A 72,089-nucleotide genomic window follows, 5' to 3' on the forward strand; every position below is an offset into this window, starting at 1 on the left:
TCCTATTAAGACTGATATATATCTCAATATGGTAGAGTCTATCACCTGCATATGAAACATCCGTCAATTCCTTGTGAAAGTAGTGTGAAGTGTTATGACCGTCAATTCCTTTCCACTTTCAGGTTTCTTCTCCTTGCTCAGAATATTTCGATACATAGTCCTTGAGTCTCATCTTCTCTTGAATTCACTTTTCAAGACAAATGAAATTTTTTTGAGGTAATCATAAAAAATAAAAGTAAACTTAGAACACTAAGAAATCAAAATAAAAGTAAAATACGCTCAAAAACACTATTTTTTGGATTTTTGATTTTTCTGAAAAAGAAATGAAAACATAAATGAAAATATTTTTGTATTTTTGAAATTTTTTATATATATATTTTTAATTCTCGCCCTAAATTTGTGCATATAAGAAAATATGAACAAATTTAACCAAAAACAAAAGTAAAATACAAAATGTAATTTTTTTTTTAATTTTTTGATTTTTCTAATTTTTTTTTTTTTGTATTTTGATTTCTTCCCCCTAAATTGAGCACAAGGAAGAAATAAAATAGATGCGCAAAATTAAAGGAAAATTGTCTTTGAAACGAATTATTTTAAGAAAAACTCAGGAGTATCGAGAAGAATTCAAACCGAAAGTCAGCAATTGAAGACGCAAGTAGCAAAAAAAAGGAGCAATAGCTTCCCTCTTGTTGTGTTTCAATCTCGGAACAGATCCAAAAATTCTTCACATCATTAAGCACAAACCCCATTTGTGATCCTCTCCTTTTCTTCCTTTCCCACAAAAGACACATACTCTCAAACAAAGTTCTGAATATTGTACAGTTGAGAGATGTCCACTACCATGTGCTTGGAACAACCACTATCAACAAACCGAAGTCTGATGATATTCCTCCATAGTTGCTCCAGCACAGAGTGCGAGATCAGTTCATCTTTGGAACCTAGTCCATTTTGAAACTGACCTTTGTCATCAACGTATGATACTCTCTCCCATGACATATCCTGTTTATTACAAACATAAGATGAAGAAATATTAGAGTCATTAGAAGATTTGGGAGAGTGAACCTTCAGAACCCATCTGTAGTTGGGTTTAACCCATTTCTTGTTCGATCAGTTGGGTGGCTCAACACTTGATTTTGAACTTGAAGTCGATCTTCGAGATGACTTTGATCTAACTGATTTTGGTTTCATTAGAGCATCTCTTGGATTGGACTTCTTGGCCGACATTCCAATCTTGTTCTTGGGAGTTGGATTCTTGGTCTTGTGAGTTGGAATCTTGCCCTTCTGCTCGTTCCAATCACCATTGCGTGAATGTGACTTCGAATGATTTCCTTTGGAGAATCTCCCTCTTGGCGCATTTTTCCATCCTTGTGCATAGTAGGGAACACATGCGCGATTTGGACAATTTCTGGCAATGTGTCCAGGTGTTCCACAGTGAAAACATGTCTGTTTCTTCACGTAGGAGTTGTTTCTTCCTACCCCTGGTGGCGTGCCCTTGCCTTTTCTCTGATTATTCCCATAAGCACACTTGCAACAGGCACTCTGTTTAGCTTGAATTGGTGGCTTGTATTTTTCAACAACAGGTTTGTTAGAAGAAACTATGTTAGAAGCAACAAATTCATAGTTCAAGGAGTCATTGGTTTGTTCAATAGTGCTTTCCTTGTTCTCATCTTCCACTACTTTACCTGCACAAGAAGAAGAATCATTAGAGTCTTTCATCTCAACACCCTCAGTTGGCCCGGATTGTTCAGTCTTAACTGAAGCTGACACATGGGTTTGGCCATATTGAGCATGAATTTCTTCCTCATTGGTCTCAAGGGGTGGGTTATAGTTGTCATTAAAGGGAGGTGGAACACTATTATACACTAGACCCTTATTTTGATTGTCTTTAAATTTTAGTTGTTTTTCGATCATAGATGCAACTACCTCACTTGACACATCAAATTTCTTAAAGTTAAATCCAACATCATTATATTTAGCTTTCAATGCATCAAGTTCGACAGTTAATTTGGCCATTTCCCTTTTAACATAGTTGTAATTTTCACATTTATTACTATATTCTTCTTGAAGTTTTCAGAAGTCCTTGGTTTTGGCCTCTAGTTGTTCTTTTAAGAGTTTTTGACCTTCCCTAAGTGTATAGCCTTCGTATTTAAGGTCCTCATTTTCTCTTTTTAATAAATCAATTTGATCTCGGAAAAATTTAATAGTAGCTTCACAAGATTGAGTACATGAAACTTCATTGAGTGGGATGTTTGACGAACTCATTGTTTTTTTTTTAAATTGCCCTTTGACTTAAAAATCGAGAAACTCAACCTTAAAAGTCAAGTTCAAAAAGTCAAACTTAGAAATCAAACCGAAAAGCTAAAAATAAAAATTTGAAGGTTAAACGAGAAAATCAAAGTTTAAAGTCAAAGGTCAAACATGAAAGTCAAAGTCAAAATTTTAAGGTCAAAAGTCAAAAATTAAAAACCAAAGTTTTTGGTTGAAAATGAAACTTTAAAATTTGGAAAATTTAATTTTGGGCAAAATTTGTCAAATTTGCGAAATTAAGGTCAAAGCAGCGAGGCTTTATGAATTAAAACTGGAAGAAATATAACATCAGCCTTCCTAGATGGACTGGTAAGCACGTTGGTTGTGTTCCCAACTGACCTCGGTTCGATCCTTGCACCACGCAAGAATTGTTATATGCTCGCTGCTGGCCGAGATCGGACCGAGAACCTCTGCTGCTGTCCGAAAACGCGAGCCGTAAACTGAAGCCGCGTCCGAGAACGTGCGAGGCTTACCGAGAACATCCGAAATACGCTGCTGGCCGCCTAGTGTTTGACCGAGACCGAGGGTTTTGCTTATATTTCGCAAATTTTGACCAAAAATCATCTAAAACTTGCCAAAAACACGAAAAATTTTATTTTTTAAAATCAAAATCGATCAAAACTTCAAAAATATGAAGAACACGAAGAACAATGGTCAAAAATTCATAAAAATATAAATAAAAAAACACCAAGAAACTCCAAGAAAAACCGTTTGCAATAACCCGATTAATACCGATCTAAGCTCTGATACCACTTGTAAGTCCCCAAATTGCTATGATGTATCAATCGGATTCACTTTATGGTGCGAGATCCCAATTAAGTGAATGAAGCAAGATGTAAGATGAAATAAGAACAAAAGATTAATCTTCAATGCACACTATTATCATTCAATAGTCGGGTACATAAGATGTTGATTACACACTGTTCTCTCTTAGTTCTCTCCAAAACGTGTTCTACGCAATATGGTAGCCCCTTAGAACGACCCACCACTCTTTTCTTACTCATTTTCAAGCCTAAATAACCATATATATATCTAGGCCTAATAACCAAGCCCAAGCCCAAAACCTAAACAAAACAATACAAAGCCTAACCAAAATCACACACGATTTCGGTCCAATTACAAGGAACTCAAGGGGATTTCGGCTCTAGACTAAAAACTCTAAAGGCTTATGAAAAGCAAAGTATAAACCACAGTTTATGACCTAACATAACTAGAGCTCTGCTATGTTATCTGGTATTGGTGCAACTTATTGGAGTGAATGTGTCAAAACATCTGTTCGTCTCATCTATAGTATGTCTACCACAATTTTACATCAATGTTTTCCTTGTGATGTTCTTTATCATGAAAAACAACCATTACACCAGTTGAGAGCATTTGATTTCTTATGTTATGTATCTTCAACAATCACCAAGCGAAACAAATTCATGCCTTGAGCTCATCCGTGCATTTTTATTGGATATCCATTCGGGAAAAAGGATTACAAGCTCTTGAATTTGGTGACCAAGGACATATTTATCTCTCGAGATGTTAATTTTTTTTTTGAAAAACTCTTCCTTTTGCCTTCACTTAAGATGCAAACAGTCTTCATCCATGCCTTCTTTTATTCCAAATGTGTCCATTGAGTTTTATGATCAAGTACATGTTTCATCCTCTATTCCATCTTATACTTGTATCTTCCACACATTCTACATTACCTTCAACTCCATCAAATAACATTCCCTTACGACAAACTTCTTGTGTTCGTCAACCTCCTTCTCAATTACATGATTATGAATGTAATTTTAGAAGAAGAACCTTTTACATGTCATCATACCGTTACAAACCTTTATATCACTGATTCTTTATCTCATTATCCCATTCCTATCACTGAATTCATTTTTCATACTCAAAACTATACAACAAGAACCCACATTTTATAATGAGGCCAAAGGCATTCCGGCTTGGGAAGATGCTATGCAAAAACAGTTTACTACTTTGACTAATGCCAACACCTAGGATGTTATCCCACTTACAAAAGGAAAAAGACCAATCACTTTTCGATGGGTATACAAAATTAAATACTATGTTGATGGTACAATAGAAAGCCAAAAAGCACGTCTAGTGGAAAAAGGCTTTACACAGAAGGAGGGAATAGATTATCATGAAAAGTTTTCTCCCGTGATCAAATTCAATACAGTTTGTTTCATGGTTTCGCTTGCTGTCAAGCGTGGGATATTCATCAATTTGATGTGAACAACACATTTTTACATGGCAATTTACATGAAGAGGTTGCTTCATTCAAAATGCCACTTCCATACAAGTTAAAACTTACTTCTATTATGGAAAACTCGTTATCTGATCCCATTTTATATCATTAGTTGATTGATAAACTCAACTTTCTTCTACATACACAACTTGATATTACTTTATGCAATATCTTAGTTAATTCAATCAAACTCCATGCCAACCTCATTATAATGTTGCTTTACATATTTTGAAGTATCTTAAAGGCATAATTTATCAAGCCATTTTCTTCAACAATAAACCAGAGTACAACATTGAGGCTTATTGTGATTCAAATTGGGATGCATGCCCTTTGACACGTCAATGTGTTAATAGCTTCTTTGTTATCTTTGGTGGTAGCCCTATCTCATGGAAGTCTATGAAATAAGTGATTGTTTCCCTTTCTTTCATAGAGGCAAAATATTGATTTATGAGGTGTGTATATGTTGAACTTGCATGGAGTAATGATTAATCAATTGTTTATGGAGTTACAAAGTTATTGATCTTACTTCCATTTCACTAAAGTGTGACAATTTAGCAACCATATATAAAGCCACTAATATCGTGTTTCACGAACGCACAAAGCACATTAAATTAGATTGTCATTATGTTCGAGAGAAACTTCAAGCATGCCTCATTTCTTTGTCTCATGTGAACACTCAACAAAAACTAGCACGTACGTACAAATCACATTGAATTAGATTGTCATTATGTTCGAGAGAAACTTCAAGCATGCCTAATTTCTTTGTCTCATGTGAACACTCAACAACAACTAGCTGATGTGCTTACCAAGTTTCTAACCTATCCTCATCACCATCAAACTACTTCCAAAATTGGTATACTTCCATATTCTCCGACTTAGAGAGGGGGGGGGGGGGAGGTGTTAGCTTGAATGAATCAAAAGGTCATTGTTGTCTCTTCTATTAAAAAGGCTTTTATGTAACTTAACTTACCAATAAGTTAGAGTTAGTTACAATTTTGTTCATTTAGCTTTCTTGTTAAGAAGTTTATATTCAGATGGTTTGTATTTGTTGAGTTAATCAATAAGTAAGAATGAAAAGTTTGAATATCTTTTTCTTTCTCTTTCTAAATTCTTTGAAGATCAACATAAACCCACCTTGATGGTTAATATTTTAAAATTCTTTTAAAAAGTTAACAATACATCTTTATCTTTCACATATGTTATATAATTACTCTCATATGATTTTCAATTTTAAGTCTACATCATTATATAAAAAAATAACGTAAGTTGGTATTAATATTTTAATAAGAAAATGATTAACTAATAGGTTATGATAATGTTTTTTTTATCTTTGATATTTATATCATTTTGAAAATTTAGACATTTATTTCTTTATGATATATATTTTTTAAAATACATTCAAATCTTTTTGTATATTTGGTCAAATAGGATAAGTAATAGAAAATATAAACATATAAAATATTAAATATAAGGAGGATTGTGAGATGTATTTGCCTTGAATATGATTTGTATTATGATTGAGTATATATAAAATGCATACAACAGAATAGCAACACGACATCCGAAGACCCAAAAAACATCATAGTTAGGCATTGTGTGAAAGAGCATTTCAAATGGAAGTTTATGGGTAAGAACCTTTGTAGGTAGCCGATTGGTGATGTGGATAGCAGAACTGAACGAGTGTACCTAAAGAGATGCTAGTGCATGAGAATTAAATAACATAGCTAGACCGGTTTTTGTGATGTGTCTATGTTTGCGTTCAACACTTGCGTTTTGATGAGGTGTATATGGACAAGAGACCCAATGATGAGTGTTATTTGTATTGAATAGTTGACTAACACGGTGATTGAGAAACTCAATGCCCCCATCACTTTGAAATTCTTTAATTTTGAAATTAAACTAAGTTTGAGAAAAAGTCATGAAAGTTTATAAAGTTGTTGCAAAATCTGACTTTTTCTTAAGTGGATAAAACCAAGTAAACCGTGTGTAGTCATCTACAAAACTAGCATAGTAGAGAAATCCTTCTGTGGATTCTACAGGTGATGGACCCCATGAGTCATAATGTATGAGGTCTAGAACATGTTTAGCATGTTTCAAGTTGTCACTAAAAGGTAAACATGAGCTTTTGGAGAGTTGGCACAAAGTGCATAAGCCAAGCTTGGGTAAAATAGATGTAATTGACAAAGAACCAACTTTATGTAATAAATAAATAGTGTCAAAAGCTATATGTCCTAATCTATTATGCCAAATTTCAAAAGATGCAATATTTTGGTTATTTTTTAAAGCTGCAACAAAAGCCTTGGTTCCTTGCTCAAGCACATAAAGATAATCCTCACATTTGCCTTTTGTTATTGTTTCCTTGGTGCTGCGATTCTGAATGACAAAACATTTGTTAGAAAACAAGATGTCAACATGTGAGTCATTTGTCAATTTGATAATAGAGAGGAGGTTCTTAGTAATGTGGGGAACCACAAGAACATCGAAGAGGTTAAGATTTTCGGATATAGTAGAGTTACCAATGCAAGAGATGTTTAGAACATTACGATTCTCAAACATGACTTGTTCTTTTCCAGAATAAGGAGTAGAGTGATCAAGGTGACTTGATGGGTTTGTCATGTGAGCCGATGTACCAAAGTCGACATACCAATCCGATCGAGAGTGGGTTAATTTGCATTGGTTTTGGAAAGCTTGAGATAGATTTGCATCGATAGAAGTGTCACCTTTGGAAAACTTGGATAAGTCAGGGCAAGAAGAGGCATAATGCCTATTCGTGCGACACAATTGACAGTGAGGAGGACGTCTGCCCTGTCCCCATCCTACAATGAAATTTCCCCTCCTACGACTAGCAGACTAAGTACCAGGGATGGAGTTACCTACACGAGAAGTACATTGATTGGAACGTTAGTGATGAGATTGAAAAGTGATTGGAGGTTGGGTTGAGTTGTGATGTATGAAGTTGAAGAACAACTCATGACTCTCAGCTTGTGATAATAGGTTACGAAAGGGAGGAGACGACTTGATAGAATGATGGGTGGTGGAGAAGGATTCATAACCAGAACCAAGTCAACATAGAAACCAATGAGCTTTGTCAAGTTCATCAACGGGTTGTCCAGTGCCAGCCAATTGATCACATATTGCTTTAAATTTGCGATCATATTCGGAGACAGTAGAAGTACCTTTTTTGTAGTTGGTGTAAGGAGTCATGCTTTTTTGTATGCGTTCTATGTAATCATGGCTATGTTGGATTAGTGTCTAAGTCCATAACTATTTTGGTATGTACTTGACCTGATGGTGCATGGTCCTTTTGGGTTGCCTTCATCAAAGCAACTTGATAGGATGAATTATGGAGAGAAAGGATTAATTATGATTTATTAGTATATTATGAGAATAATATATTAAAGGAGAAATCATATTGTTTAATTAATATTAGTCAAAAATTAATAAGAATTAAGTTTGTGGCTAAAAGACATTAATTAAACTTAAGGGACTAGAACTGTCAATTGTGTGATAGTTGAATATTGGGCTAATAGACTCCATATTAGAGGGGTGGACGAATTCTATGGGGAAACCCATTAGAAATCGTCCAAGGCCTCTATGAAGGGAGTCCATGGGTTGCTTAGGGTCTAAGCATCCAAATTAGGGTTTCCTTGTTAGATAACCCTAATAGCCTCACTATTTAAAGGACCCTTAAGCCCCAAAAACGTGGTGAACTTATTCCTTAGGGTTTCCACACATTTTGGGCAGCCTCCTCTCTCCTTATTTTTCATCCTCTTGCTCTTGGTGTTTGTGAACCATTAGAAGAGTGACATTTGTGACTCTAAGCTTTCTAAAGTCATTACAAGGAGGATTTGAGATTGTTATTGCTACATAACAATCAAGGTAAGATCTAAAAACCCGTTCACATGTTAATATGATTAATTGTATGCTAGATCTAGGGTTTAGAGTCTTGGATGAATTGCATGTACAATAGAGAAACCTAGATCCAAGCATTAGGGTTTGCATAAGCACATAGGATGTTCTTTTGGCTAAAACCCATCAGTGGTATCAGAGCCTTGATTGGTTTCTATTGTATTGATGCGTTGGTTATTTGTTCAAGCTTCAAAAATCGATTTTTGCCCCCCTGTCTGATGAACTCGACGAGTTCCAATGTGGATTCGGCGAGTAGCTCCAACTCGGCGAGTCCATAGAGGAACTCGGCGAGTTCAAGCGTTAGAAGGAGGCAGTTTCAGGATTTCTTGCTGTTTTTCTCATGGATACTTGCCTTATCTGTTTTAGGTTATCAAAATCCGATTTTAAACATATTTTTGAGTATATCCTTGATTAAACAAAATATAATTACCAATTGATTAGATAATAACTTCCTTATATGATTAAAGTTTGATTATTTGTATTAATTGGGTAACTTATCTTGCAAGAAATTGATTTAGGTCAAATTTAGATAATCATTAAATTAATTGTTTAATTTAAGTTATTTGCTATTTGATCCTTTGTGTTTTGAAAAATTTCAAACTTGCCCTCAAGTTTTGGAATTTAAAAGTTGATTAAAAGTTTAATTTAGAAATGTTAAATTCTAAAACCCTAGTATTGTTTTGAAAAGTTCAATTCTCACCCTTATGGTTTTATTAATTAATTAGAGTGTATAATTAAAAGAGATTTAATAAATCCATAAAGTTTTGGTTTACAATTTAATTAAATTAAAAGTATAATTATTAAATTTGACCATATAGTATTTTAAAAGTGTAAAATACACCCTATACTATATATAACATTAAAAGTCTAACATTATATATATGTATGAGTAAAAATTCAGTCTTACCGTTAGTAGGCCTCATTCACGAAGCTGGTCTATAAGGGGTGTTTAAGGAATTTGCCTATAAAATGGCGATCGAATGGGTATCCACTCTTCCCCACCGCACTCTTGACTAGTGGAGGGTCGTTAGCCGAATGGGTAGGATAGGACATAAACTTTCCATTATAAGTATAATGAAGTACAAAAGTAACTAAATGCTTTTACAAATTCCCAATCTTAGTTACTTTAGGCAAAAGTGAATTGATGCAATTCCATGAAATTACACTTTGTGCCCTTGCGAAGATGTTAGTGGAGCGTGTGTGGCTAACCGGCACACTAAATGGTTCTTAGCAAAGGTAGCGAAGGGTGACTCAATGTTTGTCATAGTTCGGTGGAGCGTGTGTGGTTAACTGTCACACCCCAAAACCAAGAACGGCGGAAACGTTCTGGGGCGGAGGACGTCATGTAAAGTATCACAACACAGTAAATGTAAATAAGCAAACAACATCATCCATTGCATTAAATATATAATTTTAATACAAGCGTGTTCTGTACAGTTTTAGACACCAAAAATATAAGGTAAATCAAAATAATAATATGATGAGTCTTGAATGCGCTCCATCTTCTCAAAAGCTGGCATCGGTACCTATCTACTGATGACCTGAGAATACAAGTTATTTTGAAAGAGTTTATCAGCATTAAGCTGGTGAGTTCATAAGTATTTTAGTGCCGGTGTTTGTTATCAAAAATGTTTGAACGTGTCTCAAGTATAAGTTTGTAAAATATATGTAAGTGTTTGTAAAAGTTTGAATCTCTCAGAAAAACCTATATTTTCTATTAAAGTAGCCTTCTACCAAGGCTTAACTGTTTTGTATGTTCGTTTGTTGTAAAAGTGTGTAATTTCCCAAGTGCAACTATCTTTTAACAAAATATAGTTTGTACATTAAAGTTCAAGTGAGGTTATCACTAAAAATATGTAATGGGTAAATCATTGTAGTACTGTAGCTTAGTTTAATAGTAACTACTGTTGTACTAACTACCTTAAACCGGATTTATATTAAGGTAAAATGTGATAATTGCACCATGCTATCGACTGGTAACAACGACATACGAATGGTCGTAATAACGGAATGACGTTTGGCACCCGCAGACCTGCAGGTCCGGCTGTAGCTAGCAGCAAGGTGTAGGATAGTCAATCCAGTATAGATCTATACGCAAACTCACGCTCTCCCTCCAAGAGAATTCTGGCTACAACTCGGGCCATGACATTTAAGGCATGCTCCGATACAGTGGATCACAATTGTTAACGTATTAATGTAAGGGTAATGTTTCTCGTTCTAGTATAGTTGTATATGTTCTCTTCCTAGTATAGTTGTATATGTTCTCATAGTATAGTTGTATATGTTCTCTTCCCAGTATAGTTGTATATGGACTCATGAATGAACTGACTCATTGATCTAGCAGTTGTAATAGTATGATCCTGTGTTACCCCGATGGTAACTTACTAATGGTGTGTCTAGCACGTATGAATATGGAAGTACTTTTATGTCTATATATGTATATTTGATATATAATTAATATTGAAACGACCTTCGGATGGTCACCCGAAATCCCACCAGACCACATCCAAATCGAGAAAAAGGAAATAGGGCGGATGGCCTTCCTAAGCCCTTTAAACATTATTTATACATCTATACATATATGGGCATGCAATTTATAATATAAAAGCATAAATAAGTTTTTATAAGACATTTGAAACATAAGTATTATTTTAAGAAAAGATCGACTTGATGTCAATCTATAAAACAATTTGAAGGCATAGGTTTGATAAAACAGTTTAAGTATAAGGAAAATTTGTTTGAATCACAGTTGTAAATAAGTTTGAAAAGTAAAAGGGTTTGTAAAACATTTTGAGGTAAAACAGTTTGATAGACAGTTTGAACAGTGATAAAATCACTAGTTTCCCTAGTTATTAATCACATGTGATTAATGCAATCACATGTGATTGAAGCAATAACTATAAGTATTTAACTTGTATTCCCCCCATAAGTATTTAAAACATTTAAAATCATTTCAAAGGTTGATTAAAGGGGTATGAACTCACTTGAAAGTTTGAAGATAGCGAGATGGAAAACCGGGCAGAGTTTCGTCTTGGGAAACGGATTTTTCTCGGGATTCTCGGGAATCTCAAGAGTAAAATCGACCCTCAGGACTTGAGCAAAAAGAACAGAGCTTCGGGTTTGAACGGGCATGGAAATCGAGGCAAGATCGTGAGAGAAAGGAGAGAAATGAGCAATTTTTCCGGAAACCCTCGCATTCTATTTATAGGGGGTCTGAGAAGCCTCGGTACGCGGGGCGTACGCTCGTACGCAGCGCGTATGCGTACGTGATGCATGAGCGAGTCCTCGACTGCCTCGGCTTCGGATGGGACGGATCGGATGGGACGGGTCGGATGGGGCGGGTCGGATGGGGCGGGTCGGTAGCTTCGCATAGGGGTGACGTGGACGGATCGAGGCAAAGGCCCTCGGGTACGTGGGGCGTACGGGGTTACGCAGCGCGTAACTTGGATGAGGATGCTGACTCCTTCTTCGGATATTACCGGATTTTTGATATAAATATATATATATAAATTATTTAATAAACTTCAAAAAATCATATATCCTTCATACGAACTCCGTTTTCGATGGTCTTTATATCCACGCGTAGGTGAGACTACGCTTTACAACTTTCGTTTAGACTCCGTTGGCAAATTCCAAAATTATTTTTATTATTTAATTATAAAATGACGTGATTAAGGAATTTCTTTAAAAATTCATAACTTCTTTATCTGACGTCGGTTTTTGCCAGACTTTTCACCGCTGAAATACCATTGTCGAGACCTTCGATTCTCATTTAGGTCATTCCGGCCAAAAGTCGCTCGATCTTCGATTCGAGTTTTTTTAGTTGTCTGTTGCTAAGCCGAACTTAGAAAAATCTTAACTTCAATATACGAAGTCGGATTTGGGCGCTCTTTTTACGTACGATCATGGTTTAATGACATTTAAACATAGAAGGAATTTAAATAGAACTTTTTGGACATTTTATTATCAAAGTTAATTTTATTAACTCAGAAGTGGTTACGACGTGACCCTTATAGATCTCACCTACATGCTTATTGCTGCTAAATCAGCAATGATTTGGCACACTGGAAAAGCAAAGTTGATTGGTGAATCTGCCTTCCAGACCTCTATGGATATAGGTAATGGCAACGAAAGACATGCCATGATCGAAAAGTTTGATCATAAGAGAAAGGCAAAGTCTGAAGTAGTTCTATGTGCTGTTCCAAAAGAGTCAATTTGCTTTTATTGCCAAGAGAAGGGGCATTGGAGACGAAGCTGCCCTATTTACCTAAGAGATCTAAGAGAGGGGAGAGTTAAAAGGTATGGATCTACTTTAGGTAAAATCCATTAACTAACTCTTTTAAGTTCCTATTCTAGATTCTTAATACATGATGTGATAAGATTACATTTGATGTTTTGTAGGATCGGAGAAAGGAAAGGAAGCTTAAAGGAAGAAGTGAGCAGAATCTAATCGTGAAGAAATGGATTTCGATCGCATTGCTTGAAGATTGGATTCTTGAGCTACTACTTAGAGTTAGAATAGATTGCTAAGAAATATGTATTAACATAGTTTTTCAATGAATTGCATTGTAAGGACAAATTTTTCCGCAATAAAATAAAATTTGATTTTATTTATTTATTTATCCTTGCAATGGCGTGTTTGAAGAATTGATGTTTGAATGTTTCTATTATTAGCAATAATGGATTTGATTCTTAATTATGTTATTTGTGAAAAATTTCGAGAATTTACCAAATAGGGAGAGTTTCTCATCGCCCAAGTTTCAAGTGGATAGAAACTTGGAATCATGCGACTTGGTTGCACGATGAATGAGAAAGTTCATATTTGGAAATTAGAGTAATTCATTGACAAAGTGTCAAGTGAAGGACTAAGAGATCTAGTACACAAATTTGTGTGTTGATCAAGTCCGCCACAAGAGTGACAAAGATATTCGTCATGATTGACTAAAGGTTTAGTAAATATGATTATACTTATAAGATTAAGTGTAATTCTGAATTGATTGAAAGAGTTTAAATCAATAGCAGAACGAATAAGAAGAATCAAGTAGGCAGAAAGATAAAAGTTTCTCTATTCTAAGAAGAAGGGAGAGTACGTTTTATTATGTTTTATGATAGGTCTTAATGATTAAGAGCCATATCTCAATTGATCCTCTAAGTGAGTCTTAGTACAATTGTATGTCTGAGAAGAGGAATCGAGAATTGAAGAAATGGTTAAATCAAGAAGTCAATCATACTTCGTTCCAAAACAAGTCTTAGTTAAGATTGTGACATTGAGTGACAAGTCTTAAGAAGGTTTATAACAATCATCAAATGTGGAAAGTTGTGATGTCTTGGATAAGAAAAAGACCAACTAGGACCAATTTTATGAAGTGTTTTGTCTTGATAAAAGCTACACTAACTCTTGAATATTTGTTTGTCAAGAAATGTTTATTGACAAGAGAATCTTATATGTCAAGGAGTCAGTGGGAGTCTTAATGGTCTTGAAAGGTTTCAAGAACAAATCAAGAATAAACCTTATCGAACATCACTAGCACACGACTGAAGGTTTACAACCTATCGTGTTGACACTATCTTGTTTCTGTGCCGTTCCAATTGAGTTAATTATGCATGTGAGTTCTATGAGTTCTCATTTGAATGCATAAAAGGCAAGGACCTTGATCAATGAAAAGTACATTGATAAGAAAGGGTGAGCTGCTTAACTACTTGGAAGACATGGTGGGTACTCGTGTTACCATAAGGCAAGAAATCAAGATTGAGAAAGTTCGGTCCATATGAGTTTGGATTTGTCACAAACTTTGGTTTTGAAAAATTCACATGGATAGGAACACATACATCATTAAAATCTAAGTGTCATAAGATTCCCTCCTTCATGAAAATGACTGTGAGGAAATGCTTTCACTAAGAGAGATTTTAAGAAGATAGTGATTGTGAAAATTGTATTCTCAAATTTGATTATGGTTACGGTATCCCTTTCCATAATTCGAATTGTGAGATTTGGCAATTAGTCTGAATTGTTTAGACACACATATGAGCTATCTAAGGCGAAGGTGTATAAGTTTAAGGAGCTTAGATAAAGGATTATCATGTCAAAGCTAGTGGGAGCATAAGTGTTATGCTTATATGATAATAATCATCATGATAGTGGGAGCATAAATGTTGTGCTTGTATAATTATTATGGCAAGTATTGCAAGTTAGAAATATTAATTATAGAAAACAAGAGTTATACCTTGCAAAGTCGTAAGGATTGAAAAAGTTGTTTTGCTATAATTAAGGGAGAGAACATTATGCTTCATTTCAAATCTAAAGGCTTAGGTTGTGGAATGTTAATAAATTTAGTCAAGGATACATAGTGCGTTCTCAAATTTCGATTATGATTATGGCATCCCTCTTCATAAATTGAATTGTGAGAATGTGACACATAAAATATTATGTCAGAAGATTGATAAAGTATCAGATCTTTATGTAAGACATTATGGATCGTGTCCCATACGTTTCGGGTATAGAATCGATTGCAAATGCTATAATATTTGACCATTCTAAAATTTTCCAAATGTCTAGCGCATTTTGAGGGAAAAAGGACAAGAATCGGTTTTGACTAAGACAATTAAACAACTATCAAAGGACGATCGAAAGTTCGCTGAGGATTGGTCGCTTGTGAGTAGTTGGAAGTATAGTATTGGATGGACCATATCGACATTATTATGAATAGATAAGATTCTATTAAGAATGAGTTGTCATATGGAAAATATGGAAATGGTTTCATATTGGGAGTTGGATATTGAGAGTCTATGTCTAGATTAGAAATTTTATGCAAGAGGATGTTCAAAGGAATGTTCTTTGAGTGAGAGACATCATGTCTATGGAATTGTATTGTAACAATCTCAGATAGAGGACTTTGTAATTTCATTGGCAATAGTCATTGTGACTTTTGTACTATGACATTATGAAAGGATCATTGCATAAAATGTTAGAATCTAGCATATTCTATAAGTGGTAAGAATTTGATATTCTTTCACTTATGAAAAGGATTAGGAGTTATGAAATGAGTATGATTGGAAATGTGATCTATTTCACAAAATAAGGACCGCAGGTAAACATTGTGTGCATGCTAAGAGCATGGGACAAGTGTAGTAATAATTCAAGTAAGAAGTTGATTACCCGAAACAACAAATAATGAGTAATCAATATGGTGATAGATAAAAGGTGTTTTATTGATACTCAAAAGTTTGGGGCCATATGGGATTAGTATTATTCTTGTGTTTCACTTTGCATGTTTTGACTTCCTGAATAATTTAATTGGTTCAGAACAGTCAAATTATTCGCACGGACCACAACCATTCATATGTTGGAAGTAGGTGTGAATGAAGACTGTCGTGAATTGGTGTGTGGATTGTCTAAACTGTATTAGACATAAGCAATTGATTGCTGCAACGTTCATGAGTGCTTATGAATATGATTTGAGCATTGGATTAAACCCACGCTCACTTGGATCACTTCATGAATTATATCACGAATGATCAGTGAGACGATAACATCTTATATTCTTGAAACCAAGATGTGTGAGTTGTATCTTGCGAGTCGGTTCCACATTGATAATATGTAAACACACCAGTAACTTGGTGTTATAAAACATATTGTTGTGTGTAATTCGGTAAGTGAGTGCAAGCGAGCATTGAGTCAAAGTTTTTCCGTTCCTTTTATCCAAAGTAGGATAAAAGCGATATCTTTGGGCCCCTCGATGATTTAGTGATAGCACTAAGCGCTTGGCCAAGCCGGGACTAATTTGATGTGTTCAACTGTAGTCTGTTGTCAGTCGTCATAAATCAGAATTCGGGAAATAGTATAGAGAGAATGATTAGAATTCATGTCTTATATCTGTACGATATCTAGAATGGAGGAATATATAATCCCTTATCCAAAGGACACGCGTATCTGATAAGATCAGAGTTGACAACGGCTTTGGAAAGCTACAATTGCAGATCAGGATCTGAAGTCATACGCAGAATAGTTATTAGACTTATCCAAGTGGGAGACTGTTGGATTAGTGTCTAAGTCCATAACTATTTTGGTATGTACTTGACCCGATGGTGCATGGTCGTTTTGGGTTGCCTTCACCAAAGCAACTTGATAGGATGAATTATGGAGAGAAAGGATTAATTATGATTTATTAATATATTATGAGAATAATATATTAAAGGAGAAATCATATTGTTTAATTAATATTAGTCAAAAATTAATAAGAATTAAGTTTGTGGCTAAAAGACATTAATTAAACTTAAGGGACTAGAACTGTCAATTGTATGATAGTTGAATATTGGGCTAATAGACTCCATATTAGAGGGGTGGACGAATTCTATGGGGAAACCCATTAGAAATCGTCCAAGGCCTCTATGAAGGGAGTCCATGGGTTGCTTAGGGCCTAAGCATCCAAATTAGGGTTTCCTTGTTAGATAACCCTAATAGCCTCACTATTTAAAGGACCCTTAAGCCCCAAAAACGTGGTGAACTTATTGCTTAGGGTTTCCACACATTTTGGGCAGCCTCCTCTCTCCTTATTCTTCATCGTCTTGCTCTTGGTGTTTGTGAACCATTAGAGGAGTGACATTTGTGACTTTAAGCTTTCTAAAGTCATTACAAGGAGTATTTGAGATTGTTATTGCTACATAACAATCAAGGTAAGATCTAAAAACCCTTTCACATGTTAATATGCTTAATTGTATGCTAGATCTAGGGTTTAGAGTCTTGGATGAATTGCATGTACAATAGAGAAACCTATATCCAAGCATTAGGGTTTGCATGAGCACATAGGATGTTCTTTTGGCTAAAACCCATCAGGCTATATGCGTCTTCAAGAGCTTGCCAGATTGTGTGGGCAGTGTTGAGTCCAAGAGTTTCCGTCATAGCTTCTTTCTAGAGAGATGATTGGATGATGAGCAAGGCTTGTTGATCGGCTTTGAGCCATGATGCATACATAGGGTTGGCAACAGGTTTTCCTTCAACATCTATGGTAGGAGAAGGCAAAGGAAAGGACCCATCAATATGTCCCAAAAGATCCTGATATGATAACAGTGGATTATTTTTATTTTTCCACATTAAATAATTTGTGGAAGAGAGCTTGATAATGAGAAGATTTAGTTTGGTATTGAGAGAGATGGGAGTTTCGAATGTAGACATCTGTATGAAGAACATCTGAAGAACAATCAAGAAACGAGAAAAGATAAAGAGACGAAAATGGGTCGGCTAGGGTTAATGTTGTGCCCTGGCTGATTCCATATGAGATGTATTTGCCTTGAATATGATTTGTATTATGATTGAGTATATATAAATTACATACAACATAATAGCCTAATAAAAAAGAATTTAAAAGCTATACATATCATCATCTATCATTATCTTATTGATCGCCAATAAGGATGATCTATTAAAAAAACTCATATCTTCAATAGTAAAATGCTTTCTAAAAGATTTTTCAAATATTTTTTTTAAACTACGAATTGAAATGTTTTTACAACTTTATTATGATTAATTAATTTTATAAATGGTTTTTTTTTGACAAACTTTCAATTACCATCATGCCACTTTTAAATTTAAGGAAGCTTTAATTTTTGTTATTGCAAATTAATTTTAAAAATGCTTATTATTATTCAAAAGTTATAAATACTATAATATATGTATAAAATTTTACTTTTATGCAATTATATTACATTAATTAATGAATGAATTTAGAATTACTAATAAAAAATATTTTTAAAAGTTATAGAAACGTCAAACGAATTGTGATGTATGTAATATAATAGATTAATATAAATTTATTTGAAATCATATATGACAATCTCTAAATATTATTAAAAGAGAAACCTTATGACATCATCTAAAACAATCTGGACCGTTGATTGTGTTTTTTTTTATAGGTTTTACACCCTTAGATCAATTTGCTTACATCACCTCTATCAAACAAGAAGTCAACCCGTTATATTAGGAAATTAAATGTAGGAATTGAATGAAAATGATACTTGAATTCTTTCCAAAATTACAACTACAAAATTGGTTCCTTATTAATGTAAACCTTAAATTTAGGCTCTATTTCCATTCAAAATTGCTTTCCAAATTATATTATATGTTGAAATCTCGGAAACTATTAATTTCAAATTTCAAAAGTTTCAGATATTTTTATGAACCAATACACTTTCAAACATGATATCTTCTATTTTAAGTTTAAATGAGATTTCAATTGATTACCTGCTAATTTTCATCATATTGACTTGTATATATATTTCAAACCTTTTTAATAATCGATTTACACAAACATTATGTCATAATTCCCACGTAGAAAACAAATCTCTAAATATTTAAAAAGAGAAACCTTATGACATCATCTAAAACAATCTGGATTGTTGATTGTGTTTTCTTTATAGGTTTTACACCCTTAGATCAATTTGCTTACGTCACCTTGATCAAACAAGAACTCAATCTGTTATATTAGGAAATTAAATGTAGGAATTGAATGAAAATGATACTTGAATTCTTTCCAAACTTACAACTACAAAATTGGTTCCTTGTTAATGTAAACCTTAAATTTAGGCTCTATTTCCATTCAAAATTGCTTTCCAAATACATTATATGTTGAAATCTTGGAAACTATTAATTTCAAATTTCAAAAGTTTCGGATATTTTTATGAACCAATACACTTTCAAGCATGATATCTTCTATTTTAAGTTTAAATGAGATTTCAATTGATTGCCTGCTAATTTTCATCATATTGACTTGTATATATATTTCAAACCTTTTTAATAATCGATTTACACAAACATTATGTCATAATTCCCACGTAGAAAACAAATGCAAAAAAACTTCAACCTTCCCATCAGTATGATTAGTCGAATAAATGTATGTATTTCTTCCTTAAATCATTTTAATATGTAAGTTTGATATTGTTATCGAAATTATATGTTTTTACGCATTCGTATGGTTCTTTGTTGAATACTTATAATTTGGATGTATAATGTTGTTTTTGAAAAAAAAAGTTGATGTTGTGTTCGGTTCTTGGTTCCATCTTTTTAATCGGTAACTATGATCCTATTTTCGAAAACTGTAAACTCAATGTTAAAATTGGATGTTATATATAATGAAATTATGATGTTACATGTGTGTATACCTTTGTAAAAAATCAATAGACAAGACAAGAGATGACATGACATAATATAACAGACAGGTTGTACAAAAGAAATGAACGCCCTCATTAGAAAGTTTTTTTATGTCTCCGGTAGTAACAAAATAGGAATAAGAAATATACCTTCTCAACAATTGATGTGCGCTTTAAAGTTAAATATAAGCATGTTGTGAAAGATGAAAATAGGCTCCCGTATTCTTTTTTCAAAAAGAATTGGTACCATACATGGGCATGTAAGAATGCACGGTATAATAGAAGTGTGCACTCAACTAGAGTCAGCATTTGACCCTGAAATACTGTCACACCCCAAAACCAAGAACGGCGGAAACGTTCTGGGGCGGAGGACGTCATGTAAGGTAATCACAACACAGTAAATGTAAATAGGCAAACAACATCATCCATTGCATTAAATATATAAATTTAATACATGTGTGTTCTGTAAAATTTTAGACACCAAAAATATAACGTAAATCAAAATAACAAAATGATGAGTCTTGAGTACGCTCCATCATCTCAAAAGCTGGCATCGGTACCTGTCTACTGATGACCTGGGAATACAAGTTATTTTGAAAGAGTTTATCAGCATTAAGCTGGTGAGTTCATAAGTATTTTAGTGTCAATGTTCATTGTCAAAAACGTTTGAACTTGTCCCAATGTATAAGTTGTAAAAATGTAAATAAATGTTTAAAAGTATTTGCAAAAGTTTGAATCTCTCAGAAAATCCTATATTTTCTATAATAGTAACCTTCTACCAAGGCTTAACTGTTTTGTAAACTCGTCTGTTGTAAAAGTGTGTGATTACCCAAGTATAACTATCATTTGATAAAATATAGTTTGTACATTAATGCTTAAGTGAGATTATCACCAAAATATGTAATGGGTAAATCATTGTAGTACTGTAGTTTTGTATAATAAGAACTACTGTTGTACTAATTACTACTACCTTAAACCGGATTTATATTAAGGTATAATGTGATAATTGCACCATACTATCGACTGATAACAACGACATAAAGAACGGTCGTAATAACGGAATGACGTTTGGCACCCGCAGACCTGCAGGTCCGGCTGTAGCTAGCAGCAAGGTGTAGGATAGTCAATCCAGTATAGATCTATACGCAAACTCAACGCTCTCCCTCCAAGAGAATTCTGGCTACAACTCGGGCCATGACATTTAAGGCATGCTCCGATACAGTGGATCACATTTGTTATCGTATTCTTGCATGTGTGATGAAATGTTTCTTGTTCTAGTATTGTTGTATATGTTCTCGTAGTATAGTTGTATATATTCTCTTCCTAGTATAGACTCATGAATGAACTGACTCATTGATCTAGCAGTTGTAATAGTTTGATTCTGTGTTACCCCGATGGTAACTTGTTAACAGTGCGTTTAGTACATATGATTATGGAAGTACTTTCATGTCTATATATGTATATTTGATATATAATTAATATGGAAACGACCTTCGGATGGTCACCCAAAATCCTATCAGACCACATCCAAATCGAGGAAAAGGAAACAAGGTGGATAGCCTTCCTAAGTCCTTTAAACATTATTTATACGTCTATACATATATGGGCATGCAATTTGTAATATAAAAGCATAAATAAGTATTTATAAGGCATTTGAAACATAAGTATTATTTTTAAAGAAAGATTGACTTGATGTCAATCTATAAAACAATTTGAAGGCGTAGATTTGATTAAAACAGTTTAAGTATAAGGAACATTTGCTTAAATCACAGTTGCAGTGTAAATTCGAAAAGTAAATGGGTTTGGAAAACATTTAGAAGTAAAACAGTTTGATTGATAGTTTGAATAGTGATAAAACCACTGATTTCCCTAGTTATTAATCACATGTGATTTGTACAATCACAGGTGATTGAAACAATAACTATAAGTATTTAACTTGCATTCCCCCCCTTTTGAAAGCATATAAAAGCATTTAGAATATTTAACAGGTTGATTAAGGGGTATGAAACTCACTTGATTGATTGAGGAAAGCGAGATGGAAAACCGGGCAGAGTTTCGTCTCGGAAAACGGATTTTTCTCGGGATTCTCGGGAATCTCGGGAGTAAAATCGACCCTCGGGACTTGAGCAAAAAGACCAGAGCTTCGGGTTATAACGGGCACGGAAAACGAGACAAAGTTGTGAGAGAGAGGAGAGAAATGAGCAACATTTTCGGAAAGCCTCGCATCCTATTTATAGGAAGGCTGAACCGCCTCCGAACGCGGGGCGTACGCTCGTACGCAGCGCGTACGCGTACGTCATGCATGACCGAAGCCTCGACTGCCTCGGTTCGGATGGGACGGGTTGTTGGGTACGCGGGTCGGATGGGACAGCGGGTCGGACGGGACAACGGGTCGGACGGGTTAGAACTCTTCGGATAGTGCGACGTGGACGATCCGAGACCCTCGATCTCAGTACGCGGGGCGTACGAAGGTACGCAGGGCGTACTTCGGTCCAATCCGATGACTCCCCTTCGGATATTACCGGGAATTTATAATTAAATTTATATTTATTATAAATAAACTTCAAAAATTCATATCTCCCTCATACGAACTCCGTTTTTGACGTTCTTTATATCCTCGCGAAGGTGAGACCATGATCTACGACTTTCGTTTAGATTCCGTTGGCTAATTCCGAAATTATTTTTATTATTTATTTATTAAAATGACGTGATTAAGGAATTTCTTCAAAATTTCATAACTTCCTCATCCGGAGTCAGATTTGGACGTTCTTTTTATGTACGCAAACCTTGATATGATTCCTATTACTTTATTTAATCCGAATAAGATTTTAGGAAGGTTACATTTTGACCTAAATTTGATCGGTTTTACATTACATTGACTCGAAATATCGGGTTGTCACATCATCCCCCCGTTAGAAGGAATTTCGTCCCGAAATTAGACTTTTAAGCAAGCTAGAATTTACAAATAACTAAGCAAAAAGGTGAGGGTATTTCAGTTTCATCTGATCCTCACGTTCCCAAGTGAATTCCGGTCCTCGCTTGGCATTCCAGCGAACCTTCACGATAGGGATACGGCTTTGTTTTGTCTGCTTGACCTCACGGTCCATGATCTCTACAGGTTCTTCCACGAAGTTGAGGCTCTCGTTGATTTCAATCTCGTCGAGTGGGATTACAAGAGTCTCGTCGGATAGACACTTTTTCAAGTTAGATACGTGGAATGTAGAATGTACGTTACGAAGTGCGTCTGGTAGTTCGAGTTTGTAAGCTACGGGGCCGACTCTTGCAAGAATCTCGAAAGGCCCTATGTACCTCGGATTAAGCTTCCCACGCTTGCCGAAGCGTATCAAGCCCTTCCAGGGTGAGACTTTGAGGAGGACTCGGTCTCCCACCTGAAATTCCAAAGGTTTCCTTCGCTTATCAGCGTAGCTCTTCTGTCGGTCTCTAGAGGCTTTCAATCGTTCACGGATCTGAACGATTTTCTCTGTTGTTTCCCGAATGATCTCCGGACCGGTGAGAGTAGTGCCAGAAGTTTGCCCCCTGGCTAATTGGGTATCACCCACCTCAGCCCAGCACAGAGGGGATCTGCACTTACGGCCGTAGAGAGCTTCAAATGGAGCAGCCTTGATGCTCGTGTGATAACTGTTATTATAGGAAAACTCGACAAGGGGTAAATGAGTATCCCATGCCTTCCCAAAGTCAATCACGCAGGCTCGCAACATATCTTCTAGAGTTTGGATGGTCCTCTCACTCTGTCCGTCGGTCTGAGGATGGTAGGCTGTGCTCATGTCCAACCTTGTTCCTAGGGAATGTTGTAGTGATTGCCAAAATCTTGAGGTGAACCTACTATCTCTATCGGAGATAATGGACATAGGTACACCATGTAGCCGTACGATTTCCCTAATGTATGTTCTCGTAAGCTTCTCCATCTTGTCGGTTTCTTTGATAGGCAGGAAGTGTGCAGACTTGGTCAATCTATCAACGATGACCCATATGGTGTCAAGTCCACCCGTTGTCTTGGGCAACTTGGTTATGAAATCCATAGTGATCCGCTCCCACTTCCATTCCGGGATCTCTGGTTGCTGCAATAAACCAGAGGGCTTCTGGTACTCGACCTTAACCTTTGCGCAAGTAAGGCATTTACTTACGAAGGTAGCAATCTCTGCTTTCATATTAGGCCACCAGTATAGCTTCTTAAGATCCAGATACATCTTATCTGAACCTGGGTGGACGGAATACCGAGTGTTGTGCGCCTCGGTCATGACCAAGTCTCGGAAGCCACCATGTTTCGGTGTCCAGATCCGGTTCATGAAATATAAAGCTCCGTCACCCTTGGCTTCTAAATTCTTGTCCATTCCTCTAAGGGATTCACTTGACACATTTTCAGATTTCATGGCCTCAAGTTGAGCCGCCTGAATTTGCTTAGTCAGGTGTGAATGGATGGTTATTGATAATGACTTGACTTTGCGACCAGAATATTCCTTCCGACTTAGGGCGTCCGCTACTACGTTGGCTTTACCCGGATGATAACGAATATCGCATTCGTAATCACTGAGTAGCTCGACCCACCGTCGTTGTCTCATGTTGAGCTCCTTCTGATCGAAAATGTGTTGTAAACTCTTGTGGTCGGTAAAGATAGTGCTCTTCGTTCCATACAAGTAATGTCTCCAGATCTTCAGAGCAAACACTACTGCTCCTAGTTCAAGATCGTGGGTCGTGTAGTTAACCTCGTGTGTCTTCAATTGTCTTGAGGCGTAGGCGATGACCTTACCTCGCTGCATCAGAACACATCCGAGTCCTTGGTTTGATGCATCGCAATAAACTACGAAGTCTTCTATTCCTTCGGGAAGGGATAGTATTGGTACGGTGCACAAGGCTCGTTTGAGCGTTTGGAACGCTCTTTCTTGTTTCTCTTCCCAGTCAAAGGCCACACCTTTCTGGGTTAGGGTTGTAAGAGGCTTCGCTATTCGTGAGAAGTTCTGAATGAACCTGCGGTAGTAGCCAGCGAGACCTAGAAATTGACGAATTTCTGTAGGAGTCTTCGGTGCTGACCAGTTCTCAATGGCCTTAATTTTGGATGGGTCCACGTGGATTCCCTCTTCGCTTACCACGTGTCCTAAGAATTCGACTCTTCGGATCCAAAATTCACATTTCGAGAACTTCGCATAAAGTTTCTCTTTTCGTAATGTCCCTAGAACTTGTCGCAGGTGATCTCCATGTTCTTTCTTACTTCGGGAGTAGATTAGGATGTCGTCAATGAAAACGATGACGAACTGATCCAAGTAGGGTCGGCATACTCTATTCATCAGATCCATGAAGACTGCGGGCGCATTGGTCAATCCGAATGGCATCACCACGAACTCGTAATGTCCGTAACGAGTTCGGAAGGCGGTCTTCGGCACATCCTCCTCTAGCACTCGTAACTGGTGATATCCGGATCTCAGATCAATCTTAGAAAAATAGTTCGCCCCTTGCAGTTGGTCGAATAGATCATCTATGCGCGGTAGAGGATAACGATTGTTGACCGTCAGTTTGTTGAGTTCTCTGTAGTCAATACACATACGGAAGGATCCGTCCTTCTTCTTAACAAACAAGACCGGTGCTCCCCAAGGTGAGAAACTTGGCCTTATAAAGCCCTTGCTGAGCAGTTCGTTAAGTTGACCAGAGAGTTCTTGCATCTCGGCTGGTGCTAAACGGTAGGACGACTTGGCTACTGGGGTAGCTCCTGGGACTAAGTCGATTCTGAACTCGACTTGTCGTTGCGGAGGTAATCCGGGTAGTTCTTCTGGGAAAACGTCGGGGAAGTCGCTCACTACTGGGAGGTTCTTTAGTTCTTTCGTTTCTAGGTTCGTGTCGACGACGTGAGCAAGGAATGCGTGGTATTCCTTACGCAGGTATTTCTGTGCTTGAATACTTGATATGATGCGAAGACTTGCACCGGGTTTGTCGCCATAGACTATAAGAGTTTCGTTAGACGGGAGGTTTAGACGGACTGCTTTCTCGAAGCACATGATGTCGGCACGATGGAGGCTTAACCAGTCCATGCCAATGATGACGTCGAAACTTTTTATTGAGACTGGCATGAGGTCGATTGGAAATGAATGGTTGTCTAGGGTTAGGGTACAACCTAAGTATATGCTACTTGTGTTTTCAGTTTTTCCATTAGCCATTTCTACTGTAAATAGTTCTTTGAGTGCGTGCGGTGGTTGATTAAGCATGCGAGCGAATTTATGGTTTACGAAGCTTCGCTCCGCTCCACTATCGAATAGAATGCATGCATAGGAGTTATCGAGGAGGAACGTACCGGTTACTACTGTCGGGTCAGCAACTGCTTCCCCGTGGCCAATAGCTAGTACCCTCCCTGCTCCTCCAGCATTCCTCGCTTTGGGGCAGTCCCTCTTAAAGTGGCCTGCTTCGCCACATCCATAGCAGGTTGGGCTCGCGCCAGAGCCAGGGACTTGGTTGATAGGTTGTGCCGGGAACTTACAGAATCGGACGGTGTGTCCTTTCTTGTTGCAGTTAGAGCACTGCAATTCACGGCAGGGGCCGTTGTGGTGGTAGCTGCATTTGTTGCACTTGGGCGAACTTCCAGCATACCGACTCACCGGAGCAGTAGTAGTAGCAGTAGGGGTTACTGCGGCATGAATTGCCACCAATTGCTGCTTTTTGGCAGCCTGATGCTTCTTCCTTTCATCTCAGAATTTCCGCTTAGTATCGGCGGGTTTGGAGGGTTCCGGGATGGCTAGGGTGGTTGTGGTTGCAGGGGTTTTGACTCCATGGTCAATGAGTCGTTGTGCCAATCATTTGGCACTGTCGAAGGTAGCGGGGTTTGACGCTAACACATTCCCCTGATACGGAGGCACTAGTCCCCATATGTACCTCTCGATCTTCTTCCCCTCGGTGGGAACCATATTGGGGTAGAGGGCCACCAGCTCGCTGAAGCGGGCAGTATAAGCGACCACATTGGTGCCCTTCATTGACAGGTTCCAGAGTTCCTGCTCCAGTTTCTGGATCTCGCCCCTCGGGCAGTATTCCTCAGTCATGAGGTCTTTCATTGTTTCCCAGCCCATGTCGTTGGCTACGACGAGAGTTAGGGCTTTGACGTGGCCGTTCCACCACGTTAGGGCTTTACCCTCAAAGGTGCAGGAGGCATATTTCACTTTGCACGCAACAGGGCATGAACAGATTTCGAAGACTGATTCAGTCTTCTCGAACCATTGCGAGAGAGCAATGACTCCGCCGGTGCCATAGAAAGGCTTCGGCTTGCAGTTTGTAAAATCCTTGTAAGAGCACTCCCTTGAGCGCACAGGGATTTCGATCGGAATAGATTCCACAGGGGTTCCACCTCTGCTGGCATCAGAAGAGTGATACTGAGCCATGGCAGTTGCCACTGCTGCAGCTACGACAGCATTCAGGGCTACAGTATCGATGACCGGGGGCGGAGGAGGTGGTGGAGGTGCAGGATTATTCCTATTCCTGGGAGATTTGCGAGGAGGCATCCTTCAGCTAAAAGTTTATAAAGATAAGAAAGATGGTAAGAATCAATTTGTAAGTAGCGTGAGAGTGACACACGGACTAACTAAACATAGTCCAACAGTTGAAAGAGTGCTTGAAACCACAATAAGGAATATTAGAAGGAAAGCATAAGTGTATAGATTTTTCCCAGATAGATAGATCTCAAAAATACTGGTATTACTGATGTAATAAGTTCAGGGAAAAATCGACCTAACAGTAGGTCATACATCATACCATATAGAAAAGTTTGATAGTTCTTAGATTTCAAATTTTGAGTAAGGAAAGTTAGAAACATTTTACACACGAGTGCTACTTGGAGCACAGATGTTAAAGGCTATCCTTTAATTAAAAGACGGAGATGTACTAGACATCAACCAACGGCGATGGGAAAGTCCCGGGCGAGTACTGCGGTCGGACACTTGACGAAACACCTCTTGAATGGGTCGATCCTGAGTCCTCTAACGAGCTCGAAGTTCCAATATTTCAGCTCGTGAGGCAGCCAACTGCTACTGCAGGGTTTTATTTGTCCTCCGGGTCCGTTCCATGTCTTCTTCAAGACGGCGGATGCTGACTGTGTTGACACCTGAGTCGGCATCAATCTCTATGACCCGGTCGACGGCTGCTCTACCTTGCTCGACAATACGAGCTATTCTGCGGATAAAGACAGGCAGAGCTCGGTCAGTAGAGCCACCATCGCTGACGTTGTAAAAGGTTCGGTCCCCAAAGTATGGTAAGGGTTGACCCTGATCATCACTCCAGCGGTTCAGGTTGCTTGCCCATATGGGTGTAGGACCTGGAAACGCTGGTCGAGGGTTGTTGTTCGGGGCTTGACCTACAATCGGTAGGTTGTTGACTTCAGGCTCGGAGTCGGACCCATCTGAAAAGCCTTCTGCGAGGTGATCATCCAAAGGGATTGGATGGTCAACTTCGGGCTCTTCATCGATCCACCCGGCATTACCTTCATTGGGAAAGTACGGGTCGCCATGATGGATATCTAGCCATCAAGATCTATGCGAGAATAGAGGTATAAGAATATAGTATACGTGTAACTAGTAGCGCAAAATACTCCTATAGTATTTTAAGTTTAAATTCTATTGATCTTCTTGTGGTATTGTTGGTAAGTTTTTAGACTTGTTAACCTATCACAACCATTCTAAGGCATGTGCTAATCACTCCTAGGATCAGCATAGTTGATCAGGCTATGCCATTCCCAGGACTGACCATACATCCCCGAGCTCACTTGTGATATTTAACAATCGTAATACTTTTGTTCTTGTCATTGTGACACTTATTTTAGTATGAATGCAGACTAGTATACTTAGTTAAATATTTTATTATTTTAAGTATAGACTCTTGGTCAGAGTTTAATCCCCAATGGGTTTATAGTTTAGTATATCTTTTATGGGTTGATATACTCAATTCACTATAAACAATGCTCTGATACCAATCTGTCACACCCCAAAACCAAGAACGGCGGAAACGTTCTGGGGCGGAGGACGTCATGTAAGGTAATCACAACACAGTAAATGTAAATAGGCAAACAACATCATCCATTGCATTAAATATATAAATTTAATACATGTGTGTTCTGTAAAATTTTAGACACCAAAAATATAACGTAAATCAAAATAACAAAATGATGAGTCTTGAGTACGCTCCATCATCTCAAAAGCTGGCATCGGTACCTGTCTACTGATGACCTGGGAATACAAGTTATTTTGAAAGAGTTTATCAGCATTAAGCTGGTGAGTTCATAAGTATTTTAGTGTCAATGTTCATTGTCAAAAACGTTTGAACTTGTCCCAATGTATAAGTTGTAAAAATGTAAATAAATGTTTAAAAGTATTTGCAAAAGTTTGAATCTCTCAGAAAATCCTATATTTTCTATAATAGTAACCTTCTACCAAGGCTTAACTGTTTTGTAAACTCGTCTGTTGTAAAAGTGTGTGATTACCCAAGTATAACTATCATTTGATAAAATATAGTTTGTACATTAATGCTTAAGTGAGATTATCACCAAAATATGTAATGGGTAAATCATTGTAGTACTGTAGTTTTGTATAATAAGAACTACTGTTGTACTAATTACTACTACCTTAAACCGGATTTATATTAAGGTATAATGTGATAATTGCACCATACTATCGACTGATAACAACGACATAAAGAACGGTCGTAATAACGGAATGACGTTTGGCACCCGCAGACCTGCAGGTCCGGCTGTAGCTAGCAGCAAGGTGTAGGATAGTCAATCCAGTATAGATCTATACGCAAACTCAACGCTCTCCCTCCAAGAGAATTCTGGCTACAACTCGGGCCATGACATTTAAGGCATGCTCCGATACAGTGGATCACATTTGTTATCGTATTCTTGCATGTGTGATGAAATGTTTCTTGTTCTAGTATTGTTGTATATGTTCTCGTAGTATAGTTGTATATATTCTCTTCCTAGTATAGACTCATGAATGAACTGACTCATTGATCTAGCAGTTGTAATAGTTTGATTCTGTGTTACCCCGATGGTAACTTGTTAACAGTGCGTTTAGTACATATGATTATGGAAGTACTTTCATGTCTATATATGTATATTTGATATATAATTAATATGGAAACGACCTTCGGATGGTCACCCAAAATCCTATCAGACCACATCCAAATCGAGGAAAAGGAAACAAGGTGGATAGCCTTCCTAAGTCCTTTAAACATTATTTATACGTCTATACATATATGGGCATGCAATTTGTAATATAAAAGCATAAATAAGTATTTATAAGGCATTTGAAACATAAGTATTATTTTTAAAGAAAGATTGACTTGATGTCAATCTATAAAACAATTTGAAGGCGTAGATTTGATTAAAACAGTTTAAGTATAAGGAACATTTGCTTAAATCACAGTTGCAGTGTAAATTCGAAAAGTAAATGGGTTTGGAAAACATTTAGAAGTAAAACAGTTTGATTGATAGTTTGAATAGTGATAAAACCACTGATTTCCCTAGTTATTAATCACATGTGATTTGTACAATCACAGGTGATTGAAACAATAACTATAAGTATTTAACTTGCATTCCCCCCCTTTTGAAAGCATATAAAAGCATTTAGAATATTTAACAGGTTGATTAAGGGGTATGAAACTCACTTGATTGATTGAGGAAAGCGAGATGGAAAACCGGGCAGAGTTTCGTCTCGGAAAACGGATTTTTCTCGGGATTCTCGGGAATCTCGGGAGTAAAATCGACCCTCGGGACTTGAGCAAAAAGACCAGAGCTTCGGGTTATAACGGGCACGGAAAACGAGACAAAGTTGTGAGAGAGAGGAGAGAAATGAGCAACATTTTCGGAAAGCCTCGCATCCTATTTATAGGAAGGCTGAACCGCCTCCGAACGCGGGGCGTACGCTCGTACGCAGCGTGTACGCGTACGTCATGCATGACCGAAGCCTCGACTGCCTCGGTTCGGATGGGACGGGTTGTTGGGTACGCGGGTCGGATGGGACAGCGGGTCGGACGGGACAACGGGTCGGACGGGTTAGAACTCTTCGGATAGTGCGACGTGGACGATCCGAGACCCTTGATCTCAGTACGCGGGGCGTACGAAGGTACGCAGGGCGTACTTCGGTCCAATCCGATGACTCCCCTTCGGATATTACCGGGAATTTATAATTAAATTTATATTTATTATAAATAAACTTCAAAAATTCATATCTCCCTCATACGAACTCCGTTTTTGACGTTCTTTATATCCTCGCGAAGGTGAGACCATGATCTACGACTTTCGTTTAGATTCCGTTGGCTAATTCCGAAATTATTTTTATTATTTATTTATTAAAATGACGTGATTAAGGAATTTCTTCAAAATTTCATAACTTCCTCATCCGGAGTCAGATTTGGACGTTCTTTTTATGTACGCAAACCTTGATATGATTCCTATTACTTTATTTAATCCGAATAAGATTTTAGGAAGGTTACATTTTGACCTAAATTTGATCGGTTTTACATTACATTGACTCGAAATATCGGGTTGTCACAAATACCAAAACCGCCCCTCATAACCTTCTGAAAAAAAATCAGGTATACTCAAGGACCAAAAATGTAATCTACTATAAAGTTAAAGAAAAAAAAAGAAAAATATAAATTTTGTTGTTATGCTATATGTTTTTTAGTTTTGGTTCAAAGGCAAAATGGTGATTTAAAAAAAAACCCTAATAGCTAGGCTGTTAACTTAGGCAATCATAAAAGTTTTATGAAACAGTGAAACAAGGTCTAAAAACTACAACCTGATTCTTTTAGGGACCAAAACCAAAAAAATCAACTAAACATAGGGACCTAATATGTAAATCACTAAAAATAAATGAAAAAACTTTTGTTTATACTGAACCCCCCCCCCCTCGTTTTGAGGTCATGGTGGTAGATTGAGCTTCATCACTTCTGCCCCTAATTTGCTCTTCGCTTTATAGTAAGGAATGTTCTTTACTACTGGATCATTTCTTGCACGTTCAGGATCCATTGATATAATCCCTATTGTATTTCAAATTCAATAACAAAATTGTAATTAATTAATTTCTCATTGAAGTTAATAAATTATAAATTTATCTCACTTCCTGATCATCCAAGTTTTCTCATTGCTATAGCATCACGAAGTTGATCATATCGTATATTTTTCTAAATAAGAAACACTAATATCAACAAAAGAAGCTTTTTAATTTCGTAATAAAGTTGAATTAAAAAAATAAGTAAATAAATAAATAAGAAATAGAAGAACCTTATATTACCACCATATTTTATGTTTGATCTCATCACCATATTTAAATCCTCCCATAATTTGAGGTGTTGTGATTAACCAAAATGCAACAATGCTTAGATCTTTCATGCTATCAATAATATGCTGAAACACAAAAGTAGATGTTTTGAAGTGAGATAATTGTTACAAGAGGAAAAGAGGTAGAATCGTAATTGGCATTTACCTCATAAGGGTTTTTTTTTCATTATGTTGTAAGCTTTGCATGGAGGCCCGATAATTTGCAAAGTAAATAAAACTAAATGGGTGTTTCTTTTTTCCTTCATTAAACTCTATAGTGAATGACTATATGGATAAAGTGTTCTATACATAAATATTGTAGATAAAGATAGAAAATAAAACGCAATGGATTATGAGAAATCACAAAAAATAAAAACCAAACCTAGGAACCAACATCGAACAAAAACCCTACTTTCTTTACTTCAAAAAAAAATCAACATACCTGCACATACTCAAAACCGTAGAAAGAATTTCGCAAAAAAATGTTATTTCATAAAAAAAGGAGCCTGAAAAAAAATGGTGGTAAACCGAAGAAGGCATGTCAAAATCAACAAAAAAAATGAAGATATAAACATAAATTATGGACCTGATAAATGATTTCTGTCATATTATCTCTAAAATAAAAAAGAAGCCATCAATGAATCTTAACATTGTCGATGATAGTGACAATAACTTATATTAAGGAAAAAAAGATCTGATATTAGAGATGAAGTGGAGGGAGATGATTAGCTTCATTGTAAATTTATTGGTTATAGTTTCTTTATATTTAATATTGTGGGGGGTTTTATGTGGTTCATTTTGAAGGAACATAAATAAGTTGCTATTTTTTGAAATAAATAGTTATATTTCGTAATATAGCCATAAAATAACAATGTATTTTGAAAGTATATTGTTAAATGTTGGATTATACTTGTGTAGACCCATTTTCACGCATGGTTGGCTATATATAGTTGTTTTCCGTGTCACAAGTAAAAAATGTTTGAAGGTACTTATATGCGACAAACAAGGTCATTGAACTAATAAAACAAAAAATGTTGTCTATAAAGAGGTCCTTTAACGTTATATATATTTACCTATTTTAGTGTAATTTCTACACATTTAAATAATACCAATAACCCTACTTTTTTTATAATTATTTTGTAATATCTATATAAATTTGCATTTTACTTATGTGTTCCCCGCGTTTAACGCGGGTCATAATCTAGTTAATCTAATAAGAGGTTTATATAAATATATGCCAAAATAGTTTTAACGTATTAAAGTAAAATTGAAAAATAAACATTGATTTTATTAATAATTTATGTTTGATAATATAGTTTTAAAAATTTAACTTTCGGTTAACCAAAAAAAAAAAAAAAAAAAAAAAAAACTTCATTTCGGTTCTCGATAACATTCAATTAACATGATAGATTACTATTTTTAAGATGATATCTTTAAGTTTATCAACCGTATAAACTGAGAATTTATTTAATACAAGGCAATAATACAAATAATTAATTATAGTATTATTTATAAATATTAGTGTTATCATAGTTTCAAATGAGTATAGTCAAACAAAATGATTTTCTTTATAGTTGATATATACTAGAAACCGCAAACTTTGAAAAAAAAACTCCTCACCTTGTCTCGTAATATGATGCATGTTTAGCTAGATATAAAATACTCTAAACTTATCAACACTAATCTTTGTTTGTATAAGAATTAATTTCCAAATTTTATAAAAGTTTATTAAAAGCTCAACTCAAACAACTCATAAAAATTCTAAACATACATTAATCGAGTTATTACCGAGTTTATTTTTAATGATGTCAAACACGTACGTCGCTTTTCCTTCCATGATGCCCTTCGTGCAAGCTCTTAATTGTCAAGCGAACCTTGCTCTCATACCATGACAAAATCAAGAAAACGTCATTGTCCTAATTAAAAGTAGTTGGTGACTAAATACAAGATATAACTTCTAAAATAAGATAAATATAAGAGATAAGGATTAACTCAAATTGGTATTGGTTTCATTTTTTATATTAACTTCGTTCATCTTCACAAATAATAGTCATTTAATTTACTTTTTAATATATAATACTATAGTAGTGATGTTTTTATATTTTGTTGTGAATATGGCGGTGCTCTTTATTTCTTATATATATTATTGTTATTGCAAAAACTAATGTGTTACTATTATTTGTAAGTATAGTAATTGTTATTATTTGTAAAACATGCAAGTAGGATGTTATTATGTGTTTTATATTGCTTTTATTGTTAAAAAATATAAGTAAACATAAAAATATATTACCTCTATTGATAAAGAAACTAAGTACGTTATTTCCATTGCAATTTGGTTGCTTATAAACTTCTTCAAATAATTCAAAAAGAAGAAAATAAAATTAAATTCATATCACAAAATGGGGCTTTTGTTTAATCTTGAGTAATTTGAGGGTCGAACAAGGATATCAGACAACAAAGAGGGGTGAACAATGTAAACTGTTACCAAGAAAAAAAATATGGCCCATGCAGGTCTCGAACCTGCGACCTTCGCGTTATTAGCACGACGCTCTAACCAGCTGAGCTAATAGGCCATTTTGCCTAATTTGATCATGATTGAATTTTAACCGCATATGGTTTCTCTAATTGATTTGTATGTGGTTGATGTTCAAAAGGCATGCTACGAGTGATGGAGGTCCAAAACAAAATGGTAAATCAATTATAATGCTTGTATAGTTCTACTTTTAAGTCAAACTTTTGATATCTTCTAAACGATTAGAGGACTCTCATTCCATCAAATTCATTATGCGTCAAATAGGTTATAGCAGTTGGATTATTCACAAGATCTATCATGCATCACAAAAACTTATGAACGTCTTTTTAAAAGTACAGTAAATAACACGAATAATTTATATGGTTTGGTTCAATTTGTGAGTTTATTATTATTATTATTATTATTATTCCAATCGTTGATATAGTGTTTTTCTTATCACTCGTCCCTATCAGATATGTAGTCGGTTGTTACTAATTCCTTATTTGATTTACTTATCATTTATTTATAATTTATAACTTTTTATCAATTTTGTAGAAAAACGGTTTAGGCAGCCGATTAATCGATGCCTAGATGCTAGGCGGCCTCTACCCAATAACATGTATAGCTAACCGGCCAAGATAATCGGTGTTAGTCAAATACGGTCAAAGTGGGAGTTACGTGGATTCTACCCGATAACATCTATAACTAATCGACCAAGATAAAATGGTCTCCACCTATAACCCTAACCACTCCATCTTATCCTATTTCCATCCCACCCACCTAAGACCCTAAACCTGATATATCTTTCTATCACTCTCTATTTTTTTATACCTGATATATCTTTCTCTCCCTCTATGTTCTCTAAACTCAATTGAAGACACTGCCGTCAAAATCTTCCGGTCCGTCGTCAAAATCATTTGGTTGACAGTTGGCTATTTCTTATCAACCTCCTTGTTTGACAACTCTTATTGCTGATCGACACTCCAAAGACACCACAGACCACCGGTGAAAGAATAGTGCTTTAGTAAAAAATTGATAAATTAATTTGGTAACCAAATTAGTAAGTATGGTTTGATGTTTAAAATAAAATATATAAAAAACTAAATTAGTAACCAAATTAGAATGATCTATCTTACATATATAAACTCTTTGGATTTTAAATTGAAGAAAATGAAAAATATAAGAAATGATAAGTGGAAAAAAATAATTCAAAAAATATGAAAAATAACATGTGTCAAATTCAATGACAACATGACATTTAAAAAAAAAAAGATTTTCATTATTAGGTTATACTAACCGGATATAAAGTTTCGGCAACGTTCATAAAATCTCAAAAATGGAATATAATCTACACATGCTTTAGAAAATTTGTATTCATCTTCATTTTGGCATTTGTGAAAATATTTTGTTTTATTAAACTCTATAATATTGTTTTTTACATTATAATTTTTGCCGTCCTTTTCAATTTAATAGAAAGTAAGCAATCCAAATAATTCTTTCCAACCATCTAAAAAATGCCATGACTTATTGATTTTATCATTTATAAATTCCAGTTTTCCTGTATTGAACATTGTTTAGGTAGATAATGAAAGACAACATCAAGAACACCATGTCCTGATGTCCCAATCCCAATCGATGAGGTAATGAGAAGGTAGGTATGTGGTCAGGCATCCATTATCCATAATGGTGACACATACAAGTGAACTCAAACAATTATCAGTTTTAAATTTTAGGGGGAGTAAACCCTTAATGAAAAGCATGTAGAAGATAAAGGAACAAGGACGTAGACTACCTTCCGACCTTGACTCTAAGTCTCAACAAACATTCTATAAAAATGTTATATCCTTGGAAAGGGTAGATTTTTCGTGTCTAACTTCAAGCTAACTTCATGTTTCCTTGTTGGTGTACTCTCCTCCTTGTACTATATCAATGCCACCACAGTCTTCCTTCAATAGATATCGTTCCCAACAAACATTGCTCCACTCCAAATGACATCCAACAATGTCTTACTACATAACCATACATCATCCTGATTTTAGCAATTTCGATATTCTTCTCATAGCAGTATTTAATCGGCCATCATTCGGATATACATACAACATAATATACTATTTATTAATGAAAAAGACTTTTAAAATACTACTATTTATTATTATTTTTAAATATATGTAGTTGCATTACAAATATAGTAATCATTTTTTATTACTTTAGATACTTTCCCTTTTAAGCTAGCATCCGTTAATTAGTTACTTGTTTGTATGTTTCATATAACATAAAATACCCAAAAGAAAAGATGTGGAAATCCTTCAAACTATTTGCAAGTAATTTCTTTTCAAACTATCATTAACCCCACAATCATGTGAGGGTGAGATGGGGAGGTAGAGGTTGGCAGTTTTGTCTCCACTTAAGGGTAGACGACTACTTCTATAGAGGAATTTCAACATATCAACGAGGATATTTGGATAGAGTAGCTGATATCAAATATGACCTCCGTCAAAAGAAATATGTAAACCTAATGGGACAATTAACATGACAAAGGTAAGCATATGCAAGTAAAAAACATATGCATGAAAATCGATATGATACCGAGAATATAACATTAGGAAGGTACATACAATGGTGATAAAGGAAAAACCCAACTATAGGTAACAAAAAAGAGGAATAAGGTGAAGGGAATGAAAGGGAACAATAAGGAAGGAGAATCAAGTAAATAACATAAGCAAGACACATTCCAATAAGATAGAGGAATAATGTCCTAGGCTACTACATTTCTCGTATTCTGATATCCATGCATTTCTTGTTTGGGTTTAACACTTCACCAACCGATAAACTATTTTGCACACACATACGTACAAAATAATAAAACAATCAAAACAAGAACATAATATATCTAAGAAATAATAAAGCAGAACATAATATATCTAAGAAATCGAGCTACGTCTAGGGGGAGAGAGAGAGAGAGAGAGAGAGAGAGAGAGAGAGAGAGAGAGAGAGAGAGAGAGAGAGCATTCAAATTACATATTTTGCCTATAAGGCCAAACTGAAAACATTCTAAGGGCGTGTTCGGCACGTAGCGTTTGAGAGCTTTTGAGTTCTAGCTTTTAAGAAAACGCTAGTAAAAAAGAAAAAACATTGTTCGACGACAGCGTTTAGCTTTTTGCCTAAACAAAATGCTCCAAAATCAAAAGCTAAATGTAATAGCTTTCAACAAAACGCTCCAAAGTCAAATGCTACCCGTTAACCGCTACCCACTACCCGCTACCAGTTAGTTTGCCGAACACGCCCTAAGAGTGTAAGGTGTGGGCAATGCCTATTTGTGTTTTTTTGAGACCTAAGCAGGAAAAATGCCATGAAAACGGGAAAAGAGTGGTGGTGTTCCGCCAAGAAAACGCCGTCATGAGGAAGAAAAACAGAGAGGAACCTGGTGCCACGAAAACACGCACCAACGTAACACCTAATAACGTCGGGCCGAGGCGTTGTTCCGGGCGTCATACTGGCGTTTTTCTGTGTTACGTCACAATAACGCATTCGGGGGGCGTTGTTCCGGGCGTCATACTGGCGTTTTTCCGTGTTATGTCACAATAACGCATTCGGGCGTTGCTCGCAGCATGTAGTCTAACAAATATGGACCACGACACATTACTTTTGATGCCGAATCGGATATAGGAAGTAACCCCAAAATTTTTCTTCTTGAGGCACTGTTCCTTGGACCCAGCTCCCCCCTTGACTCCTGCATTATGCTTGGTTTGCGTAGCATGAGGTCAAAAAGAAGATCATGTTCACAGCTAAGCAATCCTATATGAGTTCATGTTCTTTGAAAGGACCAACTCATTCAGGTCTAATTAATAACTAAAAAAAAAAAATTCTAGATTCATCTTTTCGAGTTTATCTTTTGTATATTGTATATTAAAACTCAACTTTTAATAGTATAAAATACTATAAATTTGTAGTATAATTAGATATAGGATCATTAATTGATTTCAATATCAATCGTATAACATAGTTACATAACACTGGATTCTAAGAGTACGATTTCCTAAAATATATATCAACTTCAATTCCCTTTTACGATACGTCCACTTTGTCATATTTAAAATGATGATAATCGTTGAGGATTTTTTTTCTTTATGTTTCGATAATTCATTAGAAAGAACTTAGTTAGAAGATAATTTTTTATAATTAAAGTTCTACTTGTTGCACGGTTAATACTAAGGAATCAATTATATAAAAAAAAAAACAAACAAATAATATTCCTTCATGTAGATTTTCGGCCTTGTCGATTTTCATCTCAAACAAATAACCATCGTATTTCCATGGATTCCAAGGTTTTATTTTTATCATCCTCCGCCTCTATAAATACTCTATCTCCACTTTAATTATTTTATTGACACACAGGTGATCGATCATGGCCATGGTGGAGACTGGTGGAGGAGCGGCGGCGGTCAATGTGCACCATGGGGTGACCTTGAGCATAGCCAAAGACGACACTAAAGATAACGCAACTTCAGCCCCCTACTTTACTCGTCAATTTTCTCAAAAGGTTTTCTTTTTTACTCGATAACGTTCTTTAAACCATAACGGATATGTGTATGTACTCCATGCATATGTGTGCTTGTATGTATTTCTTGCTCGACTTTACGATTGTGGTCTTTTGGCAGCTGATGGCGGAGTTGCTAGCTACATACTTCTTGATATTTTCCGGTTGTGGCGTGATCATGGTGAACATTGACAAGAAAAATCCGGTGGGTATGCCCGGAATAGCCATCGTATGGGGGGCGGTGGTGATGGTGATGATTTACACTGTCGGTCACATCTCCGGTGCACATATAAACCCTGCAGTCACCATTGCTTTTGCTTCTTGCAAAAGGTTTCCATGGAAAGAGGTGATTTTGATATTGATTATGAATTGTTCATTTTTTGACGTTTATTTGGATTCAAACTTATGTTCTTGATTTTTTTTTTGACGTTTATTTGGATACAAACTTATGTTCTTGATTTTGACATTAACGTTTCATTAGTATCTCTTCAGGTACCCGGATACGTGATTGCTCAAATCCTTGCATCAATCCTAGCGAGTGGAACCCTAAGGTTAATATTTAGTGGAACACATGATCATTTCGTAGGAAACGCTCCTATCCACTCGAACCTCCAATCCTTCGTTATGGAAATTATTATCACGTTCTATCTCATGTTTGTCATCACTGCAGTTGCGACAGACGATCGAGCTGTAAGTACTGTTTTCTTAACTTTTTCTTAATACAAATTATACTTTACGCCATATATAACTATAAGTCTACACTTTTACTTAACACAGACAGGACAACTAGCTGGGGTTGCCATTGGATCAACTGTTCTACTTAACGCCATGTTCGCAGGGTACAATCTAAATATACTAATACATGTTATTTCTTAAGTGGTTATGCGAATGTACTTTGAAACATGTATTTTGATATGACAGGCAAGTATCGGGGGCATCAATGAATCCTGCAAGAAGCATAGGGCCAGCGCTCGTGTGGAACCAATACCAAGGGCTGTGGGTTTACATTTTGGGTCCGATGATTGGGGCCATTGGTGGTGCATGGGCGTATAACACCATAAGGTTCACCGATAAACCATTGTGTGAGATAACCAAGAGGGAATCTCAACAATGATTTTTATTAGTGTTGTATGTTTGTTCGAACCCATGGGTTTGTTTACAAGAGACGAACTAAAAAGTGAAACAAATAAGTCATTACAAATGATGTAATATGCTCTATCACACTATTTTCTATAACAATATTTAGTATGATTGTAACATAAAATATTAGTGATTTAAATTCACAATGATCACTACAAAAAAATGCTAATTACAGGTGACAAATATCATTGCTAATACCGGAATCGCTGCTAAATGCAATAGCAGCAACAAGTCACCGCTATTGTCATTGTCATGTAGCTATTGTAAAAAATCACCGCTAATATCCTATTTTATTTTCTAAACAACTTTTTTTTCAAACGTAGAAAAACTAATACGGAGTATCAAAAGCACGAAACATTAATTGCAGAAAAAAAAGGTATAATATGACATGTCATTTCAAGTAACAAAAGTGTTACAAAGATCCAATACATGCCGAATAAGTAGCAACAATGTTATAAAGTTATATGTGATACAAAGTCTTAAAATCACGTAAATTAATCGGACATGTCACGTCTTGGCTCTCCTCGCTTCCTCCGGTATCACTTGGTGGTTTCATTGATTTAAATAAAACGCTTGAAGTTTCGCACTATCGCCAAATTGTTAAGTATTGCTCGAAGATTCGCTAACTACATAATATATAACAACATAAACTTATAAGTTAATCTATCAACATAAACCATATTAACAAACTAACAATTACCAAAATATAAACAACTACAAATTACCAACATAAACCAAACTATCAAATTATGATCAAACTAATAATTACCAAATTGTAAGTAAACTAGTAATTACCAAATTATAATCAAACTAATAATTACCAAAATTTAAGTAAACTATAAAATTACTAATTATCATACTAACAAACTATTTAATTAACTTATAAGTTAAACCAACAACCAAACTAACAAACTAACAATTACTAATTTATCAAACTATCAACATAAACCTACATATCAACATAAACCAAACTATTAAATCACCAATTGCCAAAGTACCAAAAAATCAATTACCAATTTTTTTTAACAAATAATCATCATAAAAAATTACCAAACTAACATGCATTCATCGATCTTTATATATATATATATATATATATATATATATATATATATATATATATATATGAGGCTTTGAAATTAAATAGTCTTGTTTTACCTGTGATGGTTATGACTATAGCGGTGACTACGATGATTGTCCCTTATACCCAATTGATGCAAAGGTTGAATGTTTACGTCCAATGCCTTTAATATGGTCGCACCGAGCACCTTATACTTTCTTAAAAGAAGCACTTTGTTCATCTGGTATAAGAGTTCTTTCTTCGTTTAACCCTTGAATTTGTTCTTGGAGCTTGTGTACTAAGTTATGTTGTATTTTCCAAAAATGATTAACAAATTAGTATACATAAATACTTAAATTATAAGAGCACTTACTTGATCTACTGTCTGACTCCTTGAAAGCTATTCAATACAAACCATTATGTGTTACGTTTTCCCTTAGATCAAGAGTTTTGATTTGCATTGCATTGTTCGGTCGACATTTAGACTTAAACACCCAAAACTTTGTTTTTTCGACAACGACATCCACATTTGTTTCAGGGAGATTGAACTAAGTCTGCATATCTCAAAGGTACATCAAACAAAATGATAAAGTTTCTTCAACAACATAACCTTCAACTATACAACCTTCAAGTGTCACCTTATTTTTGACAGTTTTTCAAATTTTTCATATACTTTTCAAACGGATACATCCATCTCATAGATATGGGGCCTCCGACAATTTCTTCATCAGGTAAATGAAAAACTAAATGAACCATAATGTCAAAAAATGCTAGAGGTTAAATCAATTCTAATTTTCATAAGATTGTAATAATGTCTTATTTACTTTCCTCATATCATCCACCATTAGTGTTTTTAGGCAAAATTGTTTGAAAAACATACAAAAGGTATACACTTATTGTATAAGTATCTTCGGACAAACACCCTCTAACTCCAATTGTTAGCAAACGTTGCATAAGAATAGTACCTAACACACTATTGCACACATTTGATGTGTCTTTAGTCTTATCATTGCACACATTTCTCTTTATATGCATCATATCTAACTAACACACTATTGCACACATTTCTCTTTATATGCATCATATCTAACTAACACACTATTGCACACATTTCTCTTTATATGCATCATATCTAAGTTGTGCTTCAGCTACATAAAAGACCAATACTTTAGTTCAAAGAATATACTTTGTTTCGACTAGTTCAACTCGAATCCTTCTCACCTTATCGTAACACCTCCAAACTTAGGATGTTTACCTGGTAGACGAGTTAGTAGACGACCTAGTTGATCTTATATGCCGTCATTACTGAAGTGCCTCAGAGCGGATCTTATCTCCTATTCCTCATTAAATTCCAATCTCTTTACTAATGGATCATTAGTATCTAGGAACCAATGATGACCAAGACATGCTTTGTACCCTTGTCCGCTCCAACCTGATGCACTATTACGAGATGGAAAGTCATTTATTTTCCATAACAACATAACTTTCATTGTGAAGAATGTGTTTGCCGCTGCATCTTTAATACGTACGCCCGAGTGCCACAAAAACTTAAGCTCTTCCACTAACGACCTCAGGAAAACATCCATGTCCTTTACAGGGGATTTAGGGTCGGGAATCAACAAGGACAACATAAATGATGACTCTTTCACACAAATCCATGGTGACATATTGTATGTGATGAGTATGACCGATCACTTGCTATGTAGATTACACATATTACCAAATGGATTAAAGCCGTCAGCAGCAAGCCCTAGGCGTATGTTATGAATTTCACTCTAGAAGTCTGGATGATTTGTATCAAATTCTTTATGACGCATCATACCCTCTTCTAATCGTCCAATACTATGTCAAATCATATTTTTTGCAGTTTACCTTGAATAATACAAATATCGTAATCTAGGGTCACGGGAAAGTATCGTAACACCTTATGAACTACCTGTTGGGGTGCAAAGCTCTCCATGTGGTGATGACATGAAGGTTTGACCCCTTTTATGACATGTGTGAGAATTCAAGCCTTGTGACTTATGGCGAGTGGTATGAGAGTCAAACCATGAATATTCAAGCGATTAGTTCATAGAACGATCATGATTTAACTACATTTTTGCGTAAAGGATCAAGATTCGATATCTTTTGGCGAGTCTTCTAATTTTCAAAATTGAGTACATTTTTCTTTGAATTTCTTGTTTACCAAGATTTATGGTTGGATCTATTTCGTTTCTAGCCAAATTTGTTGATCCAATCAATTTTCTTTCATTATCTAGCCAAAATCAAATTAAAATCATTTTGATCCAATTCCTTTTCATTTGATTCAACTCATATTATTAATTTGATACAGTTCATTTGATCCAAAATCCGAAAACATCGATTTCTAATCTTTGAGCCTAATTTTGTGATACTATTCATGACCGATCAAAATTGATTGTCATCGTTTTTGTTGTACAAATCTTTGTTATTCTTTCAAATCGTATTCCAGATTGACACTAATTTCATTGATTATTTGGTTTGCTGAAGCATTCCTATTAATCTATCATACATGTGATTGTTTTTCACTTTCTCGATATTTGCTACTTTTATGATTGTCAAATCGATTCAATATTTCATCTCTATTTTTTTCTAAATCCTGATCGAATTGTTCATTTATCAATTCGATTTCATCAGTGTTGTATTTTTCTTGAATCAGTTGATATCAAGTTGTTTATTTTTGAGATCATTGTGAAACTATATTACCTTCATCGTATCGTTCTTCTCCCTAATTAATTTGATTTGATATTTCATGGAATTGAGAGTACGAGGAATTCACGATGATTATGTAGATGGAATTGAGGCTTAGATATGAAACTAATTTGTTGATGCTCGATAATATTGATAAAGAACATTCAAGATATGTTGTTTGATCTGAAAAAGTCAGTTGGGAAATTAATTTGATTGTTTGTCGAAGAACCAGTGTAAAATGGTTGAGTAATCAAATAGTCAAAAGTGGTGATGATTTTTGATAGGTTGATAGAATCAAATTTCCGAACATGAAATTATGATTCAAGAAGGATATCAAATCTCCGGTCAAAGTGACAGAAATGCGTAAAAAAATGGTATGCAGAAGATTACAAGTCTATATTGGTTGGAATGATGCCATGAAACACACGTAGTCGTCTCAATTGGATTTAATTGAGAATATTGATGTTGATATTTTGTTGGTATGCAAAAGTGGTGATCTTGAATTCGGTTCCTCTCAATTGGATTTAATTGAGAATTGACATTTTGGTGGGTTTCATGACGTCTTTGGTTGTTCATATTTTTGGCGAATGATCTTTATAGTTGAATCTTTTGAGGGGGATATATTATTATTTAGGAAGTGATTTAGATTTGAGATTCCGAAGTAAGTTTTTATGATGGGCTTGGAATCCATGATTATTTTTTGGATATGCTTTTGGTGCTTAAGGATGAAAATTTCATTTGGAGCTTTGGATTCTAATGTCTCATATCTTAGAACCCATATTAAAAGACTATAGAAGAGTTGAAGATTTGTTGATCACTTCTACATTCATATCTTGATTCGAGGTCTTGTTTGCTAGTTGCTCATTTGGAACTAGAAATCGAGTAGTCCATTCCAAGCTTTGAGGGGGAGAATGTGTAACGCCCACACATTTGGGCTAGACAAATAAATGTTAAAAATGAATTTTTGATAAAATATTATTTAGGATAAACGATCTTAACCAAAGTTATAGTATATGTGACAAGGATTCCGTACGCATAAAAAACTCTGAAATAAGACTTCGTATGAAGAAGTTATGCTTATTCGAAGTTTCATGATAAAACCGACACAACTCTGCGTATCGTAAAAAGTGAAATTTTGATAAATTAATTTTTAGCCTAAGTAATCTAAATGAAAGCCGTAGTAGTCATAAAACCAAGAGCGTGCGTATAGATAACGTCAAAAATATGACTTCATATTAGGAAGTTACGATTTTTTGAAGGTTCAACGCAGTAGTGCGGACACATAAATCGAAATCCATATCGGTTGATTGTTAGCCGAAACAATCTAAATGAGAATTGAAGATCCCGTGAATATGAACCCTTCAATATAAAGATAGTTGAGAACGGATTTCGTATGAAGAAGTTATGAATTGCACACAGACTTTAACAGTCTAAAACGGTCTAAATATATGAATTTTTATTAGAGCAAAAATTAGATATTGAGACCTTAACGAAAGTTGTAGAGCTCATCGATAGGATTTCGGAGATATAAAAAACGTCGAAAACGGAGCTCATATGGAACGTTATGGTCGTCCGAAGATTTGTGAGAAATCGCTTGGGCTGCTGACGTAGCAGCGCCGACGCCACGTGGCAAGTCGGACGCCTGCTCCTCCAAGAGATCCAATGACATGGCTCTACAAGATTTTGACATGTGGCACGATGAAATGGTGACACATGGCATCTTCTAGAATGGATGATGTGGGCGAATACGGATGCGACACGTGCAAAAAACTGATGGACCAGCACACCTGATGGGCGCAGCGCACGATTTTTTTCGGGTTTCTTGAGCATTTTAGCGAGGTTCTCAATATCTAGGAGTCCGAGAAGAGAGGTGTTTAGGTCGGAATTCTATCATCAAAATTTCCTAGTTTTTTTCTTAATTCTCTTTAAGTTAAGCTACACTCATATTTCTTTAAGTGTAACTTATATTTATGATTCATAGTCATCATTATGAATTTATAAATAAGATTTTTCAGTAATTTCAAGCCATTATAGTGATTGATCTACTTACGGGGATGATGTATAGGCTGGATTTAGTGAGGTGTTTAAAGCAGGATTTCCAAACATATACTTTGTATACCAAACAGGCCCTACCTTTGATATGACCCTACCTGGTTGTTCCTTACTCGATAGATCTTGATGTAGGCATTGGAATTAGTGGGGAATCTATACTATCATTAGTCACTAGGAATATTAGACTAAGACTTAGTAATGTGAATCTAGTTCACGTTAGAGGAATAGCTAAAGTACCAAGACGAAGTTCTGCGCAACCAAGACATCCAGTTTTATCAAGTGATTGTATAGTTTCTTTCATCTTGCACATAGATATGAATTATTTAGTTAATTAAATGTTATATGTGAAAAAATGTTTTGTGTTAGATGAAATAATATACGTGGATTTTTTTAATGATTTACTATATATGTATTTTCATACCTATAATATATTGGATAGTGATGGGTAATGAGAGATGAATAGAATAATGAGGAAAATGGATGACGAGAGTTGAAAATAATAATGAAAGGCCTTAACTTACTAGTACTATTATACTAAGCGATTTAGTCATCTAATAGAGCATAGATGATGCCATTGACCTATCTGATGACAGTCCCATGGAACACAGGTAGGTTCATAACCTGTAGGTGATGGAATTTATGTCCATTTGATGTACTATACTTCCTACTGACATAATACCTGTAACAGTACTATCTGCAACTATGATCCTTAGGACAGATCGTTAAGAATAAAAATAGAAGAAAATAGGGATGAGTAATCGGGTTAATTGTTTAATATGAAAATAGATAATTAAACAAATTGACTATATTATTATGGGTTTAAAACCATATGTACTCACCAATTTTCCCAACCCGACCCACTATGTTTCACTATATTGCACGTAGTGGTACAAATATACATGAATGATAAAAGATTTAAGGAGATGTATACTGATAGTCTAGGATACTGTAAGGCATGTTCATGCTTATGTTTTGTATCAATAATGACATCCCAAGATTTTATAAATCAATGAAAAAAGTTTCTTCGGAAATACTTTTACGGGACCAAATTCTGCATTTATAAATAAACTGTGTTTTAAATAAGCATAAATATATATTTTTTTTAGAATGTCCGTAAAAATGGGGACGTCACAGTTTGTATCAAAGCATTAATTTAAGTGAACTAGGAATAATTGAGGATTTCTAGACTTAACTTAGAATGGTAAGCAATGATCGTGAGATGTGTGTCTATTATAATTTATGTAATACACTTGAGTTGACCCAAGCACTAGCTTACTTTAGGATAAGATTCCTAATTTGCTTTTATGTGCTAAATGGTTTGTATTATAGCATGTCGTAGGTTGCCTATCTAAATTTCTATTATCAGGTTTAAGGTCTGTTGCCGACCTATAATTAGGAAATTTTATGTGTTCAGGTTTCTAAACGTTTAATTAGGACATTAGAACTGACATATAACTTTTCGGAGTGATAGGGAGAATCATGCGTCTAAACCTTCCTTATCTATATTCTCGTCTCGGTATAATAAATGCCACCTTGGTGTGTGGAACATTATGGTGAGGACATGTAGCGGATTGGGAAAAGATAATAGAAACCGTCACCTCGAACCTCATGTGATTGAGTGTGCACCTAGGGTAGTCCTAGTTGGTGGGTTTTATCCATAAGAACATCCTATGTGCTCATGCAAACCCTAATGCTTGGATCTAGGTTTCTCTATTGTACATGCAATGTATCCAAGACTTACAATCTTAGATCTAACATATTATAAACTGAAATTAGGGTTTAGAGAATTACCTTTGATTGTTATGTAACAATAACAATCTCAAATCCTCCTTGTAATGACTTTAGAAAGCTTAGAGTCACAAGTGTCACTCCTCTAATGGCTCACAAACACCAAGAGCAAGAGGATGAAGAATAAGGAGAGAGGAGGCTGCCAAAAACGTCCAGAAACCCTAGTGGAACTCTTAGCCACGTTTTTGGGGCTTAAGGGTACTATATATACATGTAGGCTATTAGGGTTTTCAACTAGGAAACCCCAATCTGACTACTTAAGCCCTAAGCAGCCACCCTTTTAGAATATCCCTTGGACGATTTCTAATGGGTTTCCCCATAGAATTCGTCCAACCTATTATTCCAAGGTGATCCATAGCCCAAATGCAATTATCTTATAATTACAGTTCCAGTCCCTTAAGTTTAATTAATATCTTTTAGCCACAAAATTAATTATCAATTAATTGTTGACTAATATTAATTAAACAATATGATTTCTCCTTTAATATATTATTCTCATAATATATTAATAAATCATAATTAATCCTTTCTCTTCATAATTCATCCTATCAAGTTGCTTTGGTGAAGGCAACCCAAAAGGACCATGCACCATCGGGTCAAATACATACCAAAATAGTTATGGACTTAGACACTAATCCAACAGTCTTCCACTTGGATAAGTTTAATAACTATTCTGCGTATGAACTAAGATCCTGATCTGCAATCATAGCTTTCAAAAACCGCTGTCAACTCTGATCCTATCAGAAGCGTGTCCTTTAGATAAGGGATCATATATTCCTTCATTCAAGATATCGTATAGACTGAGACATGGATTTTAAATCATTCTCTCTGTCTATGTGTTGTTTCCCGATTTCCAATTTATGACGACTGACAACAGACTACAATTGAACACATCAAATTAGTCTCGGCTTGGCCAAGCGCTTAGGGTGTCATCACTAAATCATCGAGGGGCCCACAGATATCGCTTTCATCCCACTTTGGATAAAAGGAATGGATAAACTTTGATTCAATGCTTGCTTGCACTCACTCACCGAATCACACACAATAATATGTTTTATAACACCAAGTTACTGGTGCGTTTACATATTATCAATGTGTAACCGACTCGCAAGATACAACTCACACATCTCGGTTTCAAGAATATAAGATATTATCGTCTCACCAATCACTCGTGATAAAATCCATGAAGTGATCCAAGTGAGCGTGAGTTTAATCCAATGCTGAAACTCATATTCATAAGCACTCATGAACTTTGCAGCAAACATTTGCTTATGTCTAATACACTTTAGACAATCCACACACCAATTCACGATAGTCTTCATTCATACCTACTTCCAACATATGAACGACTGTGGTCCGTTGATAATTCGATTGTTCTGAACCAATTTTAATTATTCAGGAAGTCAAAACATGCAAAGTGAAACACAAGAATAATACTAACCCCATATGGCCCCAAACTCTGGGTATAAATAAAACATTTTATTTAATCACCATATTGATTACTCATTATTTGTTGTTTTGGGTAATCAACTTCTTACTTGAATTGTTTCTACACTTGTCCCATGCTCTCAGCATGCACACAATGTTTACCTACGGTCCTTACTTTTTGAAATAGATCAAATGAACACATTTCCAATCATACTCATTTCACAACTCCCAATCCTTATCACAAATGTAAGAATATCAAATTCTTACCACTTATAGAATATGCTAGATTCTAACATTTTATGCAATGATCCTTTCGTAAAGTCATAGCTCAAAATCATCAAGACTTAGCCAATCTCTATCAGAAACAATTCTATAGATATGATGTCTCTTACTCAAGGTATATTCCTTTGAACACCCTTCTTGCATAAAAGTTTCTAATCTAGAAATAGATTCTCAATATCCAACTCCCAATATGGAAACATTTCCATATTTACCATATGACAACTCATTCTTAATAGAATCTTATCTATTCATAATAATGTTGATATGTTCCATCCAATAGCATACTTCCAACTACTCACAAGCGACGAATCCTTAGCGAGCTTTGGATCGTCCTTTGATAGTTGTTTAATTATCTTAGTCAAAACCCGATTCTTGTCCTTTTTCCCTCTTAATGCACCAGACATTTGGAAAATTTTAGAATGGTCAAATATTATATCATATGCAATCGATCCTTTACCCGAAGCGTATGGGACGCGATGCATAATGTCTTACATAAAGATTTGATACTTTATCAATCTTCTGCCATAATATTTTATGTGCCACGTTCTCACAATTTGAACTATGCCATAATCATAATCGAAATTTGAGAACACACTATGTATCCTTGATTAAATTTATTAACATTCCACAACCTAAGCCTTTAGATTTGAAATGAAGCATAATATTCCCTCCCTTAATTATAGCAAAACAACTATTCAACCCTTACGACTTTGCAAAGTATAACTCTTGTTTTCTATAATTAATATTGCTAAATTGCAATACTTGTCTTAATAATCATACAAGCACAAATTTTATGCTCCCACTATCATGATGATTATTATCATATAAGCATAACACTTATGCTCCCACTAGCTTTGACATGTATTCAGAAAACAACTTAACTTCCAGAAAAAACAATACCTATTGAATTTCTGAAGTTCATATTTCTAATACCTAATGTTTTGATAATCCTTTATGAAAGCTTCTCAACCTTATACACCTTTGCCTTAGATGGCTCATATGTGTGTCTAAACAATTTAGACTAATTGCCAAATCTCACAATTCGAATTATGGAAAGGATACCGTAACCATAATCAAATTCGAGAATACAATTTTCACAATCACTATCTTCTTAAAATCTCTCTTGGTGAAAGCATTTCCTCACAGTCATCTTCATGAAGGAGGGAATCTTATAACACTTAGATTTTAATGGTGTATGTTTTCCTATCCATGCGAATTTGTCCAAAACCAAAGTTTGCGACAAATCCAAACTCTTATGGACCGAACTTTCTGAATCTTGATTTCTTGCCTTATGGTAACATGAGTGCCCACCATGTCTTCCAAGTAGTTAAGTAGCTCACCCTTTCCTATCAATGTACTTTTCATTGATCAAGGTCCTTGCCTTTTATGCATTCAAATGAGAACTCATAGAACTCACATGCATAATTAACTTAATTGGAACCGCACAGAAACAAGATAGTGTCAACACGATAGGTTGTAAACCTCAGCTCATGTGCTAGTGATGATTGATAAGGTTTATTCTTGATTAGTTCTTGAAACTTTTCGAGACCATTAAGACTCCCACTGACTCCTTGACATATAAGATTCTTTTGTCAATAAACATTTCTCGACAAACAAATATTCAAGAGTTAGTGTAGCTTTTATCAAGACAAAACACTTCACAAAATTGGTCCTAGTTGGTCTTTGTGTTATCCAAGACATCACAACTTTCCAATTTAAAATGTATAAGAATAAGAAAACTTTTTCAAATTCCACATTTGATGAATGTTATAAACCTTCTTAAGACTTGTCACTCAATGTCACAATCTTAACTCTAAGACTTGGTTTTGGAACGAAGTATGATTGACTTCTTGATTTAACCATTTCTTCAATTCTTGATTCCTCTTCTCAGACATACAATTGCACTAATACTCACTTAGAGGATTAATTGAGATATGGTTCTTAATCATTGAGACCTATCATAAAACATAATAAAAAGTACTCTCCCTTCTTCTTAGAATAGAGAAACTTTATTCTTTCTGCCTACTTGATTCTTCTTTATTCGTTATGGTATTTATTGAAACTCTTTCAATCAACTGAGAATTACACTTAATCTCATAAGTATAATCATATTTACTTAACCTTAGTAAATCATGACGAATATCTTTGTTACTCTTGTGGTGGACTTGATCACCACACAACCTTGTGTACTCGATCTCCTAGTCCTTCACTTGACACTTTATCAATGAATTAGTTTAATTTCCAAATATGAAATTTCTCATTCATCATGCAACCAAGTTGTATGATTCCATGTTTCTGTCCAATTGAAACTTGGGCGATGAAAAACTTTCCCTATTTGGTAAATTCTTGACATTTCCACAAATAACATAATTAAGAAACAAATCCATTATTGCTAATAACAGAAACATTCACACATCAATTTTTCATTCACGCCATTGCAAGGATAAATAAATAAAATCAAAATTTATTTTCTTACGGAAAAATTTGTCCTTACAATGCAATTCATTGAAAAAACTATGTTAATACATATTTCTTAGTAATCTATTCTAACTCTAAGTAGTAGCTCAAGAATCCAATCTTCAAGCAATGCGATCGAAATCCATTTCTTCACGATTAGATTCTGCTCACTTCTTCCCTTAAGTTTCCTTTCCTTTCTTCGATCCTACAAAACATCAATTGTAATCCTATCACATCATGTATCAAGAATCTAGAATAGAAACTTAAAAGAGTTAGTTAATGGATTTTACCTAAAGCAGAGCCATACGTTTTGACTCTCCCATCTCTTAGATCTCTTAGGTAAATAGGGCAACTTCGTCTCCAATGCCCCTTCTCTTGGCAATAAAAGCAAATTGACTCTTTTGGAACAGCGCACAGAACTACTTCTGACTTTGCCTTTCTCTTATGATCAAACTTTTCGATCATGGCATGCCTTTTGTTGCCATTGCCTATATCCATAATGGTCTTGAAGGCAGATCCACCAATCAACTTTGCTTTTCCAGTGCGCCAAATCATTGCTGATTCAGCAACAATAAGCATATAGTTGAGATCAATGAGGGTTACGTCGTGTTTCATCATATAGTACTCTCTTACGAACTCACTATATGAGTTAGCAAGTGACTGAAGAACCCAGTCAACAGCCAGATCCTCACAAACAACAGATCCCAACATTCTTAACCTATCAATGTGTGACTTCATCTCTAGGATGTGTGCACACACTGACTTTCCTTCTTCATGTTTACTTGCCAAAAGGGCTTGAGTGAGTTTGAACTTTTTAATCTTTTGAACTTGTGGGTTGGGGAGAATAATAGAAGGAGGTGGAGGAAGTGAAGCATGATCTCGTGTTCCTCGATCGAATCGTGGAATATCATCTTCATATGAAAAGCTTATTCGACGGGATTTGGGAAGACCATAGTTATCATACTTTGACATCTACAAAACAGGAGAAAAATTAAATTCAAGTTAGTTGATTGATTGAGTCCTTAATAAATCACCCAAATGAGATATTAAGGCTAGGACCCAACACAATACTCTATAACCTAGAAAAGGGATGCCGTAATCTAGTTGCAGAATATTTGAAGGTAAGTGAATGACGATTCACTAATTTCCACCATGAAAAACGAAAAAGAAATTTAAGTTTTAAATCTATTGAAAATTCCTAGATCTTTTGAGATTCATTGAACTTTTCAATGGCATGTTTAAATCACGATATGCCCCTCTAGTTTGTGACTGGGATACCGAGGATCACAAAGCGGGTGTGAATAACCATGCAAACTTACATGGTGCCCCCACATGTTACAATCATCTATTCGATGTGCCGGTTAACCACACACGCTCCACCGAACTATGACAAACATTGAGTCACCCTTCGCTACCTTTGCTTAGAACCATTTAGTGTGCCGGTTAACCACACACGCTCCACTAACGTCTTCGCAAGGGCACAAAGTGTAATTTCATGGAATTACATCAATTCACTTTTTCCTAAAGTAACTAAGATTAGGAATTTGTAAAAGCATTTAGTTACTTTTGTACTTCATTATACTTAGAATGGAAGGTTTCTGTCCTATCCTACCCGTTCGGCTAACGACCCTCCACTAGTCAAGAGTGCGGTGGGTAAGAGTGGATACCCATTCAATCGCCATTTTATAGGCAATTTCCTTAAACACCCCTTATAGACCAGCTTCATGAATGAGGCCTACTAACGGTAAGACTGACTGTTTACTCATACATATATAATATTAAACTTTTAATGATATATATATATATATATATATATATATATATATATATATATATATATATATATATATATATATATATATATAGTATAGGGTGTATTTTACACTTTTAAAATACTAGGTGGTCAAATTTAATAATTATACACTTTAATTAATTAATAAAACGATAAGGGTGTGATTTGAACTTTTCAAACAATACCAGAGTTTTAGAATTTAACATTTCTAAATTAAACTTTTAATCAACTTTTAAATTCCAAAACTTGAGGGCAAGTTTTGAAATGTTTCAAAACATTTGGGTTTCAACTATTTAAATTTCAAAACAAAACCTTTAAGTTCAAATTTAAACCATAAAACTTACATGGGCACAAATGAAACTATTTCACAACACAAGGATGAAATAACAAATAATAGAAATTAAACAATTAATTTTGTCATTATCTATATTTGATCTAATTTCAATTTCTTGCAAGATAAGTTACCCAATTAATACAAATAATCAATCTTTAATCATATAAGGAAGTTATTATCTAATCAATTGGTAATTATCTTGTGTTTTGGCAAGGATAATCTTTTAGAAACATTAAAAATCGTATTTTATAAGTTTAAAACGAATATGGTAATTATCCTTAAGAAAAACACCAATAAAATCCAAAATTCCCTCTGTCTGACGCTCCGACTCGCCGAGTCACACATTGGAACTCGCCGAGTAGGGTAGACTCGCCGAGTCCATGTAGTGACTCGCCGAGTCAGTTCGAACAGAAGGCCAGAATTCGATTTTCAGTTAATAATTCAACATAGCATCACATATAACAGAAACCAATCAAGGCTCTGATACCACTGATGGGTTTTATCCATAAAAGCATCCTATCTGCTCATGCAAACCCTAATGCTTGGATCTAGGTTTCTCTATTGTACATGCAATGTATCCAAGACTTACAATCTTATATCTAACATATTATAAACTGAAATTAGGGTTTAGAGAATTACCTTTGATTATTATGTAACAATATCAATCTCAAATCCTCCTTGTAATGACTTTAGAAAGCTTAGAGTCACAAGTGTTAGTCCTCTAATGGCTCACAAACACCAAGAGTAAGAGGATGAAGAATAAGGAGAGAGGAGGCTGTCAAAAACATCCAGAAACCCTAGTGGAACTCTTAGCCACATTTTTGGGGCTTAAGGGTACTATATATACATGTAGGCTATTAGGGTTTTCAACTAGGAAACCCTAATCTGACTACTTAAGCCCTAAGCAGCCCATGGACCCTTTTAGAATATCCCTTGGACGATTTCTAATGGGTTTCCCCATAGAATTCGTCCAACCTATTATTCCAAGGTGATCCATAGCCCAAATGCAATTATCTTATAATTACAGTTCCAGTCCCTTAAGTTTAATTAATCTCTTTTACCCATAAAATTAATTATCAATTAATTGTTGACTAATATTAATTAAACAATATGATTTCTCCTTTAATATATTATTCTCATAATATATTAATAAATCATAATTAATCATTTCTCTTCATAATTCATCCTATCAAGTTGCTTTGGTGAAGGCAACCCAAAAGGACCATGCACTATCGGGTCAAGTACATATCAAAATAGTTATGGACTTAGACACTAATCCAACACTAGTAACTAAACTCCTCATTGTAGCAAGAGTTCAGGAAATGATGTGAACCATGCTAGGACAACGAATGGAGGAGACAAGACAATTACTTCGGAAAAATAAGGATGAATTTATTGCACCAGTTGTGCAATCTAATTTGGATAAGGAACAGTCAAAAGAAGGAAACTGTAGTAAAGTCATTAGACAAGCTCAACCACCAAGCCTTTTCAGAAATCCAACGCCAACGGAAGTGATGGATTGGATTTATGAAATGGAGATGGTATTTAAAAGCTGTGACTGTAGCGACAGACAGAAGACAATCTTCACTGCCAAACAACTGCAGACTAATGTGTTAAGCTGGTGGAAACAGTTAGTCATCACCATGCCAAAGGGATAAGCATGGAAGATGTCATGGGAACACTTCCTTGTACAATTAAAGAGGGAATATTGCTCAGAAAAAGACCTGTAAAAAATGAGCAAGGAATTCCAAAATCGGAAGAAAGGAGACATGAGCGTGAGTGAGTACAACGCAACCCTTACTAAGAAAATGAAGTTAGTTTCTCACATGGTTTCTACTAAAACCTACAAGGTAGAAAAGTTTGCTAATGGACTACCAACGGTTTTTGGTCAGATGGTGAAATTAGCAACTACTTTGGAAGCAGCCATCCGAGTTGCCAAATCTCTTGAAGACATGATTAAAGGAAGAACCACCACCCAAGATGAAGTCGGAAAGAAGATGAATAATGAAGGATTCTCACAATCCAACAAAAATAAGAAATTTTCAAAACCTAGCCAACGAGTTAGAATGGTGTGAAAAATGTAGAAAGAAGCATTTTGGAAGATGTAAAGAAGATATAAACAGCTACCAGTGTGGAACAGCTTGTCATTATGCTAATGAATGTAGACACATTGAAAAAGGTATGTTTTCAATGTAAAGAAGAAGGACATATAGTGAAGGACTACCCAAGAAAGAAAGGAGCTACATGAGCTTCTCAGATGACTCTCAGGGCATTAAAGGAGGAAGCAAATGTTGCTTCAGGAAGCCAATAGAAGGAAGCTGCCTATCCAGAATGTCTAACATATAAAGTATTCATCCTGTCTAAGTAGTATGATGTAGCATTATTTAAAAGGCATGATGTATGATGAAATTGAATAACAATGTAATCACTTTCAAGAAATCCTTAGTTATGTTAAATTATCCGATGTGTTAAGTTGCTATATAACCTTCTTGTATGATGACTTAGTGAACTGTGAAACAATAAGTGGGACCAGTAAGCGTAGGTGTGAAAGGTAGTAGAGGCCTATACTACCGGAAGCACATGACTTACACTTGGATGAGGGGAAGTCACAAGCTTACTAAGTCTCTAAGTAATTGAACTATTTTGTTCATTTCCATCATTACCTTTTTTTAGTAATGACTATGAAAATAAATATTATTCCAACCTTAGTAGTCATATCGAATCGAGTCTGACTAATCTATGAAGTAAGTTTGATGTAGCTTCCGTCTTTAAAAGGAAAAGATAATCGAAGCTATCAATAGAAGTACCGTGATCACTGACTATAGCTAGAAGTGCTACATGCTCGAATGTGATTATATCACATTAGAACATAAAGGAAGGTATAATCTATGCTAAAGTCTGACTCAAGGAGACCTGAGTCTAGCCATTGAATCCTAAGATGAAAGGTCAATGGAGCATGACCCATCGGTTTGTAATGGTAGTCAAAGTAAAGACCATATCTTAGATTAAGTCTATTCTAGAAGGAGAAGGAGTCTCCAGTGAGGATCAAATTTAGAAGGAAGAGCATGTGTAGGATTGAACACTGTCAGCAGTCAAGAAGTCTAAGAGTTAAAATTATTACATAGGACTGAAATGTATCATGTAGAGTCATTATACAAGCCCTGTTTTATTGATGATGCCGGAACGTAATCATCCTATGCGGAGATGATTGTAATGCCCGCAGATTCGGTAGGGACGAGCACCGGAACTAGGTAGACCTGGCAAAATCTGGCACGACACACCCGACACGAACCCGTCACGAAGTTAGCGGATTAGGGTCAGAGATTTCGACCCGTTTATGTACACGGGTTGACACGACACGACACGATAATTAAACAGGTAGAGTTAGGGTCAAGACTTTCAACTCGAAGATGACCCGTTTAATTATATATATATATACATATATATATATATACCTATATATATATATATATATATATATATATATATATATATATTTCATATTTTTATAAATATTTTCAATATTATACATTTGTACTGCCCCAAATTCAAGAACTAAAAGTAAAATTCAAAATTTCAAACTGACTTAATTGTACTCCTCCTCATTACCTATCTCATTTGCTTCCTAACTCTAACTCGTTCCATTTTGCTTTCTAAACTTACTACTACCTCTGTCCCATATTTATTGTCCAATTTTGACTTTTAAAGCCTTTATTCTTCAAATATGACCTAAAATATTTTGTTTTTGATATATAACACTTAATGCAAAATATATGAATGGATTGTGTTTAAAACTTCTGTTTATTGTTATAAGTTTTATCAAGTAGTTTATAACACAAATAAAAATATTTAAGGTCAAAGTAGAAAAATAAAAACTTCAAAAGTAAAAAATGGACAATAAATATGGGACGGAGGGAGTATATTTTTTTTTTCCGTTCCACTTCCCAAGTCCAGCATTTCACTTTTTCATTTTTTTCCTCCATTACTCTTACTTTTCAACCTTTAAAATGTTTCAATCCGACATGACACAACATATTTATAAGGTTTAAACCTTAAACCGAAACCCGACACGAAAATAAATGGGTTGACACGACATGATAATTAAAGGGGTTGGGTCTCTCAACCCATTTAATGTCTTGACACGACACGAACCCGATACGACACGACACGTTTGTCTGGTCTAGAACTAGGTACCCGCTTTCGGAAATGGAACTGTTGGTTATGAAACTAGAACCGCCTTAAGCGATTCTGGTTCGTTAAATTTTGGAATTGCCTTAAGCGGTTCCGGTTTTGGTTCTCAACTTTTCGGAACCGCTACCCGCGAGAATCGATATATATATATATATATATATATATATATATATATATATATATATATATATATATATATATATATATATATATATATATATAATGAAGTTTGTTATTTAATGATTTCAATCCCCAAATAAAGAAAATAGTGAAACACGAAGAATTATTCTTAAGGATTTACATATATGACCACAAGATTAATATTAAATAATTCTACTAATAAACTATTTCGCATGTTTACATAAACCTCAAGTCTTAAATATATTGAAGTTGGTTTTAATTTTTTTTAACAAGATATCAAGATTTATTAAGAATTAAAAAGACATACAATCAAATCATATTGTAATTATATTTAGTTTAACAATAAACAAAGCAATAGTAAGTGGTTGTGCGCTTTAATTTGATACACTGTAAAATGGATTCCAAGGAGAATATTGGTGCAACAAACCTATGAATGACTCTTTAGCTTATAAACGGAGAACATGCCTTTTTTGTTCATACCCACTTCAGCTCAATGTTTCAACTGAAAACTTTATAAGGGTTGGGGTATGTTGGCTTGCTCTTAAACACCAACAAGGTTGAATCTTTTCAAAACGATGTTTATGAGGTCTTTAAATAGACAAATGCTAAGAATTTAATGATTTTTGACTTAACATAGTTTGATAGTTTTTAATAAATGGGTAATCGGAACCGGAAACGGTTCCGACGGTTTAGGGAGCGTTTTCAAAAATTTACGAACCAATGTAACCGGTTTCGGTTCTGGTCCTAATTTTCTAGGAATCGCCGGTTTCGGTTCCGGTTCAATTATATATGGCTGGGTACCTGCTTCTGCTCATCCTTAAGATTCAGGCTAGACAAATAAGCGTTAAAAATGACTTTTTGATAAAAGATTATTTATGATAAATAATTTTAACCAAAGTTATAGTATATGTGACAAGGATTCCTCACATATAAAGAACTTTGAAATCCGATTTCGTATGAAGAAATTATGTTTTTTCAAAGTTTCACAATTAAACCGAAACAACTTTACGTATTGTAAAAAGAGAAATTTTGATAAATTACTTTTTAACCTAAGTAATCTAAACGAAATTCGTAGTACTCCTAAAATCGAGAGCATGCATATAAAAGAACGTCCAAATTTGACTTCATACGAGGAAGTTACGATTTTTCGAAGTTTCAGTGCAACAGCGTGGACATAGAAATCGAAATTCATATAAGTTGATTATTAGCTGAAACAATCAAAAGGAGAATTAAAGATCTTGTGAATATGAAACCGTCAATATAAAGACAGTCAAGAACGAATTTCGTATGAAGAAGTTATGAATTTCGCATAGAATTTATTAGTCTAAATTGGTCTAAATATGAATTTTGTTAGAGAAATTAGATGTTGAGACCTTAATGAAAGTTGTAGAGCTCTTTGAGTGGATTACTAGGATATAAAGAATGTAAAAAACGGAGCTTGTATGCAAAAGTTTTGTCTATCCAAAGATTTGAGAAAATCGTTTAGGCTGATGACGTGGCAGCATCAGAGTGCGCCACATGTCACGTCGGCCGCTCGCTCCTCAAAGAGACGCGAGGACGTGGCTCCACAAGATTGTGACACATGGCAACATGAAATGGTGACACGTGACATCTTCTAGAAGGGACGATTTGGGCGAATACAGATGCGACACATGTATATCTAGGAGTCTGAGAAAAGAGGTGTTCGGGTTACAATTCTGTCAACAAAATTTGCTGGTTTTGCAAAAATCTATGTAAGTTAAGCTACACTCGTATTTCTTTTAGTGTAACTTATATTTATGATTCATAGTCATTATTATGAACCTATAAATAAGATTTTTCAGTAATTTCAAGCCATTATACTAATTGATATACTTATAGGGATGATGATTAGGCTGGATTTAGTGATGTGTTTAAAGTGAGATTTCCAAACAGTATACTTTGTATACCAAGCGGACCCTACCTCCGATATGATCCTATGTGGTTGTTCCTTACTTGATAAATCTTGATATAAACATTGAGATTAATGAGGAATCTAGACTCTCATTAGTCGCCTAAAATATAAGAATATGACTTAGTAATGTGAATCTAGGTCACGTCAGAGGAAAAGCTAAAATACCAAGGCAAAGTTGTTCCCAAATTCCAAGACATTCACTTTTATCAAGTGAGTGTATATTTACTTTCATCTTACACATAAATATGAAGTATTTAGATAATTAAATGTTATATGTGCTTATGTGCAAAAATGTTCTATGTTAGATGAAATAATGCAAGATGATTTTTTTTTTTTTTTTTTTTTTTTTTTTTTTTTTTTTTTACGATTTACTATATATATATATATATATATATATATATATATATATATATATATATATATATATCATACATATATATATATATATATATATATATATATATATATATATATATATATATATATCATACCTATAATATATTAGGCAGTGATGGGTAATGAGGGATGAATAGAATAATGAGGGAGATGGATCATGAGAGATGAAAATCATAATAAAATGCCTTAACTTACTAGTACTATTGTATTAAGCGATGTAGTCATCTAAGAGAGTATAGATGATGACCACCAGACTATTTGATGACAATCCCGTGGAACGCAGGCAGGTTCATAACCTGTAGGTGATGGATGTTGTGTCCATTTGATGTACTTTACTTCTTACTAACATGTATTGCGGAGAAATCCTTCTAACGGTACTGTCAGCAACGATGATCCTTAGGGTAGACCCTTAAGAATAAAAATAGAAGAAAATGGGGATTGGTAATCGGGTTAATTGTTTAATATAAAAATAGATAATTAAACAAATTGACTATATTATTGTGGTTTGGAAACTCTATGTACTCACCAGGTTTCCCAACCCGACCCACCCAACTTCATTGTATTACAGGTAGCGATACAAAGGTACATGAATGATGAGAGATTCAAGGAGATGTAGACTGATAGTTTAAAACACATTAAGGCCTGTTTATGCTTCTGTTTTGTATCATTTATGATATCCCAAGATTTTATAAATCAATGAAAAGCTTTCTTCATAAATACTTTTGCAGGACCAAATTCCAAATTTATAAATGAAATTTGTTTTAAATAAGCATAAATATATATATATATATATATATTTTTAAAATGGCTATAAAAATGGGGATGTCACGGAATGTTGGGGTGCAAAGTTCTCCATGTGGTGAAGACTTGAAGGTTTCACCCATTTTATGAAATGTGTGGGAATTCAAGCCTTGTGACTTATGGGTTGTAGCTCCTCTATAAACAGTAGAGTCATATTCATTAAGAGTTTAGAGCTCCCATCTTGTATAGCCTTAACTGTTGTATAGATTGAAGTATTGGAACAACCTACTCTTAGAGATTACTTCATGGATATAGTCACAAGTAATTTTAAGATGATAATATCTTATATTCTTCAAACCAAGATACTTGTGGGGTTTTACACTATAATTTTGTTATGAATTGGTTTACTCCAACGCCATCAATAACTGGTAAGTAATAAAGGGTATGTCCATGTGTGACACGATAAAGTAGACAAAAACTATTTAGTCGAAATTTATTTGTTCCTTCTTCCTTAACAGGGGAAACAATATCTATGGGCCCCTTGATGATTTAGTGCTAACATCTAAAGTGCTTAGCCGAGCCCTAACTGAACATAATGTGTTTAATTTAATAATTAGATGCATTCGTCACAAATTCCTATCGAGAAACATAATCTTGAACATTGGGATTGACTCTTATCCATGTCCCAGGTTCATACAGATCTCATAGAACGAAGGAATAGTTGATCGCTTATCTAAGGGTTGAATCCTTATTAGATCAAAATTTGGTAGTTGCATTAGATGGCTAACTCTCTATTGATTGTTGGAGAAGTATTAGACCTCATATAGCTGATAACTTGTCCAAGTGGGAGACTGTTGTAAAAACTGTCCAAAACTATTATTTATTGCTAATATTTCTAATAATAGCAGGGTCCTTTAGGGTTTCCCTCAAGACCAAAATTGAGTAGAATAAATAAAGGAGAAATTAGTCTTGTAATTATTATGGTTTAATAATAAATCATAAACTATTTAGGAATTAAATTAATTCAAGCAGTTGAATATTAATTAACCAATAGTTGTTTAATTAGGATCCCTAAAGGGATAGGGGAGAACGGGATTTGCAAATATCCCACATGGGATGGAGATGCAATTTGGGTAAGGATCTAAGGCCTATAGATACGGTGCATAGGATTTGTTTCTCCTTACTCATTTGACTTGATTTTTTGCCTCCTTCTTTCTCCTCAACTTAGGAACGAAATTCTTAACCCTCTTTAGGGTTTGTAGAATTTAATCCTTTCTCCTAGTTATTTATATTCCACTCTTTGGTGTCATTAGATGTGATACCATTAGAGGGATTCTAGTTTGGGTCCTCTCATCCAAGCAACCTTGAGGAGGAAAATATCTCAAGCATGGAGATCAATGGCTACATAAGAGGTATGTTATTCTTCCTTATGTTTTATGTTTTAGTAGAGTAGTAGTAATTAACATGAAACTTCGATCCTTAGGGTGCATGAATGTATAAGATTATTGTTATGTTTCCATTGCACACGATCGTGTGTTTAGATACATAGAAAACATAACAAAAGTTGTGTTAAGTCAAATACTATGTTTCACTTTTGCATGTTTTGAACCAACTTCCAGAATGTTTAATTATGTTCAAACTTCCACAGTCGGTCACACTCTAGGAAGTGGGTGAGTGATTTAAGACTGTTATGAGTGTTAATTTATGGGACCATATGAGATTAGACATTGCATAAGAGATTACACTAACACTACATGAGTACTTGAAAATAAATATTTTAAGTATTGGAATAACCCACACTTAGATATTACTTCATGGATCTGGTCATAAGTAATTCTAAGATGATAATATCTTTTATTCATTAAACTGATATATATATATATATATATATATATATATATATATATATATATATATATGAAAAATTAGTTGTGCATTGGTGTATTCTAATATATGTTATTGGTAGTCATAAACGGTATTTCCATACATGATTAGACGAGTAGACAAAAACTATGTAATCAAAGTTTATTTATTCCTTCTTGTAACTGGGAAACGATATATGTGGGCCCCTCGATGATTTGGTGTTGACATCTGAAGTGCTTGGCTGGGCCCTAACTAAATTGATGTGTTCGATTTAGTAGTCAAATGTAATGTCAGAAATCGTTAATCGAGGAATAGAATGTTGAACATTGAGATTGACCAATATCCATAGCTCATGTTTATAGGGATATCTAGAACAAAGGAAGAAGTTGATCACTTGTCTAAGGACCGAATTCTAATCAGAGTTTCGCAGCTGCATTGGATGACTACTCTCTGTTGATTGTTAGTGAAATATTTTGATCCTAAAGTTAAAGACTTGTCCAAGTAGGAGACTATTGGAAATAGTGTCTAAGGTCATTAACTGTTTTAATAATATTTCTAATAATAGTGGGGTCCTTTTGGGGTGGCCTAATGACCCAAATAACGTAAGGAAATGGAGATAAATAAGTTATTAATTTATTAAGGAATTAATAAATTAATTAGAAATTCTTTTGGTAATTCATTAAATGGTTATAATTAATTAAAGGGATTGAATATTAATTAATCTAAATGATTAATTAGAATATTACATAATCTATTGGAGAGCCTATAAGGGATGATTTTGGTGTATCCCTTTGAATTAGATAAGGATTAACCCTAGAGTTTGAATCCTTTTAGGTTTAAATCTACATCCTATAAATAGATTTTTTGGGTAAATCGTAGAACTGCTTAACCACTCCTAAGAATCATCCATACTCTCTCTCTCTCTCTCTCTCTCTCTCTCTATATATATATATATATATATATATATATATATATATATATATATATATATATATGCATGAATTCTCAACCTCTCTCCTAAGGATTGGATAATTTCATATAAACCCTAGTTTTAGTTTCATCCCTTTGCTTTTGGTGTTGTGGGTCTAATTCCAATAGAGGGTATCATTCTCTTTTAGTGTTAAAATCAAGATTTCTTTTTTAGGAGTTTCCAGTTGATTAAATGAAATACTAAAGTGGTTTTCATATATATATATATATATATATATATATATATATATATATATATATATATATATATATATATATATATATATTCTTTTTAACAGTCAAGCTTAACACACTCGATGGAATTAACTGTGATACATTCGAACAACAACATGCATAAATGAAATACAAAGATCACGAGATCGTTTTATGGTAATTAGTTCTCTATTTTTTCTCATATTTCAAATTAAAAATTGTTCTCGGGTTCTTTTTGGAGAAGAAATAATGATGAAGACAAAAACGTTTGGCTAAGACGAACAAAAAAAGATCAAAAGTACCGGGGAGAGTAAGCTGAATCATTTTCATAGAAACATTACTAAATTATAAAGGAAGCCATCAGAGGGTTGTTGAACATATATATACACATGTTTTTCACTTGGAATGAGAGACACAAATACGCATGAGTATTTCACCATTTACAATAGTAGTTTTGGTCAGTTGCAGCAAATAAGTCAAGAAGCTTGAGATGATAGGTTAGATACTAACATCAGGAATTGAGGATTATTTTTTGTATGCAATTAAAATTCAAAACTAGCAATGTATTAACTATAATTTATTTAAATAATAAAATAATATTAAAAATAAAATAAACTAAAAAGTCCATTTTTCTTATCTATTTTTGCATGAAAAAGAAAAATGATTCTCACATGTTTTTTTTGTTTTTTTTTGTTGTCTGTGTGTGTGTGTAAAAAAGTGTCACTAAACCCAAATAATGATTTAGTGGCATAACAAAAAAGTGTCACCAAAACCCTATAAGGCTCCAACAACACAACCAAAAAGTGACACTAAAGACCTTTAGTGACACTTCTTTTTTGTGTTGCTGATTGCCTAGGATGCTTTTAGTGACACTTTTTTGGTTTTTAGTGACAATTTTTCTATTCCAGGAAATGTCATTTTATTTGTAGTAATGCCTAAAGGCATTTCTAATCATTTCCCTTGTATTGTTATATCTAGCATTTAGTTTTGAAAGGTCGATATACCCTTTAAGTTATTTCATTTGGGTAGAGGTTGAGGAATTTTCAGATATACCCACATCAAGATATTCACAAACTGTCTTAGGGATGTTCACCAACACCCCAAAGAATGTCTTGTGGCAGAACCATGTAAGTCTTTGTTCATCTTTAAAGCACCATCTCTATTCTTTATTTAAACGGAAGGAAATTCACAAAAAAGAAATGTAGTTACCAGCATACTTGGATCTATTTTCTTCAAGTAGAAAGTAGAGACAACAATTTCAACATCGTGAGCAATCCTCTGGTTAGGATTATGAAGGAGAATAAAGTCTCCAACAAAAATAGCTTGACACTTCCAAACCCAAATATTCCATGTTATCGCACATAAGGTCGTATGTGACTTGCAATAAAAATGAAATTTAAGATCTTTACAAGAAGCATTGTTGCATAACCAATCTGTGACTACCAAGGAGTAGAAGGCAATTTGATGCTTAATGGGAATAAAGATGTTCAGATCAATTTAGCAAAGTAACACTTACACAAAACATGTAAACAATCCTAAAAGGTGTCCACATCTAGAACAACTGCTAGACTCTGAAAATGGCTCTCCCAATGAATATGGTTTGAGATATTAAGCCAAGGGTAGACCACCCATCTGACCTTGCCTTGGTTTAACCAATGAACTGAAAACAAATTCTAATTTGTTTTGAGTTAAAAAATGTAAGTTCTTACTGGATAAAGTCCTCTTAAATGGATTATTAGTTTTTTCCTTCCTAATCAATGCTAACCTTATCTTCCTCTCTTGTAATTTAGGAGATTCCCGTATCCCATAAAGAGTTGTAGTTACATATATGATATAACTCATAAAAGATAAAAAGAATAAGAGCTATGACTTCAAGTAAGAAAGTGAAAGTTCAGTCCTCACCACCAAAAAGAAGACAACTACAATCCATACTACTTCTCTCAATACATAACATTCTCTTAGTTAAAGATTAAGTATATATAATGGTTATAAGTTTTACCTATGGGTTGCTTTCCTTGTCGCCAAAGAAGAATGAGAATTGATACATTTTTCTTGGGCTTCAATAGTAGAAGGAATAAAATAGACTAACAATGTAGGCACTCGTATGGCCTATTCTTATGTTTGTTAAGTGAAGCCCATCCACCATCTATATAAGGGAAATGCCATCCATCTACCATCCCTAAATGTGATTAATCCATTCCTTCTTTCTTAGGAGGCAGACTTTTGGTATTTTGAAATTGAACATAGATGATTTTTTATGGAATGACATGGTAGCAAGTGGTGGCAATATATATATATATATATATATATATATATATATATATATATATATATATATATATATATATATATATATATATATATATATATCCGTTTACCCTTGCTATGCGACTGGTTCAAATAATTTCTTTCATAAATTAGTTTCTAAAGACTATTAAATTTTTACTACTAAGGACAAGTCTATATATACATAACACTACACATAAAGAATTATGTACATGAGCTACTATTGGCATGTTTGTAATTTAATGATTACTTGCCTTTAATATCTTATGTATTGGATTTTTTTTGTTTAATTAGTTATTTCAATTTTTTATACTTTAATCAGTTATTTGACTTTGAAGTATATCTCAGTAAGTCGTTTAATTTTTACTGTTTTATTTTGTTTTTTTGTTTTTGTTTTTTTACCGTTTTATCTATTTTCGTTACATTAATTTTATATTATTATAAGTTGGTTTCAACAAAACAACATCCTTCCTAATAAATAAAGAACTTTGTTGTCACATGACATGATCCCCTTCAATTTAACAAATGTCAATTTTTGGTAATTTTGAATTAATTTTTTTTTCACAAGTCATTTTATGGGTTTTTCTATTTTATTAAATTTCATATAATATTTTAATGTAATAAGTGCAATAAATATAATAATAAATAGATATCAATTTCATTAATTAGCTTACCTTCTAATTTCAAAAATTTTAAATTAAATTTTATTAGTTTCTTTTGTTTATTTATTTAAATTAATTGTTTAAATATAAAAGATAAAAAAATTCAATTTTAATGATTCATTATTTTTCTATTTTTTTTTATAATTTTAAAGTTGTCAATTATTTAAAAATTCATATTTAACTTTTTTTTTTTTAAATTAACCCATGTAATACATGAGTCTCGCAACTAGTTAGTATAGATATATCAAAACCTAACATAAACTTCATATTTGCTAAGCGAAATCAATATTACCTTATTTATTGGAAAACCTAACTATTGAAAATCTATAAATAGTCTCGTTCTTTACATAAATTATTATCCAAACAATTATTGATCCTAAAATAAAATTAATATTTTATAAAGTTCTAATATATCAAATAAATCCCAACTTCTAATTTTTCTTTTGAAAAATATGCAAAAACTAAATTCCTATGTTTTTTTGAAAAAACAAAAAAGACAGCTAAAATAATCAAAACTTCAACAAAGCAAATAAAGACGATGGATTTGTGGGTTTTTGACTTCAAAGGCCAAATTCCAGTTTACATGGTACTTTCATTTTCGACAAATGGAACTCTCAATAATTCCACACTCATTTCACTCTGATTCAAAACAAAGATGAAAACATTATCTTCAAAATTAAATTTAATCAAATTACAATATATTGGAAAATAATTAAGTTACATGTATACATATTTTATGTTTGCTTGAGATATATTATTGATTTCAAACACCGACATAGGCATGAAATGTGCATCAATCCGATTAAATGAATCATCTTCTATAATGAAAGAACCATTCCATTTTTAAAATATACTGTCATTCCAAAAAAAAAAATGTTCTAATTCAGAAACAGACAAAACAACAGCATTATACATGGACTCGGTTTTTAAATAAGAAACATACAACATGGATTGGATTTTAATCGCACCTTGTTTTCATTCGTCCCATGTTTGCTTCCACTATCATAAAAAACAATACAATTAAGCTGCTATTTATTCTAAGAACCATTTAGCTTGAGAATGGATACACTCTAGATTAGCTTGAATAGAGAATATACCATGATTTGAGGTCCACAACCAGTGATCATGCCATAATAGGTATCCCCATAAGTATACTTGCCATAAGTCTACCAAAATTCATCAAAAGCTAAACAAATCATAACCACCAAAATCATCCAAACATAAAACATGTTCATTGATTAGGTTCCATATGACTAAACCCTAGCTCAAGTTCAACTCCATACTCATGTGGAGTAGATTGCATTCAGAAAGCAACCTCCATTTTCATTGGTTTTTCCCTTTTGATGAAATCTTGCAATCACCTCACAAAATCATATAAGAATTTAGAAATATATGCAACTAAGAACATACTCGCATGTTTAAGAGAAACTCTTCATCTTTAATTTGTCATAAACCAAACCTGCCATTGAATACATCATTTATATAAAAGAAAACTTTGCATCTTTAAGTTTCATTTACATTGAAGTTTTGTGTGGAATGAGAGAATGAGAGAGATAAGAGACACATATATCGTATATGAAATCAGAAGGAGTTTGCAAAAGTTGAATCACCTGGAATAAGAACAATATAAATAGAATTCAAAGATTCGATTTTTTTTTTTCTAGATACTTCCAAAAATGCCCCACTTACACGCAAACCCAAACACATGTTTTTGTCTAATATAGCCACATACAAACACAAATACTCATATATGGTGTCGCTAGCTCAACCATCATCGCCACACACTACAAACATCACCACCTCCAAAACCTTCTACAAAAAATTAAACCAAATCGTCAATAGAAGAAGAGACTGAAACTGAAAGAATGAATGCCGATTAACAAAAATTAAACCAAATCATCAATAGAAGAGACACTAAGAGTAAATTCAAACCGGATCCTAGATATTGGGCCGACTGTGTACGATTTGATGCAGATTAACAACATCTGAGATTAAAGGGGGGACTAAGTAAAAAAACTTGTTGTTAACCGCATAAGATTTTAATGCTTAAACTGGTTGTATATATTGCATTAACAGATTATACCTCTTAAAATTCAACCTTTCCCCAAATATATATAATCAATAACTTGAGTTTTAGATTTTTGAAATAATGTGAAAAAATGTTTCAGTTAATTAAATTATTTTCCATTACTTTGTGAAGTTAGACTTATGTTGGATTATGTTGTACAAGGTCTAAACTAAATTGATATAATCTTAATAAATAAAAGTAAAGTCATTTTTGGGTTGTGCTCATAACCAAAAAATAACTAGGATTGATATTAAGAGAGAGATAAAATGATTTGTTAATGTAACATCCCAAAAACTAAGACCAAAAATTTCATTTGTATAATGATAAAACCATCATCCATTTCGTTTCCTAAAAACCATAATAAAATTAGAGTATATCAATAATCATCTAGTTACAACAGAGTTAAATAAAAAGTGGCACAATGTGGTGTGCGATGCGATCATCCCGAGCTCTTCCCCTTCGATCTGGAAGTACCTGAAACATAAACTGGAAACTATAAGCATGAAGCTTAGTGAGTTCCCCAAAACATCACATACCATACATATCTAACATATAATGGGCCATTGCCCAACAACCATTGGGCCCCGCCTGACATCGAGCCCCGCTCGGAAGAATTCTGTCAATATCATGTGATGGGCCCTGCCTCATCACATCCATTAGGCCCCAACTGGTATACATAACACATACATCACATTCAAGAGTCACACAAACAACTAGAATCCTAACCATAACAAATCATGGGCCGACATTGGTGCCTTTGACCCGCCAAGCACAGTGAGGAAAGTTGCCTCAATCTGTCGAATATCTCAGATAAAAGCTCAGACTACTGATCTAGAAAATCCCCACGCTAACCAATCAAATAAAACCTAATTAATAAGTTGGGCCATAAACCAAAGTTACGAATCTCATTCATCCGTCCAACTCATAGGGCAAAAGACCATTTTACCCTTTCCTCACTTGGCCCAATAGCTAAGGCCTAACCCAATAGCTCCAGAAACCCACAATAACCTAAAATCCTAAATGGTACCCAAAGCCCATTATGGCAAAATCCAAGAAGGCCCAATGTCCAACGATAGCCCAAAGTCCAGAAATGATCCATAGAAGTTAAGGTCCAAGCCCAATCAAAACAAGGCCCTAATAAACCATGCCTAAAACTCCTTCAACCCATTGATTAGTTTACGCTCGGCGTACCAGGCTCGTACGCCCTGAGTATGTGATTGATCTGGAGATAGGCTCACACCCAGTACGCGTCAACGTACTCAGTAGTACGCCCCGCGTACTGGCCTGATTACAAGTTCTTGATCAAACATCTTAACCACTTAAGAACTTAACATCCAACCCTCAAACTAACATAATATTAAGGTCCTAAACCATAATGTCGAAGACTTTAAGCCTTTACATGGCTAAAAACACCCTAAGGTCCAATTCTAGCATCTTAACTCTGTTTAGAAGAACATCAACCTTGCATGGTTGAGCTAAACCAATCAAGTTATCATTTTTATGTACAAGGGACCTCAGAAAAGCTTAGATCTATCATCTCAAGCTGCTGGAGTAGCCCATACTCCCAAAATAGGCTTAAAGGACACAAAAGTGCACAAGTAAAGCCGTAAAATAGATCTAGCATAAGGAGTCATCAAGTTAGGAGCTTTATACCTTAAATAACTTGCAAATGTGATGAAAATGCTGGATCTTCAAGCTCCAAGTCTACTAAGGCCTCACAAACAAGCTTCACCTCCGTCAAGTGACACAAAACACCATAAAAATCACACAAAGGCTCACAAAAACTCAATGAATATTAGGATTTCGTTCTTCGGGTTTGGAGAAGTAAAGGCTGTGACATCCCCATTTTCACGACCAGAAAAAACCGATTTGTTTATGCTTATTTAAAAATCAGAGTATCCTTTTAGAAGAATAATATTGTGGAATTTGTTCCCAGAAAACATGATAATGGTATTATCAAAGCATTTCCGAAGAAATGTAATTTATTTATATTAAAACATTGGGATGTTATCGTCAATACAGAAACATAAGTATAATGAAATATTACAAGTCTTATAGTAATTACACTAGTGGCCTAATACTTTTTGAATCTCTTTGCAGGATGTATCTTTCATATAGCCACCTGTGATACAATAAACTGAGTGGGTCAGGTTGGAAAACCTGGTGAGTACATAGGGATTTTAATCCTACAATGTGATAATAATGTATATCTCAAAACTACAAATCCAACTATTATCATTAACACAGACATATCATATCTCTAAAACAATTTATCCCATCCCATTGATTCCCACTTATAGATCCTATACAATGATCTTTCAAGATCTAGCCTAAAGGATCAATATGAACAACAAACTGACGACGCTGCTTCGGAAATTCCATGGCAGAAAACAAGGATCAATAAATACATTAAATGAGGGGAATGGAATAAGTTTCACCATGAACCTCCGTTTGTAAAACCAACATGACAATTAAGTCAGGGGTGGTTATCTAGATAACAATGCCTAGCATTGGTCTGACACCGTGAGTTATTTTACCCCAAGACTCACCCAATCCGGAAATACAACATCAAACTTTGCCTAGTAGTGGTCTGACACCGTGAGGTATTTTACCCCTAAACTC

The 72,089-nt window shown here is 34.6% G+C and overlaps 1 protein-coding gene and 1 non-coding gene across 2 annotated transcripts; one reads left to right on the plus strand and one right to left on the minus strand.

Annotated features, from left to right (window-relative positions):
* Positions 1-34,409: 34,409 nt before the first annotated feature.
* On the minus strand, positions 34,410-34,483 carry TRNAI-AAU (transfer RNA isoleucine (anticodon AAU)). Its single transcript has one exon. It is a non-coding gene; the product is annotated as a tRNA-Ile (tRNA).
* Positions 34,484-38,827: 4,344 nt separating this feature from the next.
* LOC145062024 (aquaporin NIP1-1-like) lies at positions 38,828-40,073 on the plus strand. The gene is made up of 5 exons (XM_079009632.1): positions 38,828-38,962; positions 39,081-39,305; positions 39,452-39,649; positions 39,737-39,798; positions 39,881-40,073. The coding sequence occupies exons 1-5, from the start codon at positions 38,828-38,830 to the stop codon at positions 40,071-40,073; spliced, it is 813 nt and encodes a 270-aa protein (XP_078865758.1).
* The last annotated feature ends 32,016 nt before the right edge of the window (positions 40,074-72,089 follow it).

Source organism: Lactuca serriola, chromosome 7 (assembly GCF_051521515.1).
Source record: "Lactuca serriola cultivar US96UC23 chromosome 7, Lser_US96UC23_V15, whole genome shotgun sequence".
NCBI classification, from domain to species: Eukaryota; Viridiplantae; Streptophyta; class Magnoliopsida; order Asterales; family Asteraceae; genus Lactuca; species Lactuca serriola.

Bases quoted from the DNA above. Each gene is read 5' to 3' on its own strand.
- LOC145062024 (XM_079009632.1), top strand. From the start codon at position 38,828: ATGGCCATGGTGGAGACTGGTGGAGGAGCGGCGGCGGTCAATGTGCAC. The intron at 39,306-39,451 runs GTGATTTTGATA...GTATCTCTTCAG, and splicing joins AAAGGTTTCCATGGAAAGAG to GTACCCGGATACGTGATTGC. The intron at 39,650-39,736 runs GTAAGTACTGTT...TACTTAACACAG, and splicing joins TTGCGACAGACGATCGAGCT to ACAGGACAACTAGCTGGGGT.